This window comes from Mytilus galloprovincialis, chromosome 1 (genome assembly GCF_965363235.1).
Source record: "Mytilus galloprovincialis chromosome 1, xbMytGall1.hap1.1, whole genome shotgun sequence".
NCBI lineage: Eukaryota > Metazoa > Mollusca > Bivalvia > Mytilida > Mytilidae > Mytilus > Mytilus galloprovincialis.
Window position 1 is genome coordinate 119,215,578 of NC_134838.1, and position 72,089 is coordinate 119,287,666.

Sequence of the window (72,089 nt, forward strand, 5' to 3'; positions counted from 1 at the left end):
TTATCTCCCTCAAGCAAAATGTTGAATGGTACATGAACCTCGTGTCATCGCTAACTAGCAGAAGAATGACCTAGAAATTATTAATGTACTGCAATTTATTAAAAAATGCAGCATATACAGAAGTCCACACAAAGGGTGTTTTTTTTTTGGCATCTTTTTATGAATTTTTCATTCTACATGTCACAAGGATATAAACCAAGTTTTAAAAATATCTCTGGTTTTATGTATATTTTCAATGAAACCAAATGAACATAAACAATAACTATTTAAAAAAGGTTGGAATTATCTCACACCACCTTAAACAGGTAACCTATTGGTTTGGGTTAAAAACATAAAAAAAAATTTCAAATTATTTTATTAAAATTATATCTCCATTTTATATCAAACGGTATATAAAGGCAAATTTTAATTGTTTTTAGTATTATGGGGAATAAAAAAATATAGAAAAAACAGTGAAGCTACCATAATCTTTGTATTAACATTTTTAGTACATGTAATGACAATCTAATGGATGTGTTACTGCATTATATCATTAAAATTAGTGTTCATTTTTAAGAATATGCATTTTCAACAAGTAAATAATAAACATAAGTATATTAAATTAAATTAGCACTTAATTTGTAATATTAATTTCCATATAAATAATCTAATAAAAACAGAACACAAATTCTTAATTTTAGTATCAATTATTCTAAAGAAATAGCACACTACAATAATTTACTAACAATTAAGCATTCTTTGCAAATAGAAACAAAAGGCAATAGGCCTGGCACAACAAAAAGTATGTGCACAATTAAGTATGGTGATAACTAAACACTATAAATAATATGGGAGATTCAATCTGCTGGCTGTTTCCTCATGGAGCTAAATAGAAAGTTGTATTGATTCCATGACTTGTTTCTATGCATCTGTCCAACCTTTTTCAATGGAAGGATTTTAAGAGTAACTATTCCACCACCTTTCTATTTTGACCCCTCACCCTGCTAAATACCTATGGTCAGGAAAGGTTTTATTTCCTGTAGATAACTAGCTGTTAAAAATGTATATGTCTTTAAATTATCATTATAATAATGAAAGTCTGTAAAAAGTCATGGAGTTACCCCATTGATACCATAGGAACAGAAGCAATTGAAACAGATAAAAATCTTTAAAATTATTTATGAACTTCCAACTTGGCCTATTTTTAAGAACTAATTCAAATAAATTAACATCAAAATCATGTCAGACAAACAAAACACAAACACTTTTGGATTTATATATATTTTTGAATGTTGTTTCATAAATAAGTTGTGTGTGCCATTCAGCAATGTCCTAACACAATCATTCATCAAGACAGATATAATGTTGTTGAATGAAGTTCTAAGACATCTTTGACTGAATCAGAAGACAGAGTTTTCTTCTTGTCTGCTGATTGGCTGAGTTTTATTCCATCTTTATTGTACAATTTTTGCACCTACAAAAGATAAAAATAATTATAGTTATTAAAAACAAATTAATGTACTTTTTTCTCACTTTGTTTGAGTGAAGCTATTTCAAGGAATATATGATGATAGATTGAAAATAATATTCAAAGTTATTTACCATATCTAAAATCACAATCATCTCAATTTACTATAATTGCAATAAAGACTTTAAAACCAATTATTCTGTATAAAGTGATATGTCCATTAATGTAATTCTTATTTCTTCTGCAAGTGTTACATTGAAGAGAGGAATTACAACAGATTTTGTGAAGAAACAAAACCTCTACATCTTACAAACTTCTTTAAAATCAGACATTAAGATAATACTGCAATAGAATTTCAAGGGTTTTCATCTTTCAAAAGTTGTTCTATATAAGCACAATTAATCTGAAAAAATCTGAAAAGTGAGAAAAAAGCCTTGGATCATAAAAGAAGAGAGGAGCTTTCTTTAATGCATGATTGTCACTGACAAAAAATCTGTGAAGTTATCCTCCTATTTAACATACCTGTTTATAAACTTCTTCAACAGATAATTTTTGACCTCTTGGATTTTCCAACAGCACACATCCCATTTGTTTATCGTTAACATTTGCAAAATGGCAGTATGGAGTCGACACAGAGGGTGGAGCACAAAGCCCTGTGACTGCACCAGTATAAGGAGCAAGATAAATAGTCTGTCCATTTAAACTAGACACTTTTGTAGTATCAGAAAGTTCTTTTGTTAATGAATTGTCTGTGAAAATGTCTACACGTCTTCCTCTTAATCCAAATAATAATTTCATCTGAAAAAGAAAAGAAGAATATGCATCAATAGGACACCATGGCTCCCTTGCACTATTATATTTTACATAATCTGTGAATGCAAAATCTGGGTCAAAGTTCTAATTTGGCAAATAATGATAATACAAACTTTATGTTGATGTGACCAAAACTTTATGGTAAACTATAAATGTTATTTCATTACACATTGTAAGTCATTTAAGCCCCAATGAAGATGTAAAACTAGCAATTATGTTTTCCAATTCAATGATGACCTATTCTACAAAAATAACCTTGTATACAATACAGAGTTGTCTTAACATTTCATTTCAAACTTTATCTACAGCTCTGCATTTAGGTTTTTTAAATCTTTGACTGCAAATATAAACTATATATCAAAGAATCACAAAAGATATTACTCTGCATATACTAACTTCCAAAAGACTGCATTGATGAAACACATTCTAATTGCCTTGTCCCCTGTAAATACCTATGTATACAGTCAGGGTTATTTTATTTGATGATTGAGTTATTGGGATTTTATGACACTTTTCAGCACTATTGCACTATTTAAAGGCAGTCAGTTTTTATTGGTGTATGACGACAGAGTGCTGGAGAGAACCACTGACCTTCAGTAGGAAAGCAATTTATTATTATTAATGAGTGCATTTCATTGATGTAATGCAAGTATAATAAACGAATACCTAAAATTCAGAAATTATTGCATGCATTTATTATTGTTATTTTTCAAGAAAGGACAAAAATGCAAGTTTATTTTTTGTGATTTTCAAAAAAAAAACCTGCATACAGATCTATGTTTCAGGTACCAGAATGTGAGTTCTAATCATTGCAATACGCATCCAATTGCAATATTTGCAATAATAAAAACCTTGCAATAATTTCTGAATTTAAAGTAACAGTATGCAGGGAATTGCCATCATTATTTTACCTGTTCTTTAAGCTTCTCTACACTGGAGATCATACAGCCTTTAGGATTCTCCAGTAGTATGGTGCCTTGGTTACCAGACACACCTTCTTGAGGAACACACCCAATAAGTTCTACATTGATATAACTGCAAGCTGGTTTAACTCCATTCTTAACAGGAGCAGGTTCCAGTCTAGGTGTTACTGTACAGATAACCAGTCCACTGTCTTTTCCGTCATGTCCTTTAACTATAGTTAAATCTAACATGTCTGTCTTCACCTGAAAAAGGGAAAGTTCATTGTAATCAAATTGTTTAAGAGTGTACACTTATTGTCACTATGTCGACTACTGGTTGAAAAACAGTCATCCATCTGATCATCATTTCTTCACAGGAAATCTGATCCATTTATAAACAAAACCATATTTTTTAAATATTGTAGATTCATTATTATTCGTTGGATTTGTGGGTTTTGTTGGTAAAGGTGATCCATGAATATAAATTTTGAACAAAATACATCTTTCTATTTTATAGTTGTATGCATACTTTGGCAAAGCCCTGAAATAACGTATCAACACATCTAAGTTTAGTTCAATAATGATGAAGTGATTTCAGTAATGTTATTAAAGGAATGACTGTAATATTTTTTTGAATGAAGAAATAACATAAAAAATATTGTGCACACTGAATAACGTGCGTAGCGGGTTATTTAACAGTGTGCACCACATTTTTTATGTTATTTCGAATAGACAGAAAAAATATTAGTCATTTCTTATAATTTAATTCTAAATTCCATTTTAAACCGTAGAAAACCTTGAAAAAACGTTGATCACGTCACGGTCACATGACTAAATTATGTCTATGGTCTGATAACAAAATAATGTCAACCAATCAGAAGACGCGTTACATCCAAAATTAAATTATTAGGTGTTGCAGCACTTGACTAAACTAAGCACAATAAGATTTGATGTAACCCTTATAAGCCAATACAAACCTTTTGAGACTCGTCAATGATTTTCTCCATACTACCGACCACAGGGTAAGGTGAGAATGGCTGCTTCAGGGCTGTTTTGATGTAATCTAAGAATGTGGTTATAATGTTTTTCAGGTTTCCAGTTGCCTGGTAGAAAACAGTTATGTCATCTGAAGGAACCAGTCCAGCCTGTAACATAAAATGATATAACTGTTATGCAGTAATGTATTCTTCTATAAAGATACAAATGCATCTTGAAATTTAAAATTGGCAAAAATTTCCAACGATGGAAAGATGAAAAGTTTCTAGTGCTAAAATGACAAATGTCTGGTAATTCAAAAAGTTTTTTCTATATCCTTTGTGCATCTAGTACTCTCTGATAAGAATTATTTTTGTTCCTCAACTTTTATCTTTCACAAGGAGAGCCAGTGTTATCCTCATAAACGAATACTTTTATAATAATGTTAAACACCAGTTAATCTTTTTTTTACAATAGTTCATACCTTCTTTCTAAGTTTCTGGACACGGTTGATAACTTCCCGAGCGATTCCTTCGTCCAACATACTTTGGTCAGGTGATACATCCATTAATACTAACACCTAGGTAATAAAAGAAATCAATAAAGGTACAGGCTTATTACTTTTCTGCACACAAATATTAGAATTCTTTAAAATATTTTTTCCCTGTGAAAAAACTGCTCCAAATACCAAAATTGTGTTCATCCTTTGCCAAATTTTAGGGTCATACTACCACACAGTAAACTTTAAAACTTTACATTTTTTTTTTTTCATTTAGTAATATTATGGACCAATGCATATTTCAAAGTGTCACTGAATCTCTAATCATCATGTCTGAACATCTGTCAAAATTAATAAGGAATAAATCCCATAATCCATTAAAAGTTCAACATTTTTTATTATTTTATTATCATTTAGGAATGTAGGCTTCCAAAAGAAATGAAGGTTACAACGGTCTTAAATTGTTTAACAACAGTACAATAGCAGTGTGATATGATGGTAATAATAAATGAATTAAAATGTCAAGTCTGCCTAATTCCTATTCCTTACTTCATATCAATAAGTTTAAATGTGCATTTATACCTACCTTTTTATCAGAATGAGCTTCATACTGGTCAGGTGTGACATTTGCAGTAGAATCAAACTTGTAGGCTATTTTTAGATCTTCCTCCTCTAGGGTATACCCTTCTACCACTATGGTACCTGTCTGCTGGAATTCCTCCAATTGGCCACTAGATAGTTTTTTGACAGCAGCAACAACTTTTTTAACATCTCCTTTCAGTCTTGCTCCCAATACTTTGAAATCTACATCAGCTTCCATATGAGCACCATATTTAGATTTATCTGTTGTTGTTGTGACTTTCCTCACATTTAGTTCCTAGAACACAAGTAATTCTGTGTATCATACATAATTTCCATGTCATCACTTATACATAGAGATATGTTATTAAAAAACTGATGGTTAAGTTAAAATTGCTCCTAACATATAAATACAAATTGACATGAAAACAATCAAAAGTGAAGTGTGTGTAGACCATCACACTTTAGTGCTACCATCATTACAGTCCTGTCCTAAACATATTTTCTTCAAGGATAAGTCATATGGTACTATATTTACTCTCAAACATAATGATCCAATGATTTGAAGTAATTACATATTTTCAGTGTTGTGTTAACTATTTCATAATAATGCAGAACATAGAACACGAATGGAGTGTTGTTATGAATTAAAAGGGGAATTAAAGCCTTAAAGGAGGAGGGGGTTGTACAAACAGAATAGTATCTTACCTCAAGAATATATCTTTCTAATGATTTTACATCTTCCACTACAGATGGGTCTCTACTGATGGCAACAGCCTCTTTCAGGGGGTACTATAAATGAATAATAAAAAAGGAATACAAATGGAAGATAGAATTTCATCAATTTCCTTGCAGCCTTGCCAGTTACATGATCTTTAAACTAAAAACAAATTAATCATGTTTTTATATTTTTTAACAGACTAATGGTGGTTCTTTCAGGGCACTATGGCTTCCTCCATTCAATTGAAATAAGCTGCCATGATTTAGCTAAGAGTGATGTCAAATGTTTTATTGACTATTTATATCAAAGATATTTTCTGCTTGCAACCTTTGTATGTATCAAAATTAATTGTTTATCAGTATTTTATTTGACATGAAACTAAAATAGCAGAAATTGAAAGAATAATCACTGTTCAATTAACCATGCTTAATGTATTACTACATGCAATTAGACATACCTTGATAGGTAAAGTTTTCCTTTCCCTTACAATTCTACCAAGTTCTATAACTGACTGCATGGTGGAAACAGCTCTCTCAATATTTGCATCAATTAAAGTTTCCCTAAAAATAAATTAGCATGTCATGGCTTTACAATCCATAGTAACTGTCTAAATTGAACAAAATATATAATATTATTTCTCATGTAAAACAACTATCTTGGCAAATAATTTAGAAATGCATATGAAAATTTGTTCTGTCTGTTTTATAAGTTTTTATTTATAGAGATTTACTTATTCACCACCGGGTCAGTATTTTTTGTTTTTTTTTAATCCTAATACAAAAGAAAACATTACGTTCCCCAAAAGATACAAAATTTGACCTGAAACAACCATGCTATAGTTACCTAGGTGATGGGATCATCAAGAAGTGAACACTTCTAGAATCCTTGGCCGAGTCTGACTCTAGCAAATGTTTTAAGTTCTGATACATGTGCTCTGTGATGAAAGGGATCAAAGGACTCTGTAAAGATAAGTATACTCATATATTTCATTAAACAATAACTGAAGAACATTTTATAGCTTAATATCCAAAGGCAAAATATTTCATGCAAATTCATTTCTTACAAATTGTTACAATACAGTAAGAACTTCACGAGATAGGAAAATTAACCTCTCAATAAAAAAAACATAAACCTACCATAACTCTGACCATTGAAAACAAAACACTGAACAAAGTTTCCAAGGCAATGTAACAATCGTCAGCTCCACCATCTCCCTGAAATAACAAATTAGATTACACAATAATATATTATATTCTACATCAATGTAACAGTTGTTGGCTATGCTTTCTCTCACATAAAATTACCATTCAATTATAGACAGTTGCCGCCTAATGTTTCTAAGGGTATGTAACACTCAAGACCTATACTTTCTATCTATCAAACTGCAAAATAAGCTTAAATGAGTAATTTATATCTGAATTATAAAAGTTAATTGTAAAATGCCCTTTCCCTATGCTATAATTATTTACATCTTAAGTAGATTCAGCTAAGTGTAAGACTATGAAGATGGTCTAACAAAACATTTCAATAAAAAATCCTCTTTTTTGTAAATAATTTACTACTAATAAATGGTTGTTGTGTGATATATGGTTACTCTTTTTTATTTTAATTTCTGTACGTTTTCATCAAATACTAACCTTTAACCTTTTCCTGTTCATTCTAACATACCAATTTGTCAAGTTATCTACAAACTTCACCAATTTTGGCATCACTGTGTATAGTCTGTAGGCTTAAATCATATAAACACAGTTAGACAACTTGGCTTTCATTACAAAAAGATCAATATTCGAAAATATATTTTTGGAGATAACTTTTTACACTATTTTATTTTTAATCAATGTTATGTCCTTTTATAGGGGTTGACAGAGTTGAAAGGCTTGAAATTTAATCTACCACTGGAAAATAAGGGTAAATTTTATATAGACAGAAATTAAGCTACTCAAAAAGTTGATGTAAAGGTTCTAAATGTGCAAAGATTGATTGATTGATTGTTGGTTGCTTAACGTCCAGTGGCAAATATTTCATGCATATTCAGGACAAGAACAAGTTAACAATTAATACAATAGGTAGGTCTTGTCATAATAGAGGCCATTTGGGATGATGGTCAGGTAAATTTGGACTGCCATTGGAAAATGAGGGTTTATTGGACTAAATGTGCAAAGAGCATGGTACTCTCTTTATATAAGGCATTTTGCCATTGACTTGAGGTGGCTGCTAAATTATGTATACCATCAGCACAGCTAAACAGACACCCCACTTTTTTTAGTGGTAAGAACACCAAAGGCTTCGGGTGAAGTGAAATACTAGATAAAGGGAGATAATTGAGATTGTAAGATGGAATAATATATTTACCTCCCATTTCCTCCTTGACAAACTTCAGCAAACTCTGTGTGAATGATAGAATCCATCTGTCCATTACATTTGTGGGTTTGTCCGTTTTACTGTCACTGTACACAAATTTTATACCCTCTTCCTATAAAAAAAACACTACTTTTTCACAATGGCAAGTAAGGATAATTTTATCAATGTGGCAGTTGAAAAAATTTGTATTGATTCTAGTCTTGTTTTTCAAATTTCATATTTAGCAGTTTTATAATTCAATGTTCAAAGATAGATTATACTATAATTTTTTTCAAATTTGTCTGCTTTGTTTCGACTTAATGTGAAAAATAAAATTTGAAGGAACAAGAATTACTGTGGATTCATTTATTTTTGTTGGTACCAATTTTTGTGGATTGCAAGAAAACTTGCCTTTTCAAGGAAAAAGTAATTTTTGTGGTTTTCCTACAATCTGCATACAACCTGATAGAAAATTTGTAATTCATAGAACATTTCAATTCATCATTCACCTTTATCCACGAAACCACGAAAGTTGGTATCCAATGAATAATAATGAATCTACAGAAGGCATTAGTTTACAATCTTACCCTTTCCAACCTCTCAACATTCTGCATAAAAAATCTGTAGGCATTGTACCAGGGTAGGAATACATCTTTTAGCACTCTCTCCACACCTTCTTCCTTAAATCTGAGGGAATCAGCTCTTACTGCTGGAGAGTTACATAAATACATTCTGGAATAATAATAATTTATATTTTGTTCATGTCATTTGTTCAGAGCAAAGTTTTTCTTACATGCCTTGACCTTCTCTTAATTTTTTTCTGAATTGTATAAAAATAAAACATTTTCATCAATGAGTTGAACAAATTTTCTTCTTTTTATTAAAGGTCAATGAGATATGCTTTAATTTATAATTTCTTTCATCAGTAAATGGGTTTTTGATCTCTGAAATTGACCATAAAATGTTGTCCTTTTTAAATGATTTTCATGTATATTTTAAAATTATTCAATATATTATCATCAATATAAAAATATGTCATTGTTATCCTAGTGTACATCTAACCACCTACCTAAGTGCATCAGCTCCATATTTATTAACAACAGTCAATGGATCTGGATAATTCTTCTTTCTCTTACTCATTTTCTGTCCATCTCTACAATGAATGTTCATAAATTTTATAAAAACAAGTTTTATTTTCACAGTAAAATAAAGACATCACTCAGCTTGATTGACATGAAAAGTCTCTATTTCAAAATTTTCTGATATCAAAGTAGCATATTCTTTCATAAAAACCTTGTTAATGTGGCACGTTAGTTTTTTTTTTTTTTTTTTAGTGCAATACCATGCCTTTCATATATAAAAATCTGCTAGTGGTAAGTTTCTAACTGATTTTGACAAACTTCTTCCAATGATATTTACTACAATATATAGAATAGAAAGGACAAAGGATATATCCATACATGATTATGTTTATTTACGTTTTCACAAATGTCTAAATAAAAACTATTAATAAACAAGATGATCAATTGTTATACATACGATGCTAGGACAAGGCCATTCACAATGAGATTCTTGAAGGGTGGTTTTCCAAACAGCAATGTTGATAACACTAACAAAGTGTAAAACCTGAAAAAAATAAATACAGAAAACTTAACACAAGAAAAGAAGTCTTTTATGGTTTCATTGTGTTCTTTGATAGTTGTCTAATTAAGGTTTACAACTTATCTTCTTTAATTCACATTTATTTTGTTCAGTTCGTTTGAAAGCAAATATTTTCCCATAAACTTAAAGAGATGTGGGATATACATCAATTAGATAGCAAACAGCGGTTTTAATAAAACAAGATTTCAAGAGTTAAACATGTATAATGCATAATTCAGATATGGAGTTTCTCAATAAAACAAGTTGTATTTTTTCATGACTTTATAGCTCAGCCATTATTTACAAGTACAAAATTACATAGTCAATATAGTCCATCTACATACCATCCTCTAGTCTGGTCAATTCCCTCAGCAATAAAATCAGCTGGGAAAGTGTCATCAAAGTCTTTCTTATGTTCAAATGGATAATGTTGTTGTGCGTAGGGCATACTTCCACTCTCAAACCAACAATCAAACACTTCAGGTGTCCTCTTTAAGGTTCCTTTACCTAACTTTGAAGGTATTGTTAATTTGTCTACCCTAAAAATACAGATCAAGACATGTTGGAGTTTAAAGTAAACTTCTTAAATGAGAAATATTGTTCATTGCAATCATAAATTCTATCAACCTTAACATTTGCTAAAAGGCTGTTATCATAATTATTATTATATATGAAAGAGTTGTATCTTTATGTATTTTGTTGGTTTGTAAGATTCACTGCTAATGTGTTATGCATCCAAAAAGTGCATATATCATGATGTTCCTTTTGCTGCACATGTTTAGCCAAAAAGACTACTTATTTAATTTCAATATTAAGAATGAACAAACAAAAACTTCATTTGTATACATGTGCTTATTTTTTTAGAACTACTGATCAACAATGCAAATGTTTTAGCTTCAATACTTTCATGTCATGAAGTTTTATTAGGACTCATTATAAACTTTAGGATTTAACTATTCAGTCTGCCACACAGAGATAATTATTTAACTAAATAGACACACTTACGTTTCTCTGTGAAGATCTTTTACTTCTACACCTGTTAAATCTTTCAATTCTTGAATCGATCCAACACAAACAATCTAAAAAAAAATCATAAAGCTATTAAATAATAAACGAATCAAATAATCAGCTTAAATAAAGTACAGTTTAAAAAAAATAAAAAGTACAGCAGTAAAAATCATAAAGTACTGGCATTCCAAAAACAAAATAAAAGTTAAGTCTCTAAAGGTAACTGAACTACCTTACTTTCAAAAATGTCTTCAAGACTGATAAATTTTTTCCAAATATTTATAAATTAATCATAGAAACATGTCTTTATCTTCACTTATCAGCTCTTAGGTCTGAGTACACAGTTATTTCAACATATTTCTTTTAGACAATAAATGAAAATTTAAAAAATCCCACCTGCATTTTCTCAATAATATTTTTACAGTGTGTTGTACTACTTTTCGGACAAATTATATCAAAATCATAGAAAACTTCATCGGCTCTAACTCAAAACATGGACAATTTTATGTTCAGGGGGTCTTGAAATCTTTTGACAGCTTCCGAAAGTGCTAATTTTTTACCTTTTTCAGCTGGACCTAATCACTACTTTACATTAATATTTATTTATGACCCAATTTTTTTAAGTGTCATTTCAACCCCCAACCCCCCTATTTGCTATATGAGGCATAAAACATGGAGAAATAAATTTGGAAGGGGTATAAAAAAAATTGGCAAGTAACACACTGTCCACACTAAGGACTATATTCGTGGACAACGAAAATTAAAGGACGATAACTGTGTACTTGGACCATAGAGAGGATTATGTAGTCTTTGTTTACAAATATATCATACCAACCTCTTCTCCATCATCACTTATCCAGATAGGGATGGGAGTTCCCCAATATCTATTTCTGGAAATAGCCCAATCTCTTGCATCTTTCAACCAGTTAGCAAATCTTTTTTCTTTTACAAACTCAGGTACCCTATAATCATATTTTAAAATAGGGCTGTCTAATTTTCAACAATTTAGCTAATAGAACAAGCCCATAATTTCTTGTTAAGTGCTTATGATAAAATACATTGTATAATTAAATAAAATGTGAAGTTATTATCTTTTTGAGCATAAATAAAAACCTCTTTACAGTAAAAGGAAAGAACAATTCACTCTCATTGATAAAAATTATAAAGAAGAAGGCGTGTTTAGTAACAGCATTCACTTTAAATGAAACAATAACTTCAACATTTCATGAAAATAAAGTTGTTACTTTAATAAAATTAGAAAGCCTACCAGTAGGTCTTTGAATTATTTTCTAACAGCTGTTCTGTGCACTGTTCTACACGAACAAACCAGCTGGGAACTGCCTTGTAAATTAGTGGTGTCTCCGATCTACAAACACGAAGTAAAAGTTTGAATATACAACATATACATACAAACTGTAGGCTTCTGAAAGAAAAGGAGGAAATTCCCTTTTACAGCTACTTTCCTAATAGAGTGAAACTTTGGTTGGCTTGCCTGCTTTGTTTGTATAAATGTTGACTCAATCTTTGTAATTAAGATTGACGTCTTCAAACAATATATACAGGCATAATTAAACCTGTATACATAATTGAATTTGATTGAACATTATACAAATTAAAATTGAACAATATAGAAACAAAGCAAGCAAGTTAACCACAGTCTTACTCTACATGCATTAGGAAATTAGCTAAAAATACCTGTTTTTGAAAGTAAGTAGTTATACACCAAAATGGAGAACACTTTTGCTTGAATATTTTGCTTATACAAACTTTCATGCATAACAATATCCTTAGACCTAAATTTCTTTAAAGAATAAGGGATAAAGTGACAAATGGAGCCTTTAACTATTTCCTTATTACCATGATGCAGTGGATAAACAAGTCACAAACAGTTTAACAACATTCCTTTGATACTTACCTCCAACAGAAAGGATAATTATGTTTACATTGTCCTTGGTGTACCAATTTACCAATATCTTTTAGTTTCTTCATAATAAGTTTGTCTGCATCCTACAAAAGTAAAATTACAGAATTATTTCCCATAGATTGCAATACTGTACATATCTGATTGTAGCAAAGTATGCTTATGATTATTTGTCAAGCCAGAAGTTCAATTCATTCAACTACCAATCTTTAATATTATCATTACTTGTGTTGGTGAAAAACTATCCAATTAATATTGAACATCAACAAACCTTGACATGTAGACCTTTGAAATCAGTGATTTCCTCTGTAAATTTTCCACTAGCGTCCACAGGACAAATGATCTGCATGTCTCGTGTGATGATTCCATATTTCAAACATACTTTGTAATCGTCCTGTAAGTATCAAAACATTTATTTTCATTACTAGTTTACATTACTCTACTATTTACTTAGATTTTTTTTTCTGTATGAGAGCAGACGTTGTGTTTTTATTTTAAAATTCTACCAAATTATTTGGACTGCCAGTAAAACAGCCTCAGTTTATTGCATAGTAAGAATTAAGTGTTTTTATTTAAATGATACTGCACACCTTGTGTTACTTCAGAGAAAAACTTCTTAAAAAACTTACCTCAGTTAAAATTTATCATTCATAGCAGGAGAAATTCAGAATATTTATTTAGTTGAATGTGGACAGTATATGTAACAACACTGACATACTTATAATTCAAAATATCGGAAATACAGGAAGGTGTTTGACAGATCTGAAAATGCCAAAAATATTACAACTCATCACTGTCGACCTGCTGACCAAATATGAAGTCATTTTGTTCAGAAGAAAAGTGTAATAAATATATCTATTGAATGGACGAACAGTTGAACACACAGACAAGGTAATTGTATTAGAGCCTCTACTTTTAGATGAGGATATAATTATTGTATAGTAAGGTGTGTAATTATAGCTTTAGATCTTATCTTACCTCTCCAAAGTAAGGAGCCTGATGTACAATTCCTGTACCACTCTCAGATGTAACATAGCTGTCATTCAAAATCCTAAAGGCATTCATTTTCTCTCCCATCTGCAAATATACAACATTTCATATAAAGTCCATGTGGATATTGAATCATGCTAAATCTGATTTTTTTTTCTCCAACTCTTTCCCAGTAAATTGACCAATTCAAAATACAATAATTCACAATATTTGTGAATATGAGATCATAGAAAATCTCAAATGAGTTTTAATAATGCAAAAACAAAACATTGGATGTGAAAAATCTGAGACTGTAATAATGTAAATAGGTCATGTTTACATTCAGCTAGTGTTGAACTATTAAAGGATTATATAGGAATCATCAAGCAATATACCTTGTACTTACATATTTGAAATAAGGGAAAACAGGTTCATATTTCAGGCCTTCCAATGCTTTTCCTTTCATTCTGTAAAATAAATGTGTACATTATAACTGAAATGTGTAAACCACAACAGATTATTAATTTATTGAATGTTTGTTTTACATATTAATATGACGTCCTTATTACGCTTTATAAACAAAGCCTTGTTCTAATGAGCACAAAATATGTTTGACACATGCGCACGAGCTTACTGTGTATATTAACATTATTTCCATCCTTATCCTTTAAAATATATACATTTAAGCAGCTAGCATACACTTTTATTATATATTTTTATAAAACAATATGTATTTTTTACACTGCTCGTATTTTTTAAACTTATCAAATATGAAATGTAATGCAGACTACTCAGGAAGGAAACGGAAAAAGCTAATCATTTTTACGGTATTTTTGTACGCTTCGACCTATAAATTCTGTATTTGTCCTATTAGAATCGAAATAATTCCTTAAACTTCTTGTATCTATTGACAATCTATTTACTAAAAAAATGTTTATTGTTTCTGTATAAACTTTTTTTTAATAAAGACTTATCCTAAAATATTTTTAACCATTTTCAGTATTACTTTTAAATCAAGAAATTTTTGAATAAAACATACACAGGCTAATTTTCTTCAGATCAATTATTCTTTTTAATGTTTACTGTAGACATATTGCAAGTAATTTCTGTTTCACTTTCTACTTGCATTTGTATAGTTTTTAGCAGTACAAGAAAAATGCATGACAGATATTGTGTCTTTTACCTCTCCATGATGGTATATTCCTCTGATGCTTTAAATAAAGCCTCTAATCTGGCTTCCATCATTATGTATATCTTCCCTGTTGCTTTGTCTATAAATAAAAAAATCATATAAAGAGTATAAAATGAATCACACTGATAGACAGCAATACAATTCATCTCAACAAAATTAATTAATTTGAAGATGACATTTCTGTCTGATGCATCTTATTCCTTATAAATGTACAATCTTTACATATCAATACATGTAATTCCAAAAATCAAATTGACTACTAGGACAGGTTGAGGTATTTGTCTTCCTTCTTAATATATGAAAAATTGCTTTAATTCAATTTCCAAAATAATATATCTATTTGTACTATTTTGACAGGACCCTTATTATTGGTTAATTGCTAAAATTATTATATACTCGCTTGATACATATTTCTCCATGTGTGCATGCAAAATCAGGTGTAAACAGGTTTTTGGGTGTGTTTTTTAAAATATTCATATTTCTTGGACAGAAGACTCTTCATGATGCCAATATTTGAAATTTAGTTGTTTATTTTCTTTCCCTAATCTCATATTTTTTGTGTTCCCTAAAATGTCAAGACTAAAAAGTAAGACATGTTACCTTTCACTTGTACATAATCTGCATCTGGATTGACACATAATGAGAGATTGCTTGGCAGTGTCCATGGTGTGGTTGTCCAGGCAATGGCAGATACTCCTGGCTTGCTTATAAGTGGGAAACTCACTATCACTACAATATATAAGATATTCTATAAAAGACACTTCACAAAACATCAAGTCCAGACATACTTATTATTAAAATCTAACAGCATTAATTACATACATAAAAATATGATAGATTTTAATTAATACTAAATGGAAATTGAAATGACACACAGGACAAACATTTCTTTGTGGCACTATTTTTTTTTTACAATACATCAAAAAGCATTATTCTATTTAATACCCAAGTTTTTTTAAGGTATATTTTGATTTCCATAAAAGGTTAAGCAGATTTTACACAAAGTAAATAAAATAATAATTTGTCATGTTTAAAGACTTTAAAAATTGTAATATTTTGGCTATACCTAACCAAAATAATTCAGTCGTTATATTTGAATGATCTACAATTACTTCATTAGTGCCTGAATGTATAAACAATTAAAAATCTTCAATCAATTATTTGGAATAAACCTCTGGATTTACCTATCTTGATACAAATGAACTGACTGTTGATTGCTCACCTTGCCTACATGGCATTAATCAAAATTCAGGATTCATGTCAGGAATTAGGATGATTGCAAGTAGGAGAGATCTATGATTGGGAGGGACTGAATTATGTGGGTTAGGCTTTATCTTATACAACAGTAAAATCTTTATAAAAAGTCTTACTCTAAGACCTGGTTTTATTACCTGCTGGATCCACAACATCTTTATAATTCTGTCCAGACTCAAAATTAGACAGAGGTGTATTACAGGCTGTAGAAAATGGCATCACCTGAAATAAATAATCATGTTTCTTTCATAAACTCAGTTTTTATAGTAATAGACATATACCATTAGTTCATTTATAATTACATGACAGTGGTAACATGCCTTTGTCCTTCTTATACCTTGCAAGTATCTGTCGAATATGCACATCTGAACATACATGAAAGTCTATAACTTTTTACAATTGATCTTCCTACTAAAACCTTACAAGTGTTAACTATTTTTTTTATTAAATAAAACATCAATTCTATTTTAAAATGTTGAAACTAAAATTTCTTAATGGATGCTCGTATTAATCTGAATTACATGCAACAAAACTGTTCTGCTGGAAATTTTTATTGAAGAACATATTTTAAATAAATAAAAATATTATCTGTCCTAAGTCAGGTATCTGCTTTTCAGTAGTTGTAGTTTGCTGATGTGGGTCATAAGTGTTTCTCGTATTTTATAAAGATTGGACCAATAGTTTTCCTATTTGAATGGTTTTACATTTGTAATTTTCTGGACCCTTTATAGCTTACTGTTCAGTGTAAGCCAAGGCTCTGTGCTGAAAACCATACCTTGACCTATAATGATTTACTTTTATAAATATTGACTTGGATGGATAGTTGTCTCATTGGCACTCATACCACATCTTCTTATATCTATATCCCTGATTTCATGATCTTACCTTTGAACCTCTATAGACAAGACCATTGTTAAACAGTTCTTTGAACACCCACCAAATGGTTTCCATGAACCAAGGATACATGGTCTTGTAGTCATTCTCAAAGTCAATCCATCTACCTAATCTTGTCACTATATGCTGCAAAAATATATCATTAAACATAAATGAAATAGCAATAAACAGAATAGTTTTATAGAAAGGTAATGAGATAATCACTTGATTGTCCAATTTCTTTAAAATTATGCATGTAATATATGAATGTAAAGATGCCATTACTAACCACCTGGCCTATTTTCCTGCTGGATAATTATAAAAGTTTGTGTTAAATCTTAGCCCAACTTGTTAAGATATAATTTACATATTATTCTTTGGAAAATATCATGACAATTTTGCTATGTGTATTGTAGGATTTCTCTTTACCTATTTTACCCCATGTTAGACATAACAAACCTCCAAATCTTTAGATTATCTCATGTTAATTTTGTCATTTCATTGTTGTATTTTTCTATACCCATCTTAACCATGTTAACAAAACATGATGTCAGACAATACATACCTCCCAATCTTTAGAATATCTCATGACAATTTTACGACATTCGTTGTTGTAGTTCTCAATACCCATCTTAGCCACATCTTCTGGACCTTTAATGCCCAAAGTTTTATCTATTTCATACTCCTAAAATATAGACAGAGGTGTTTACAAAAATTATATACAGAAGCTTGACGGCTTCATAGTCATTCATTTAAACACATACCTAGAAAACTAATATAAACAAATGTTAGAAGTTATTTTTTCACTCTAAAAATCCGCCAAAATTATACCTTTTTTAGTATTTGGACTATTACATTTTTTATTTGACTGCAGTTATCACAAATTCAGAAGCTACCAACCAAACTTGCATTGTATTGATTTTGTAAGTGCTATCTCATAGAAAAAACACCCTGCTCTTCTTAATCAACATTATACTAACTATTGAGTCACTTGCCTACACATCTTCTTAAACAGAATTATATGTACAGTCGACTCTCGTTGTCTCGAAGTCAGCTGGACTAGAGAAATATTTCGAGATAAACGTAGTTCCACTCAAACCTTAACCGGAAGTTTGACAGAACAAGGGACACAACTCTTGCTTAGCTTGGTAAAGCTAAAATAAATCTGGATGAATATGGGAAGGGGATCGATATTCTGGTATCAGATCGAGGTATTTGTATGTCATGGTCTTTCATCATTATAATAACATTATTTTTACTTATTCAATTGTTTCAGTTACAATTTTTTCCTATGGCTTTTATCCGAGACAGTAATTTCCAGTCGATAGTTTCGTTATTCAGGTCGGTTTATTGTTGACAAAATTGTTTATTCTCGGATACAAGAGACTTTAGAAAATTTATATTCCTCTTCATTTTGTTTTTATCTCATTCTTTCTTTTCAAAAGAAAATACAACAAGATTAAAGACGCCGATTGAGTAGTTTTTAGGTGATCATCAACGGAAGTCATAATCCTTACTTTATACACACCCAAGCTCATTAGTGTAAATCACATTTAATTGTTTTCTAAACATTTTAAATACTTTTCATGAACATTAACAATGTATCTCTAATTATTAATAAAAATTCTATAAAAGATAATCTTAGGTAAACACTCGTGGAAATAGCATGTCATAAATCAATACAGTGGTCAGTGACTGGAAATTTAATTACACGTGTATTGTCAGATTAACTCTTCAATCCATTTAAATGCCGGAGGTTATGTTTTGACATATCTGTATTTGTTTGAGATAAATAATGAATTTTGAATGCTTTTGTTAACCTTGGGATCGTAAATTTAGTTCGACTCAACCGAAATTTCGACTCATCAGGAGTCAAATTACGTACATTTATATGAAACAAAACTCGGGACCACGTGAAAACTTCGACTCATCCGAAATTTCAAGTCAACCAAGTTCGAGACAACGAGAGTTAACTGTATTATGGTTTGATCCTTAGAGTGAAAAAAAATCTACCTTTCCTACTAGTTCTAAAGGAGTGGGTAAAACTATATCACAATTAATATTCTGCATAACTTACAACTGGTAGACCATGGCAATCCCATCCAAACCTTCTCTCTACATGAAATCCACTCTGATGGGCCCATCTGGTCATTACATCTTTAATGGTACCTGCTAGAATATGGCCATAATGGGGCAAACCTGTGGCAAATGGTGGTCCATCATAAAAAGTATACCTGTTAAAATATATGATCTTTTTTAAGATATCAAAGGTGATCTAAAATGCATTCCTGCTAAAGATTTATTTTATTTCACTATAAATATATCTGTATGGTTTTAAAAAGATGTAGGCTAGTACACAGATCAATATTTAAACCAGGTTTAACCCACAATTTTCTTTAGAAACTACCTGTCATGCCTGTACAAAGCTCAAAATCTGGCATTTGTTTTTCACTTGTACTGTAGATTGATAGTGTTTTATTTTGTTAGTTTTTAGGGACGTTCCTTTTTTAATTGCCTTGGTGTCTGTATTTAATTACCAGTATACTTTTTTTTATATATAACTCAAATGTATATCCCAGACATTTCACCAAATAGGTAAAGTATCTTGTTATGTTAATATTATAATGTCAAATAGTCTAGAAGATAAAACACTTACTTTGGTTTCCCCTTTGACTGCTTTAGTGATGTTTTGAATGCATCTATTTCTTTCCAGAAAGCCTGAACTTTCTCCTCTTCCTGAGGAAATGAAATCTTCTCAGGAACTTGTTGAGCCATTTACTCTAGTGCTAAAAAAATTAAAGCATTTTCTGTTTTACATAATTCATTAGTGGCCTAACACCTTTAGCAATAAAGAATTATGGAAAAAAACATGGGGAGAAGAAAAATAGCTTTCTTGATCTTCTTACTAATACCTTCCTATCAGGACTTCTTCGTTAGAGGGTTGCTGCTCACAAGGAAGCTATTTAACCAAGAGTTCCAAATGGGGATTTTGAAATCATCCCTTTGTAAATTTTACGGACGACATCAGTTAGTTGACTGCTATGGAAAATTTGTTTCACAGATGTTAACCCTTTCAACGTTACACAAAAAAATAGAAAAATGGCTGCTGCTGCATTTTTTTTGTGTTCATTCATTAGAACAGTATACTCTTTTTCAGACTGCTGTATCTTTTTAATATAAGAGATACAGACACAGTTATTGCATGAAAAATGCCCAGGAGAGCATGACCTGTAATGTTAGGCAATTATTTCAGTAAAATTTTTAACAGGTTACCTGTATTTTCAGGTAATTAACAGGTACAAGGTGTAATTTATTACATTTGTGTTGAATTTTGAATAAAAACTACTTTTAGTCTTCCTTTATTTTGTTGTTTTATCTGCCATATAATATAGAAGACACCAGTTGCTCGATTCTGTAGCGTATTGCACTATACACAACGTATTATATAATCTTGGCACAAATAATTGACTCCATCCTGAAAATTTTCAGTCAACTTCCGTTTTCCCCCCTTTTTCTACGTCTCATAATGATCAAATCATATTTCCCACACGAATTAAATGTAATAAACACATTGAGATAACAAGAAACCTTTTAACTAATCCTCGTTGTCAGTTTCGCCATAGAAATGCTGAAATATTTTCATATTAACAGTTCCGTTTCCGATTTCCGCCATTTGCATTTGTCAAAATATTTGTTTTTATTTTCCTTTTATTTTCCTTCTACTGCATGATTTTACTATGAAAATTGCCGGGATTTCAAGCGCAAATGAGACCTTGTATATCCTCGATTCATACGAGGAAAAATTAGAGAGGACCCGAATGAAAACTGAATGGTTTAAGAGTCCTGATGAAAAATCCATCGTCATCGCAGCATATGCCACGAATAGCAGTGGCGGACGACGGAGGTCGTCGCGGCATATGCCGTGTATAGCGTTGAAAGGGTTAACAGATATGGAACATATGTCAAAACTACAATCTTGTTCCCTTTTCACAAATGAGACATACTAAAGTAGACTATTTACTGGGTCTTCAATAACATGAGCAACATGACCGGTGCCACATGTGGAGCAGGATCTGCTTACCCATTCTGAGCACCCGCGATCACCCCCAGATTATGGTTTTGTTTTTCTTTTGTTGCTTAGTCTTTAGTTTTTAATGTGTGTCTTGTGTACTATTATCTGTCTTTTAGCCATAGTTTTGTCAGTTTATTTTCAATCTGTGAGTTTGAATGATCCTTGCCGGGCCTTGGGTATCATTCACCCTTCTTTTACAGCATAAACAAGGTGAAAGTAAGACTGATTTGTAAGAAAATAAGAATTGCTCTTTCAGCCATATAGATAGTATTAAATGTACATGATTTATTTTGCTAACATAAAGGAAAATTGACTAAAATGAAACTGAAAGTGAATAAATCACCAAATCTGCTAGAATTTTTTTTTAATTTTCACTTTTTAGCTTTTTTCCTTTAAACTTTGTCGTTTAATAAAGTTAACTTACTTTCATTCACAATTCAAGTAAATGACAACCTTTTACTTGCACTTTGGTGTTGAATACCAGATCAAAATAACTTTTCAGCCGGTTGCATCAGCACATGTCGACTTGACCGGAAATAATGAAGTGAAAGAAACAGCTAAAAAAAAACTCCTGTAATCCGAGCTAGAGCCCAACACTGTGGTAATCGGATATTCAAAATTCATATATATTTTCATAAAAAAAAGTAAATATTGATACAAAAAACAATAATACAATAACAAAACTTTCACAATTTTCAGAGAAAAGAAGCCTGTATTACAAATTCTTCAGGGCTAGATATGCAAGAATATGGTAAATAGAGTGGGGTGCTCATTTTCGCCATATCTTTCCATGTTTTCTACAGTTTATGTTCAGGTCAATACGTTTTTGAAGTATACTGAAATTTCTGTATGAAGATAACTTCAAATGCAAAATATTCTTCAGCTTGAAAACGTGTTTGTTTGGAAATATTCATCTGAAAAGTTAGATTAAAGGGTGTTTGAAATTGCCTGATGTTTTGTCGATGGGGGACACATATTCGCCGTTTTTATACATCTAATGAAACCCAAATAACTGCAGCTTTAAACAATATTTTTCAAATCAATTTCATTATAGATGGCAATAACAGACATTTTAAAGGTGTACAGAACTGAAGTTTAGGGCAATCAGTCAAAGATTTACTAAGAAATATTTCTTTGAAATCGTGTTTTTCATTCAGGAAATTGGCCGAAATCGTTGTCCGTTTTTCAGTCCTTTGCGGTAAGTACCGCAATTTTGTCGTATTTTAAAAAAATAATCATATTTGTTATAAAAATCTAAGTTACCGGCATATTTCTTCCATTTCAGCCATCTTAGGCAGCAACCATTTGATTTTCTGGGGGGGGCTATGGTTTTTTATTCTGTGCAAACTTTTTTTTTTTGCCTTCAGCGAAGAACAATCTATTTTTTTAGCGACAAACCGAAGACAATTTTTTTCTTTCAATTTTAGCATTACATATAGTGGCAGCTCAGGGTGAAACAAACAATTTTTTTTACTCAGGGTCCAAAACAAATTATTTTTTTCACCAAAACCTGGAAACAAACTTTTTTTTCCAAAAAAAACCATAGCCCCCCCCAGAAAATCAAATGGTTGCTGCCTTATGAAGTATTTACACCTCAAAATTATAAAACGGCGAAATTGTGTCCCCGGCGAATATGTGCACCCCCACTCTACATGTATAAGTTTCAGAAAATTCCATTGATTTTTATAACTTCTTAGTAAATTGATAAAACAAACTTATAATGTCAAGTTCATAAAAATCTGTTAAGAATTGTAAACATTAGAGCATTAAAATGGCAATTGTTAATATAATTAATATTAAGAAGGGGCATAACTCTTTAAACAAAAATTATTGATCAATTTCATCCAAGACATTGTAAATATACCTATGATCTAAGTTTCATAAAATTCTGGCAAGAACTGCACATATAAGAGCAATTTTACAATGCAATGCTCCATATAATTTATTTTTCCAAGAGTCATAACATTTTGAACAATAATTGACCCTCGCTGATTTTCAAAACATATCCAAGACATGGCTGATATCAACCTATGATATAAGTTTCATATATATCTGGTAAGGATTAAACACATGAGAGGGCTAGAGATGCATTTTTTTTTATAAAATTAATGTTTCCAATGGGCACAACTCTTTTAAGAAAAAATTATTGACACTGATTTTGAACTTGTTCAAGATGTTGCTAATACAAACCTATAATGACATAAGTTTCATAAACATTTGGCAAGAATTGTATGAATGAAAGAGCTAACAATGCAATTTTCTAAATAATTAATGTTTTCAAGGGCATAACTCTTCTTATGTAACATGTCAAAAATTACATACCTTAGAAATTTTTGAGTTATCCCTCTTTGTATAAAGTTCAGCATTTGAAATTTTGTAACATGTCAAATTTTACATTAGAAATTCTTGAGTTATCTCTCTTTGTATAGAGTTAAGCAAATGAAGTGAAATTTGGAAATTAAATAAAATTGGAAAAAAAGAGGAAAAGATAATTTTTATATTAGCATTTATATATTTTATCAAATTATATTTATGATACAGTTTGATTATTTTGTCCAGATATTATTTAAAGGTATTTCAAAATATTATTTACTTCATTCTAGTAATTCGTGTACAGGTAAAAATTATTCACGATATTGTATGTTTTTACTATTGATAAATAACTGATCGACAGGTGTAGAACTGTTGTGTCTCAGTTTTGTGAACAAGAATTTTTCCTTATTCAGCGTTGCCAATAATTAATGTTATTTTCAATATATGTATAATGTGAATTCGAATACATGAAAACAGTATAATAAATTCATGAACCTTACATTTGTGCTTTTGTAAGCCAGTTTTATCGTTTTTCGGAGGTTACATTAAAAAAATTGATTGCTGATATAAACCAATGATATAAGTTTCATAAAAAATCTGGCAAGAACTATACATGTGAGAGCACTAACTAGGCTGGACAGAGGGACACCTGGTATTCAAATGTCCCCCACATCACATGGGGACAAAAACATAAATAAAAGCAGAAACATATTGTATAATGAATAGAACAGCAACCCAACACCATGTAAGAACCATAGAAGACATCTTAAGTCAACATTAATTCTTCAACAATAGTCATTAGAGAATTGACTATAACATCTGTCAAGTCCTTAAAATCTCATCCATTATTAGTCTAAGAAAATCATGCATATTAGGTTCGAAGTTAATTTTTATTGAAGATACAAGTTCCTGTGGTATGGAGGACAAGTTCCTGTGGTATGGAGGACAAGTTCCTGTGGTATGGAGGACAAGTTCCTGTGGTATAGAGGACAAGTTCCTGTGGTATGGAGGACAAGTTCCTGTGGTATGGAGGACAAGTTCCTGTGGTATAGAGGACAAGTTCCTGTGGTATGGAGGACAAGTTCCTGTGGTATAGAGGACAAGTTCCTGTGGTATGGAGGACAAGTTCCTGTGGTATAGAGGACAAGTTCCTGTGGTATAGAGGACAAGTTCCTGTGGTATGGAGGACAAGTTCCTGTGGTATAGAGGACAAGTTCCTGTGGTATGGAGGACAAGTTCCTGTGGTATAGAGGACAAGTTCCTGTGGTATGGAGGACAAGTTCCTGTGGTATAGAGGACAAGTTCCTGTGGTATAGAGGACAAGTTCCTGTGGTATGGAGGACAAGTTCCTGTGGTATAGAGGACAAGTTCCTGTGGTATAGAGGACAAGTTCCTGTGGTATGGAGGACAAGTTCCTGTGGTATAGAGGACAAGTTCCTGTGGTATAGAGGACAAGTTCCTGTGGTATGGAGGACAAGTTCCTGTGGTATAGAGGACAAGTTCCTGTGGTATGGAGGACAAGTTCCTGTGGTATAGAGGACAAGTTCCTGTGGTATGGAGGACAAGTTCCTGTGGTATAGAGGACAAGTTCCTGTGGTATGGAGGACAAGTTCCTGTGGTATAGAGGACAAGTTCCTGTGGTATAGAGGACAAGTTCCTGTGGTATGGAGGACAAGTTCCTGTGGTATAGAGGACAAGTTCCTGTGGTATAGAGGACAAGTTCCTGTGGTATGGAGGACAAGTTCCTGTGGTATAGAGGACAAGTTCCTGTGGTATAGAGGACAAGTTCCTGTGGTATGGAGGACAAGTTCCTGTGGTATGGAGGACAAGTTCCTGTGGTATGGAGGACAAGTTCCTGTGGTATGGAGGACAAGTTCCTGTGGTATGGAGGACAAGTTCCTGTGGTATAGAGGACAAGTTCCTGTGGTATAGAGGACAAGTTCCTGTGGTATAGAGGAGAGAATTTGTGGTTTTGTTGGTTATATCATATGTTTCAGTTTGTTGGATTAGCTTGTATATCTCCAGTTCATTTTTTTTAATAGTTAACTCTATTTATTTGAAGTGGCACGGTACTTATATATCCTGTCAATGTGTTGTTTGTGTCTTTTTTGGTGGTGTGTTTTGTGTGACTTTTTGTGTTTCTTTAGTACATATGATGGGGCTCTGTACTTTTAAAGATTCCGCCATTATGTTTTTGTTCTATTATAATGCCATTATGTTATTGTTCTAGCTATTATAATTTTGGAAATACTTTGAAGACAAAATTATTTTATATTTCTTCCTGAGTGACGTTTACATTCTGATGTCAAACAAGCAACTCTACACTAGAGTTGATGTGAATGCAGTCACAGGACTTCAAATATTTCAATCCTTTATGAGTTTATTTTTAAAAAACACATAAATAAGTAAGCAATGAATGTGGTTGTTAAATTTGATAGATGCTTTTTTGTGCTTCTTTGTTTAATATTTGTTTGTTTTTGTTCTATATTGAGATTGTGACACAGTGTTGACTGCTGTACCCCTATTTTGACAATTTTCCTATTGTGTCTGTTTTGTTCACACATTGTTGTAAATATAATAGAATTTGATGCGACTGTCATTCAAATGAGAGGTTTGGCGCTATAAAACCAGGTTCAATCCACCATTTTCTACATTTGAAAATGCCTGTACCAAGTCCAAAATATGACAGTTGTTCTCCATTTATTTGATGTGTTTTATCATTTGATTTTGCCATTTGATAAGGGACTTTCTGTTTTAAATTTTCCTCAGAGTGGATTTGTGATTTCACTTTTTAGGACTTGTTGACTTTTGTTTATTAACAAAACCTCCTTTAAATATTAGATTTTTTTGTCTCAGTCCTGTAATGTCCCATTGATTTTCACCATGTCTATATTCCGTGTAAAAAGGGAATAAATAGATGATGTGAAGGTGTCAATCAAAATTTAAATATACAAAATGTCAATTAAAAAACAGTATAGCATTTATTGAGCAAAAAAATATCCCTGGCTCTGCACCAATCTGATTAAATCTCATTGTATCTGCTAATGAAACATCACTTATTTTCTTGATTTTCAATTCTTTTTGATTGAAACAGGAGTAACACGACAGGTATCTCTAGAGGAGCACCAGACTTTATCCCATTTTCGTCGGTTTTTTGTTGTCAAATCTTTTAAAATTGTCTGTGTAGTGTTTTATGGAAAGTTGTTTTTTCTTTTATTTTACTTCAGCTGTGGTGTTGTTGGTTCAAATTAATATTTTCGATTAACCCTTAGTATCTTTTAATCCTTTTTCACTCATGTCAAAATATATTTCTATATGGACTGTGACAGTTTCTATTGGCCAAGTGGTATTTTAAAAACTGTTTTCCATATATATTTGGATTTTCATATTTATATAAAATCTAATTTTCTTTTTTCATTACTGTTAATACTTGTGGTTTGGTTCTTTCAATAATTCTTCATTGTTTGTCAGTCATCAAACCTTTAAGTATATAAATAATACCTCCTTCTGATGCTTTGTATAATAGTATAATAATATATTTGATATATCTTCGGCTACTGGCATATCACTTAATCAATATAATAGCAGGTGCTATATAGTGATCAATTCACTAATTATTTTTGAGAAGAAACACAAGAAATGACTATGAAAATTTGATAATGTTTATTTAAAAAAATATGCAATGTAAGAAACAGAATATTTTGCTTTCCACCATTCAAACAAAACAATAATGCTGATATATGATAAATACACAATTATATGGGTAACTGCAAATGGACTTGTATTTATAAACTCAACATTACACAAGGCACAATGTCCAAATTAGAATCACAGTGATATATTTTACATCTTTGTGATGTTCTTACATGAATTTAAACATTTATAAATTAATTCCTGTTCATGGTAATATAAAAATCTACATAACAATTTTATTGCCAATAAGTGTCATTACATGTACATTGTACATGTATTTGAAATATTTTGTTTAAGGATCTCTCTGGATACCATTTCATTGTCATCAGAATCTAAATCAGAATCTCAGGTGGGTCATATTTCCACAAGCTTGTATGGAAACATTAAAACTGATATATGTCCCCTTCATCCCTCCGAGTTCTACATATATATACTGTACAATGGAAATTCAATCAAAGACTTAATGATACATTGATTTTTTTTTTTGTGCATATAACAATAAAATAACCCATGGGCAGTCAGATCCTGACATTGAAATGGTTCAAGAACTTATAAAGTCTAATGCATACCTGTATATAATTCACAGCAACAATCTAATGAGATACTTCTATTTTTTTCTTTTTTTGGCTCTGAAGTTTGTTTAAAATTGTTTTGCTGACTAAAGTTCCTTCTCATGTTAGCAAAACTGGCTTTATTTTCATAAACATCCCTGATATAAAACACCATTGGTAATAACATGGTTTTAGCCGTTTTATAAATTAAATGTTCAGCTTCATAATAGAAAAATATTACTATCAATTGATTTTGTAGTTGTATGTTAAAATCTTTCTTATTCTCTGAACAAACAAATTGGTTTTTTTTGTAAATAAATGAGTATGTTTTTTATGTATGATTTACATGGGGTCGTAAAGCTTATCCTTACAATTTTTTACTAAAAATGACGGCAAATCTCAAATGGAACCTCATAACTATGATTTCTAAAACATTTAACCTCTTTAAACTTTCATTTGACATGATGAAAACAATACAGAATTTTATTTACACAGTTTGTATATTTTTATTTTCTGAAATAAGTATATTAATGATTGAATTACTCCCCTTTTGATGCTGCTAAATGCTTGATTATTGGATTTGAGTTCACTAGTGAAAGTGACATCCAATTTGAAATTGAATTTTATTCATGAGCTGGAGGAATTTTTCCACAATTTTTTCGTGAGTAGAACTGAAATGTTTTTAAATGTTGTGAATTAAGACTCTGGTAAACCAATATATATACAATATTAGGTCAATGAAAGAAAAATATAAACTTTTTTGTATGAGGCTGAGAAACTGGGAAGAGTGAGGTTCTACTGAGCCCTTCCCAAGTTTTGTGTTGAGTACAAAAAAGTTTATATTTTTATGACATTGACCTAATATTGTTTTTATTCTGCAACTTAAATTAATAAAAAGATAGCTTTTTCAATCATAATACACATGTCAAACTTATTTTCATCCCTTTATAGAGAAAGTGTTCCATGATGAAATTGACATTATACAAAGTATAGCTATGTTACTATATTTAGGAAATAAACACAACTAGTTGCAGTATAAATATTTGTTACTCAAAACTTTCTTTTACTATCACAACTAGCTTCATTACATTAAATGCTAAACTAAACAAAATATTAAAAAAAAAAAAATGACATATTTCGTGAATACAGTTGAATTCTAAAATGTTGTTACTGACTTTGGCACAAAAACATTTGAGAAACAAACTGATATGAACACAATTATTTGTTAAATGAGATATGTTGGATTTCAGAAATTCTATATGATTGCTTCTTCAAAGTACATACAGCATGGACAAAGAAAATATATGCAGAATGATTGATTATCTAAGTAGACCCATCCAACATAGACATAAAAGATATATGCAAAAGTTGACTATCAAATAAAATGACATTAACAAATGCTCTTAAACATTTTATATTTGTTCCCATATTTATAAAACTATTTTCAGAAAAAAATACTTATATTAAATCAATTTACAAATAATTAAATGTATATAGGTAATAAACAGAGCACTATAAACAATGATCATCAATAATATGGTTCATATGAAAGACTTGTTAGTTGTATTATTTGATTTTATAATTGGTCTTCTCTTGTCTTTTCTGTCACAACAAACTGCAATGATATAATAAAATAAATGTAACATTTCTTTAAACATTAGGAACACATGATCATTACAAATTAATTTCAACACAAGTACACAGAACATATAATTCAATCAGATAAAAAAAAAATAAACAGCTGCGCCATGAGCGCATGATACGCCCGACATCTTGTGTGGAAGTTTTATGCAATAATCATAAATAGTTTCTGAGAAAGTTTTAAGCAATAACCATATATTGTTTTTGAGACACGGCGGAACATGTGAAAACCCCCACCCTGTTTTTTTTTTTTTTACAAAAGCCTAAATATCACTAAAATAAAATTTTGAATCAAAACCAAAAAGTATACAGATCTTAAGATTAGTATAACAAAGACTTGTTGTTTTGAGCAATAATCATAAATTATTTTTGAGATACGACGCAACATCTAAAAAAACCCTCCTTCTTTTTTACAAAATACTCAATAACTCAAAAATGAAATTTTGAATCATCACTAAAAAGTATACAGATCTTTAGATTAATACAAAAAAGACTATTAAAATGAATATAACTAAGAAGTGTTTAAACTTTTAAGCTATAATCAAGAATCGTTTTTGAGATACGGTGCGACATGTGAAACCCCCCCCCGTTCTAGTTACAAAGTGCCGTAACTCAAAAAGTATTAATCTTATTTTCACCAAAAAGTATACAGATCATTTTACAATCATAAGAAAACAACTATATGAAGTTTCATGAAATTTAGATAAGTCATTTTCAAGTTACAGGGCGACATGTTTACGTCGGACAGACAGACGGACAGACACCGGACATTTGTATACCATAATACGTCCCGTCAAAATTTTGACGGGCGTATAAAAACTGTACGTACATGAATATGAATATATACTGAGACTGTCACAAGAACTATTCAAAACATATTTCTGTTTAGGGGCCAGTTGAAGCCTGTCTCCCGGTGCAGGTACAGTATTTTCTCACGGAGTTGAAGACCTGTTGATGGCCTTAGTATGTTTTCTGCTTTGGTCAGGTTGTTGTCTCTTTGATACATTCCCTGTTTCCATTCTCTGTTTTATTTTTAGCTTTTTAGTATCAAAATTTCTTTGGATTATATATTTTTTTCATATTTGAAAGCGGTACATAGACCTATTGTTGCTAACCTCTAAGTCATTTGGTTTTATGTAGATTAAAAGTTTTCTCATTGGTTATAATACCACATCTCAATCCTTATATATCCTTTTATAAATATCATCACACTATTCAGAATAACATTAACAAATCAAATGACAAGAATTTGTCTACATGTATCTGCCTCACTAGAACCATTTGTTTCTGTATCTACATCAGAATTGTATGATTATAACCTGGGAGATTAATTAAAGATGAAGAGACAACTGATTGAAGAAGTATGGTAATATCTTTTTACATCTACTTTTCATCAATTGATTTTTTGTTGTTGTCTCTTAAGATTTCAATCTTTTTGATCAGAGTTAATTATAGATAGCTTATCATGAAAGGATAGATGAACATGCAAAAGCCTGATTTTATTTGCAATCAGATGTATGTTTCATCCGTAATTGATTGCTTCCATCATCATTGAAAAATGGAAATAACTCCTAAGGAAGTTAAAATAGAGACTCACTCAACAATTGATCCCAAATTGATTGACATAAAGGCAAACAGGGTTTAAAAGATCATTCATCATGTAAAATTTCATAAAGACTTGTTAAATTTGAATAATTTCCCCTTTCAGAATTAGGAATTTCGTAATTTTTCAACTGTATACACTATAATGAGAATTGATATCAAAGAAATGCACTACAACTAGTACATGTACATAACAGTTCAGTTCAGTTTCTCTTAAAAGTCAGAATAATATAAAACTTGATTCTTGGTCCATAGGGATCAATAAATGTATGCATTTGTCATTTACAGAGGCGATGAATACTGGATATGTCACTGGTCAGTACATATACTTGGGAATCTTTATACAGGGTCTAAAATCACTGCTTTTCTTTTAAGATTGAAAAGATTCAGCATATTCTTTCAGAGGAAAAGAAATTTTAAAAGACAAATCAGTATTTTAGAAAACACTTGTGGCTAGTAAAGACCATGAATAATAATGAACATATATATAATTCACACAATAAGACAAAACATCCTAACAAAGTAAGAAAGATACTGATCAAATAAATTTGTGACAACTAGACTTCCCTAGATACAAGTATAAGATATAGGAGCCTTTGGTGGCCTAAAAAAGAACAACATTCAAACTTCTTAGATACTTCAATTTGAGCCAAATATCTATGTTTCTGTTTAATTTATCAGTAGGACATTAGATATAAAGTTAATTATCTTATGTGTAAATATCTTATTTAACATGGTAACCATTAGTTTTCTCACACAGGTATACAAACTACCGTACCTATTATTTCTTTGTTTGTGGTGATTGTGTCTCACTTCTTGGAGTTGTTCGTGCTTTCTTCACATTACATAACCACTTGATAATTCTTGCATTTTTCTCTACTATAGAAGTCTGAACAGAATTTCTTTCCTTCAATTCTTTGTCTTTTTCCTTATCTCCTATTGAGGCTTCACTACATGTACTCCGCTCTGCAGAGTCTATAGAACTAATACTTTCAAACAATTCATCATCATTCACATGCATGATCTGAAACTTATGACGCATTCTCTCCAATATACTACTTTCAAGTCCCATTTCATTGAAAAATCGTTCCACCTCAGTGCTAGTTCTTGAAACTCGTGAACTCAAGTCAGAGAAATCTGAACTGTTTCTTGACCATCGTCCACTAAGATCCGACTGAGAGCGATGCAATGGTTTCTTTTTCCTTCTAACCACCATCTCTTTATTTTCATTGGTTGATTTTTCGGTTGCAGCATTACAACGTTTTTCCACTAAAACAGTTACTGAAGTACTTAGTGATTGAAATGCATTTGGTGACAGGAAATCTTTTGATTTTGTTAAAGGTTTTCGTTTGTCTAGTTCTGTAACTTTTGATTCTGTTGATTGTTGCGATGCCGAGGCCATGCTTCCTGACAATTTTCCCAGTGACACTTTTCTACATAATTCCTGTGTAACGGGTGACTCTCTATTTTCTGACAAACTTTTCGCCGATTTTATATCATTTTCAATTGATTGGTCCCCTAAGGATGATTTAGGACTGTTATCTGATGGTGACAAGCCTAGATCTGATTTGGACCTTGGTTCAGCACCCAACACGATACTTTTGGGTCTATAAAAGAGATAATAAATTGATTAAATGTAAAAGTATCATTAATTACAACAAATCTAACATTTGATATTTGTAAGAAATCAATACACATAATGGTAACCTGACTCAGCAAATATAAGTAACTTCATAGACGGAGAATCAGATTACATCATTTCTGTTCTAACATGTTTTTTTCATTTGACACTTTTAGTTGAAAATTTCCCAATGTTGGGAATAGACTAAACAGCTAAGGACCTGGCCAATAGGATGTTCACTGATCTAACAGATAAAAATGTCTACATTATCTTTTAGAAACACTTTAATTGTTAATCCTGCAAAAATATAAAACCCAATATCATCACATTTATCAATCAAACAAATCATAATACTTCAGAACACTTTATTATGACTTCTGTCTGTAAAGCTGTTAATGTTTTTGTAAACTGTTAAGATATTGATGTTTTAGTTTAGGTGAATTAAACATCATCTTAAAATCTACTGATAATAATGCAGTGGAACAAAAAACACAAATATTAGGTTATATGGTGTATAATAACAATTACAGCACAGTAGCAGAACCAGAAATTTCATTGGGGACCCATTGACTACTTATGAGGGAGAAGCTCTAGTCACGCCTCACAGATTACTTATATACTCAACACAATTTTTCTGACAAAAGGGGGACCCTGGCACCCAAGGCACCCCTTATCTGCCTCTGCATCATCCCTTATAAGAAATCAATGATATATACTGTTATTTATTTATCTGCATAAAAAAAAATCTCAAGAAATTGATTAAATAATATTAAATGTTGTAATTTTACATCAGCAAAAAATTCACCAAAAATAGACTTTCTATCATTTATCCATGCACAAGTCCATCAGACTCAGGAATTTGTCATGGTAATTACCTTAGTAAGAAATTTGCCATGATTTATCAGTTTTGAAATTGTCAGGAACTTGTCATGATAATGGTATCTGTACAAGTCCCTAAGAGAGAAATTTGTTAAGATTAATTATCAATTTTGAAATTGTCACATTATTGTTTCTACAAATCTTAATGGGTGGCCACTTAAGAATCAATCTATGTCTGTGCAATTAGCAATTTACATTTCTATCCATTATTTCAATGATGTGTCTACAAGACGCAGATGCCAACTGCTGATAAACATGTGAAAAAAGTTACTACAATGAAATGGGGGATTCTAGGCCGTAATATCATACTTTTTAAAAACCAGGTTGAACTAATGTGTAAAGCATTTACATTTCTTTGTTACTTTTATGATGTGTCTACAAGACACAGATCTCATCTGCTAAAAAAAACACACAAAAAGTTACCCTACCACTTGTGGTTCCCCATAAATTGACCTAATCACAAACTAATACATGAAAACATAGCAAATATTTCAGTCAATAGACCATCAATGAGGGAGCAGGGCTAAATAATCTCCATGGAAATGAGATATGCCAATGCATATACAACTGCATCAAATTAAAGTATAGTAAACAAATTTATTTTGCCATGTCATAATGGACTTTCCGAATTGATTTTCCTCTAAGTTCAGTATTTTTGTGATTTTACTTTTTACCACTAGTGGTTCCCCATAAACTGACCTAACATGAAAACTAAGCAAAAGTTTCAAAGTCAATAGACCCTAACCATCTTCCTGCCACTGACTGAATGTACCCAAAGAACAAACATGATCATACTCCCAAATTTAAAGAACCATGGCTGAGCCCAAATTTCATGAACACTCTAAAGCATTTTCTAAGATAAGAAGTATCTGAAATATTTTGGTGGCAGTAAAAGGATTCAAACAGCTTTCTTGTTTACTTTACTTTAATTTAGGCCAAGTAAAAAAAATGTGTGTTTCCTATTACCATACACTCCATTTCTTTTTAGCTCAAATATAGCTTTCCCTAAAGTTTTTTTTGTCATTTTTCAATAAGCACCGTTAAAGTCAGAATGTCCCTCCCATAGACTCAATGAGGAGTCTTTGATATTTTAAACCATTAGTGCTTAAATAAACATTGATTCAACTACTTATTTGAGACAAACTTCAATATAAACTATAGAAATAAAACTTACTGAATTTGCAATTGAGAACAAATATGGGAACATAAAATTTCTCTTTAAACTCATTCTTAATCATTTTATAACACAATTGCAAAAAAAAATTCCATCCATCTTAATCAGGACAGTACAAATCAATTTCATTAATATATGTCTAATGAAGCCTCAAATATACTTACAGTTTTTAATCGGTAATTTAAATAATCCCATATTTTATGGCAATAAATATCAAACTACACTCAGATATCAAACAGTATATTGATTGAATATGCATTGAGTTGGGTACATTTCCAAGCAAACCTAGAAAGCCCTTGTAACACTATTGTGTGTAACATTATTTTGTGAAAATTTCAAATCAATATCCAGCAATTCTGTCTAATCGGTTCCATACTAAAGCCTAGTCTGCAGCTTAAAGACCTGACGTAATCCCTCGTCTATGTTTTAGTAAATGACAATAGTGATTAGCGGTGAAAATGTAACGAGATTTCTTTCAGATTGATGTATTCTTTAGACTAACATGCCTTTAATTTTCTACTTAACTCTATAGTGATCTGGTAGATACAGAAGCATTTATGTAATGATTATTTCATGCTGCTACAATGTATATATACAATTGAATAAAGACTTCTGTGATTATGACTGGTAATGAACCATCTATTTTAAATAGTTTTGTCAAAAGAATTATCCTCATCTCACAGGTTTTCGTACTTTTAAGAATGCATTGTGAGGTCACAATTTTCATTGAAAAAGCATGCATAGTATGAATTCATATCGTCGCTGGGCTTCTAAAATGTTGTAATTTACAAATTTTTCAAGAAAAAAATTTCTCACAAACAGGCTTTGAAAATTTTGGCAAAATGCATGCTTCCAAAATGTCGTATGTGAACTTGAACATTTTTGTAAATAGCAGTGAAATAAAAACTTTGACATTTCTGGATTATCCAAGAACTTAAATTATTTTCACAGAAATAAAAAAATGTACAATTATTTTTTTCACAAAGCCATTCTACAACGATTTTCAAGTTTTCATACAACATTTAGGAAGCAAACTTTACAAACAACTGATATTGGCAATTTTGTAATATGTCTTATTTCACACATTTTGATTGGTTTAACTATATGCTATTTTGTAATACCAAAGATTTCCTCCCACCCAGACCATTGGTGTCAAAAAGTATTTTAGGCCAAAAAAGTCATATACGACATTTTAGAAGCCCAGCGACGTTATGACATACAAAACATATGATCTGACTGTGATATTTGTCGCAATATTCAGTCATATAATTCTGGTAAAAAAACAAACCAATTTATAATTAGTTAAAACCAAGACTTTTCAATACTGTAAGTTTATATACAAGAGACAAACTTATAAATTGTTTCAGGCGTTGTCAGTTTATTATCGATTAATGAGTTTGACTGTCCCTCTGGTATCTTTCTTCCATCTTTTATATATGTAATCAACCCTGAATCTGTTGCATTGTCAATCATCATCTTTCACTACTAGTATATATAAATAAATAAGGAGATGTGGTATGATTGCTAAAAAGACAACTATTCACAAGACACCAAAGGATTTGAATGTAGTATGTTCCAATTTAAGTAATAGTTAATTTACCCGTTGAATTTTAAGTATCTTCTTTGATGTAGCCCCTGTTCCTCAAGAGCCCCATTCTTTGCAGTAACTTAATGACATTATAAAGACAGGGATTAATCTACAGAATCATCTTTGTAATGGGTAATAAATGATGGATAGTGCTGTGAGATGAAATTCAATTTATAGAATCTTCTCTAAAGAGGATGGTACATAAATTAATTATAAAGACTGTCATTTTTTATTTTTGAAAAAGCAACAAACCAAATTTTGTACTTTTTTTTCCTAAAGTCCTAAATATTCTTCCATCTTATAAATTGCATAAAAGCCTTTTATGGCCATACCAAATTGATTCATAGTTCTTCAGATTCACTAGCGAAAAAATGTATCAAACCTTGAAAAAAATTTCCAGCCATTTCCTGAAGAGTTTCTTAATTGTCACTCAATTAGAAGTTATCAATTTCATTTTCAATATTTCTTCCCTTGCAACCTACAATTTATTTTGTGTTAAAAGAAATTTCTTTTAAAAGCTTTTAGTTTTAAAGATTTAAACAGAATGCATCTTTTAATTCCACTAACTATAATTATTAACTTGATTGCAATAACCAAAGTCTATGTATTATTTCTGATCAAAATCACATTGGACACACATTAATGCTATGGTATATGGTATTGGAGTTATCTCTTGAGAATTAAGCATCACAATGACTATAGGTTTGCATAGTCTATTAATGATTAAACTATAGAGGTTGAACACAAACGAGTACATCTTACAAATACTATTTGATTGAATCAAGCCTACAGATTCATCAGACTACCATGATTCATTTAATAATCCAGACTTAACCAATTAAAAATATCAGTTAAACTGTACAATTATGCAGTCTGATTCTTATGAAATTCATACCATAAAGTCAGCTAAAATAGGCCCTACATAACACAAGAGTGCTCACACTTAAATGTTTCGCCTTCTTTACTAACCATTGATTTTATGTTGCTAGTCCTAAATATAAAGCTTTACTGCAAGTAACACATAAACTTAATATGATCGAAAAAAATGACCTCAAGGTCAGATAAACCAAACCATAAATATATGAACACCTTACAACCATTCAATAACCCAAACAAACTTTACCTATTGATTATAGTTTCTAAGAATCAGTCTTAACCAAGAAAACTAAACATTGACAAATGAACAATAAACATTAGGTCAAGGTCAGTTGAACCATGTCAGACAGACATGTACATCTTACAATCAATATATGCATTAAATATAGTTGATCTATTGCTAATAGTATCTAAGAAACAAACTTAACCATGAAAACTTAACATTGACTTATGAACCATGACAATAAGGTCAAGGTACTGACATGACGATATTATTGATGTTTGAGGGACTGGTCTTTATAGACAGGAACCTCTGTATACTAATCTGGTACTGACATGTAAGTTTATTATTGTTTGAGGGACTGGTCTCCATAGACAGGTACCTCTGTATACTGACCTAGTACTGACATGTAAGTTTATTATTGATTGAGGGACTGGTCTCTATAGACAGGTACCTCTGTATACTGACCTAGTACTGACATGAAGAGTTTATTGGTGTTTGAGGGACTGGTCTCTATAAACAGGTACCTCTGTATACTAACCTAGTACTGACATGTAAGTTTATTATTGTTTGAGGGACTGGTCTCTATAGACAGGTACCTCTGTATACTAACCTAGTACTGAAATGACATTATTAATGATGTATGAGGAACTGGTCTCTATAGACAGGAACCTCTGTATACTGACCTAGTACTGACATATAAGTTTATTGGTGTTTGAGGGACTGGTCTCCATAGACAGGTACCTCTGTATACTAACCTAGTACTGACATGAAGAGTTTATTGGTGTTTGAGGGAGTGGTCTCTATAGACAGGTACCTCTGTATACTAACCTAGTACTGACATGAAGAGTTTATTGGTGTTTGAGGGACTGGTCTCCACAGACAGGAACATCTGTATACTAACCTAGTACTGACATGAAGAATTTATTGGTGTTTGAGGGAGTGGTCTCTACAGACAGGTACCTCTGTATACTAATCTGGTACTGACATGAAGAGTTTATTGGTGTTTGAGGGAGTGGTCTCCATAGACAGGTACCTGTGTATACTAACCTAGTACTGACATGAAGATTTTCTGGGTGTTTAAGTTCCTGTTTCTGTTTCAGAACACTGACACTCTTCACATATTCGCCTTTGGAGGCATTTAACAATTCAACAGCACTCTTTCTTCTGCGATCTTAAAAACAAAAAACAATATTATACATTGTTGCACAATAAAATATGCACTTTTTATATGTGATAAACAGATAATGGTATAAAATTAGACATAATCTTAATTTTATTCCATGCATTATGAAATTATTAGTAACAATGAAGTTTGAAGTTTTTACAAAGACCATTAGACTTCAAACATGAACATAACTATTATCAAAAAGCAATTAAAATTGTGAGGTGTATTAAATCAATCAAGATGCAAACCTTGAGATTCATCATAAAATCTGCAGTTAACACCTATAAAAAGTAATTTGCAATTCATTTTCCTCTTGAATTTCAAACTGCATTTAGATTTTTGAGTAATAAAAGAAGAAGAAAAACCTATAAATCAGTCAAATTTTGGGGTCTTTTGACAGAATACAAATTGTATGTAACCCAAAAAACTTATCTAATTTTGCAATTTACACAATAAATTGCATTGGATGTTGAACAACTGATTGTTTGATACTAACAATGACAATAAATCAATAGGTTTAATCTTGTTAAATCTGTATTAAAAGGAAACTTTACATTAACCAGAACAGCTGCACTCTACAATATCAATCAAATTAAAAGTAAATCATCACAGATTTGGTGTTTAGATTTATAAAATTTCTTAACTTGAAATTGTTGATTGGGAATCTTTGCCAACAATTTGATATAGAAAATTTCTTCACGTTTGTTCCCTTCATTGGGAATTATTGTCTTTAAATCTCTGCAGAATATCATAACATTCACTCAGGTTCAACACAACTTTTTTTGTGATTGGTTGATACTTGATATAAATATAGTAAGGAATATTATGCAAGGACAGGACATGCCTTTAATATTCATTCCCTTTTATTTGGCAATAATAATTGAATTCACCAAACTTATATACGATACAATTTGCAGCAAGATAAGTTACATTTCCAGGATTTTTTATGTATTTTATCATCATTTCACTAAGAAATGGGAAAAATATGACTCAGTCTTCTTACAGTATGATCATGATTATCATAAACAAAAGCCATTTACACATTTACACTAAAAGTAAAATTCAAAAACATTTGCCTACCTTGCTATAAGAAAATCCATCCCCATACCATATTAATTAACTATAGCTATTTTTTTTTATATTTTACATAGAAAACATGTGCGTCTAGACTAGCTATATGAAAACTCATCACAATTTTCTTCAAGACAGCATTAATTTACTTATCAGCTTGATAGACATAATTTATATTCACAGAATATCCAATAAGCCTCATGATATTTTCTCTCTCTATTCATTGGGGTTATGAAGATCATTTGAATTCTATTCATTAAATTATAGATGATTTACAAACAAGAGGCCCAAGAGACTAATATATTATTCATCAGAAATTCAAACTTCATTTCTTATGTGAAATACAAAAGTATGTAGAGTGATTAATCGGTAAATACTTTGGTTGTACTGTAAACTTTAAAGATATTCTATGTACTAAAACCAATATGTAATTGGAGATCCTGCATTTATCATGCTTTTTCCGTAACATTAATGATCAAATTGCTGAAAGACCCCCTTTAATATCATTTAATATCTTGGTGTATATAATTAGAAACACTCAATCCCGTAATTTTATATAGAAGAGTTCTACCCTACACCAGGTTTAATTACTTCGATGGGCAATAATGATTAAAGGGGTTTCCTATTTAATTTTCCAAGCAATTTTTCATACAAAATTAAAAAACATTTAAAATGTGTCATATTTTTTAGCATTGCTCTTCCTCATATTTATTGCTGTCAACTAGTTTTTTTTTAATCAAAGGATAGGCAATGTATATCAGATTATAATGTAAGAGTCAATTTCAAGATTTCAGATAGTAAATTCATTATTTTTGGAGTACATTTAGTAATTAGGCCGTGACTACCAATATTTTAATATAAAATAGCTACCAAAAAAAAAAAAAAAAAAAATGGAGAATGTGTCCATGGGATGAAGATGATGCCCTGCTTGCATACAATGTTACAGTATACATATAAAACAGTTAAAATGATGCTACAAAAATTCAAATTTAATCTAAATTTTGTGGTAATAAGGCCACACCAATTTAATTCCTTGTTCGACGGACCCGCACATATTTTTTTCAAAACAGAATTTTTTTATTTTTTATATTATTGTAGAAATGAAAATAGAAATATCAAGAATTTGTAGAGTGCTACTAAAAAACCTTTGAAAACTTATAATTTTTTGAAATACATCATATTTTAAACCACTTTTCTAAAAGAGGGTTCCACTTATTTTAAATAACATTGAACTGTTAAAGTAAATATGCTTACATGGTAAAAGTCCAGGAATATTACAAAATTCTTGGACATGTTTTGACCATTTAATACCAGATAGATATATATTTCTTTGGGAAAATATGAGCCCTTTTGTACTAAAAAGTGGGTTATTTATAACTTATATCAGGGACTTTCTATACTTACTTACTTAGTATAGAAAGTCCCTGCTTATATTGACCCCTCATAAAAGGGATATTTATAAAATTAAGGGGTTGTTCCAAAACTGATTATGACTTGGATAGAGAATTGTCTCATTGTCAGTCAAACCTATATAGACCAGATTTAATTATTCAGTTATTTCTTGGTGAACAGGGAAAAATTTCTTCATAAATTAAAGAAAAGTCAAAGTACAAGTGATAAATCAAGTTTTAATAAATGTCCAAACCTACTATTTTATGTTTACAAAAAAAAAAAAATTAATCACTCGCCTTAACTTTTCAAGCTTCGCCTTAAAAATTTGCAAATTAAATATTTTTTTATTAAAATTTTCAAATCGCTCGCCTGCCACAAATTTTGGAGTCCAAAAATCTGTAGAACAAGAAATTAAATTGGTGTGGCCTAAGCATTGAATATAAGTTTCATAACATTTGGTTGAGGCAAAAGATATGTGAATTTTACAGTAAATACTGAAACCTTTTATATTCTAGTCACTCATTATATATTGTACAATTGACATACATTTGATTTCTGAATGAGTGTTCACATAAAATAAAGTATAATTTTTTAGCTCTAAGGGAGATAACTCACTATTTTTAAAATACTCTCATAATTTCATAAACAATGTATTAATTACTGGTAATTTTTCATGCAGTAATCTAATGTTAAACTATCATCATTAACTAATGATTGATTGGTATTATCAAATCATCTCATCTTAAAAACCACTGACATGTAAAAAAAAATGTACAGTAAAAGTTGTATCAGTTTGATTTCTGTCAGACACCTGGCAATAAAACAGATGCCAAATCTATTCACTTCTCATATTAACAAAACATTTTATTTCCTGTTGAACAAATAACAGGTGCTCCCTCTCTTAACAATCCACTGTTAAATAAACAATGATTCCAACACTTTTTTGATGAGCAGTATGATTTTTGTAAAGTCTTAAATTTGAGATTATAGCCTTTAAATTATATTCATGTCTGCCAAACTATCAGCTTTTTAATTTATATAGTAAGATATCAACTTGAAAGAAAATGTTAGAGGTTATATCATCAGTCTGTTCAATCAGATATCTATGTTTTGCTTCTATTCTAAATTTTTAAAAGTACACAATTCATACTTTTAAAACAGTGAAGTTTTTTAACTTCATTATTGATTCAGATGCTGTGACATCCTTAATCACAGTTTAAATCAAAAGTTTCTTTACTAAACACTCTTTAAAGCTGGATTTTCTCAGGACAAAATAAGCCCCTTTAATGTCTATTATTTAGCTCGAGCTGGATTCCTGAACCATATATAAAGATTAAAATATATTATGTCCCTTACCAAATAGTCCCCTGTTACTGGAACTCCTGAAGAAATCTGCTCCTTTGTTGATGATTTTGTCTGGGGTGTTGCTGATAGAGGTGATAGCTAGAGACATGATAAGCTTTGTAATCTGTTCTACCACCTTGACACACAATAATTCTGACATCACATCCACTGTTTTGAAGGTTTGAAAATACAGGTCATTCTGGAAGAAAAAAAATAATTTCTTAATGCATGCATTCTACTCCAGTGACAAACTGTCTTATTTCTAAACCATAGAGATTACCTTTATAATAGCCTCTAGCACTCATTTAAAAAAAACTAAAACAATAAATCTGTCACCATAATCAGATAACATCAGATGCTGCTACTGTAGGTATTTCTTAATTTGTTCTTCTATGTTAAAATGTATTGAGGACAACGAAGTCACAAAAGACCAAACCATATTCTTAAAGACTCAAATTGGTGAAAAATGTGTATTCATCAACCCCATTAAAAAAACAAAGTATTATGATTTCAGTAAGAGATATTTGTTTACCTCTAAGCTATCAATAAGACAGATCTACAGAGATAAACCTAAAGGCAACAATACACATCTAAAATAATCATTATACAGATGATTGATATGATATTAATAACCTGGGGATATGACTTTGTGTTTTTATTATTTCATTCATGAGACATTGTAGTAATTAGAGGGAAATATTTGTACAAAGGTTAAATGAAGACTGATGTTGATATATTGGCTGATGAAAATACAGATACAAACTACCCGTAGTCATTTTTGTCGAGCCTTCGACTTTAGTCGAAAAAGCGAGACTAAGCGATCCTACATTCCGTTGTCGTCGGCGTCGTCGTCGTCAGCGGCGTCCACAAATATTAACTCTGTGGTTAAAGTTTTTGAAATTTTAATAACTTTCTTAAACTATACTGAATTTCTACCAAACTTGGACAGAAGCTTGTTTATGATCATAAGAAAGTATCCAGAAGTAAATTTTAAAAAATAAAATTCTATTTTTTCCGTATTTTACTTATAAATGGTCTTAGTTTTTCTGCAAGGAAACATTACATTCACTCTGTGGTTAAAGTTTTTAAAATTTTAATAACTTTCATAAACTATCCTTGATTTGTACCAAACTTGGACAGAAGCTTGTTTATGATCATAAGATAGTATCAAGAAGAAAATTTTGTAAAAATAAATTTCCACTTTTCCGTATTTTACTTAATAATGGACTTAGTTTTTTTGCCAGAAACAAAACATTCACTCTGTGGTTTAAGTTTTTAAAATTTTTATAATGTTCTTAAACTATCCTGGATTTCTACCAAACTTAAACAAAAGCTTGTTTCTGATCATAAGATATTATTCAAAAGTAAATTTTGTGAAAAAAAAAATCACTTTTTCCGTATTTTACTTATAAATGGACTTAGTTTTTCTTCCAGTTAACATTACATACAGTCTGCAGTTAAAGTTTATAAAACATTTATTACATTCATAAACTATCCTGGATTTTTTTACCAAACTTGGAAGCTTCTTTCAATCAAAAGACAGTATCGAGAGGGAAATCTTTATTGATGTTTTTCCTCATTTTTGTTGAGTCTGCGATTAACAGCAAAAGTAGGCGAGACACTGGGTTCCGTGGAACCCTTATGAATTTTTTATATAATTTGACTAGGTCTTTTTTCATATAAGCATGCTTGACTGACAAACGAAAACTATATGGTATGTAAAACTAAAAAGCTTTTCTAATTTGTCAAGAACCTTCACTCAAGAAAACAATCACATTGAAAGTAGAAATAAAACTATATGAAACTTATCTCTTGTAAAAAAAATTGTGCAAGTCATCAGATTAATATGAACCACAAGTTTCATAGCCAAAAGTTATAAAGTTATTCTTATCAGAGAAAAACAGTGTATCTAAAACGTTTTTTTCAAATTATGTTGACTTTTCTTAATATATTATTCTATAATTACGTTTTAAAGCTAATGTGATATGTTTCCTGGAGAATAAAGGCTTTTTCCCCTGGAAAAATCCCAATTTGAAAAAAAAATGGCTTAAAATTATTCCCAAAAAGACATTTTTTTTCCCAATCAGTGCAGTCTCTGTAGTAATTGTGCATGAATATAAACTAAAAAAACACTCATTTAAACAGTTTTCATGCCTAAAATGACAATATGTGCAGATTTGAGGGTCTATTTATGTATCATCACTGACAACAAGGGGTTTAAGTTCAAATGACGGTTTACCTCTTGAATGGGGGGTCTGCAAATTGAAGTTCCAGTCAAATTCATGGTTTATTATAAATTTCCCAATTTGATAAAAATGACGCATATTTTCCCAGTAAAAAAGGGTAGAGGTAGTTTTGAAAAAAGCCAACAATATCACTGGTAATATCTGATGCAATGAATTAATCAATCTGTTTTTTTGATTAAAATAAAATCTACAAAACTCATTGACTTGGTTTAAACTCAAGAACTGGTCCAGACATAGCTCACTCAATGTACAGGGTATCAAACAACAGTTCACTGAGAATAGACTAAATATCAAATTACCCAAAAAACAACATCCATTTACTACTTTTGTAAAGATTACAAGTCAATATAAATAAAAGTTATCAGCATAAAAATATGCAAAATATTATAGATCTTTTCTTTTCATCACCAAATCAATATCTATTAACATATGGTGCCATTAATTTCTATTGTCACAGAAAATTCTATGCACATGAATCAAATTACTTCATTTAAATACATATCATTTTTGATAAATTTATATAGGAGTTTAGTAATTTCATTTGCATAGGTTTTAATTACATGACATAAATATAACTTATAATTTCAATTTCTTGTTAAAAATGAAAGTAAATTACATTTTAAGATAGTTTTCGTTAATTATTTTGCTGTGTTAGAACACTCCTTAAAACATATACAAGTGAAATATTATTTATAATTTCAATTTCTTGTTAAAAATAAAAGTGAATTACATTTTAAGAAAGTTTTCGGTTATTATTTTGCGGTGTTAGTACACTCCTTAAAACATGTACCATTAAAAAAAATTTACACAAACTTTTACTTACATTTAGGTAATTAAGAGTTGTCTAATTATGGCATTTCTTATAGCGCTGCACTCAAATGGTAAACTAAATTTTCGAAAAGTCCCTATTCTGTTTGCTTAAGCAAATAATTTCACATGATATGGTTTAATTGTCAACAAAGGTTTTCCGTGAGTTTATCAAAACAATAAATCACATCAGCCCAAAGGAAGGAAAACAAAAGATTAGACTTTATCAAACTTAATCAATAGACAATACATGTAAAAAGACTGATTATTTTACCTGCTCAGTGTAGGGTACCTGCTATCAATAATCCTAATTTACAATATGAATCAGTTAAATCTACAGCCCATTTCCTGGTTTCTAATCTGACTTAAGGAATTCTCCCATACATGTAGTTCACCACCTGAGACATCAAAGATTACCTGTTACAGGTATACTGAGTCACAAAATCAATTATTGGTCATCTCCCATCAATTAACCATCACTTTACAATAAACCATGAGACATTGTTATTCTTGGTCAATAAATATGTCCTCTTCATACACATCAGGACATAATTATACCATTATCTCATTAATACATAATGCAACATAGTATTTAAAGTCCATTATTCCGTAATGGTCTGTAATGGTCTAGGTTGTAAATGGTTTATTAACACAGCAAATAATTACCCAAAACTATCTTAAGATTACAAATCCTAAATAAAGCCCATAATCTTATTCAAATTTATTTTATCTTCCTCAGAGAATATTTAATTTACACACCAGGCCAGAATAAACTGAAGATTTCATTTACCAAGAACAAATAAAATCTGGCTCTATTTTGAACTTTTAAATATAATGTGGCCTAAAAGTTCCTATATTTATCAATATTGATGTAAAGTTTTACAGGTTTATAACACTGATTATCCTTCCCCTAAGATATACTTAATCTTAGGGAATTAAGCAGATTATAAAGTCATTAAATAAAGTTATTAAGTCACTGATAAACCAGTTACTTATAGAGCAACAATCAATTATCACAAACTTTTAGCTATTCTCTTATGTGGGCAGCAATTCTACCAAAATTTGTTTCAAATTGTTGGCAATACATAAGAGGTTAAATAAAGGAACAGCGAAAGAATCTAAAGGGGAACTGAAACTCATTAGTAAAAAAAACCTGACAACACCAAAGCTTTAAAAGAAAAAAGACAAAACAGTACGCAAAGAAGTAAACACTCCATATAAGCCATTGTCAAAAGTATATAAACTATCCCAATGCAAGCCCTCCTGAAATAAGCCATTATATCCAAAAATAAATAAACTGTCCTGAAGCAAGTGGCCTCCTGATACAAAACCATTGACAAAAATATATAAAATATCCCAATTGAAAGGGATGAAATACCTGGAGTTTGATGAGATGTAATATAATTTGTAAGTTCACCTCGCTATGACAGTACCAAGGTCTTCACATAAATCATTTTTTATTTCAATATAACTATATAGATTTAAAATTTTAATAGCCTTGTCATAATGACTTTGAACAAGTAATTTCCTTCTTCTGTCATTATGTTCTCACAAGTTAGAATCATGTTACAATCAAACCCTTTTAAGATATAATTATTGTCATTTAAAATCTGTGTCAAACTATCTTCCATTTCATAACAGGAACGAAATCCTAGACGAACTATTATTATACATAATTTTACATTTAGCTCTAGTTTTTTTAAACATAATCTAAACATATCAGTGAAACATATCATAAGAATTGTTCAGTCTAAAACAAAGGCACAGGCACTCGTCTCAGAAAAACAAATTTCTGAGACAAGTGCCAGTGTTCTAGGGGGTCAACTTTTTGTTAGTTCTTAACTAAAACTACATGCATCTAACCTAAGAAGAGAAAAAAATCACAAATATGTTTTTCCAATTTAAAGTAAAGTATATATACATTGGAGATATGTCACTCAGACAGCAACTCAATGAAGAAAAATAAATCAAAACTCATTAGAGGTCAGCAAATGACAAGTGTCTAGACAAGTTATAAAGGTCTTCATTACTCCAAGTCTTCCAAAGATCTGTCTCAACTGTCACATCCTCTAGATTACAAAAAAAACTAAACACAAGTACTAATTTCCTAACTTGGAACATGCATATAAACTTGAAAAAAGTGTCAACTAGTTTTTGTTAGTACTCAATCCTTACTAAATGAATATTGTTTGAATTTATCAATTTGTGAAATATGTTTGTTAATTTAAAATATAACCCCCTCCCCCACAATGAAGGGGGCAATATAATATTTACAGTAAAACTTTTACCGTTGTCTCTTTTTCTGTATGTCTGTTTGTCAGTCCAATGTAAAACTTATACATAGTGCTAATTAAATATCACATTAATAAATTACATGTGTACAGATTAAGTCTGAACTGAGATGAAGACACTTTCACCATTCATGAATAATGTCTGTTAAGAGACTTGTTATTTCTAATGGTTTAAAAGATATCATCCAGTATTAACCAAAACTTTTCACAAATTCAGTCTATCAATAACTGCCATTGGCTTTTGACCTAGCAACCACAAAAGCTAAAGCGGTCTTCTTAACCACAGCACAGGATAGAAACAAGTGCCTGTGTTCTTTACCCATTCAGATATTATCTAATCAAGTATGATCAAGTTATTTGTATTTATGGCTCAAAGATAATTGTCTTGATACCCCTACAGATTGATCCCAGGATGTCCTTCCTGATGGCATTCCCCATATTATAAGCAGACTTTATCTACAATGCAACTCAGATATATCAAATTAATGAATAGTACCATGATATGCTGTTAATAGTCTAAATTTAAAAACTATTTGGGGCCCTTAACTCTGGAAAACAGCTCCTCCAAATCTTTAAAATTAAAGTATTTTAAGAACAAAACAGCATATATATCTTTATTCTCATAAACCAAAGTACAATGGTCATGATGGTACAGTGACAGCAAGAACAAATGTCATAATACTGTTTTTACAGTCACTCCGAAAGTTATACTTTTGTTACCTGTACACAGGTGATAAAATAGGTGTCCCAGGTAGCAAAACAAAGCTGATTAAATAGAATGATATTTCAATTTTCCTTCTTTGTTCAATGAATACACATAATAGTATTAAAGGTGTGAACTGCTGTATTTAAAGTTTTGCCAAATTAACAATACAAGACTAATATAGAAACACAAACAGTTATTCATCCAATTCTTCACTGAATATTAACTTCCATTTAAAAAGTCATGATTAAATAGAAGTGTTAAAAAGAAATAAATCTTTCCTGTAAGCATACTTTGCAGTAACACAAATTTCCCAGACTGTCAGTTAGTAAAAAAATTAGTGTCAACACTGTATAGTATCGTCTGTAGAGAATCAACTTTTAAGACACTGCTCTTGTAAGAACTTGTGTATTTTTATGGTTTGTTCTTATGTTGTACTGTTATACCACTGTCCCAGGTTAGGGGGAGGGTTGGGATCCCGCTGACATATTTAACCCCGCCACATTATTTATGTATGTGCCTGTCCCAAGTCAGGAACCTGTAATTCAGTGGTTGTCGTTTGTTTATGTGTTACATATTTGTTTTTCGTTCATTTTTTTGTACATACATACATAAGGCCGTTAGTTTTCTTGTTTGAATTGTTTTACATTGTCTTATCGGGGCCTTTTATAGCTGACTATACGGTATGGGCTTTGCTCATTGTTGAAGGCCGTACAGTGACATATAGTTGTTAATTTCTGTGTCATTTTGGTCTATTGTGGACAGTTGTCTCATTGGCAATCATACCACATCTTCTTTTTTATATTGTGGTTTTGAAAACCACCATTCAGAGCAAAATCTAGGATTCTTGGTTATGAGTCCTGACCTTATTAATTTTGATACGCAGAGCAAAACATTTTACTCTTTTAACTTTGAATTTGGAGTCAAGAGTTATTGACATATGATGAAAAACCTGATTGCTTAAAAATTGACATTTACCATTTACTTATAATATTACAAATCTTAAACATAATAGAGTTTCTGAAAATGAATTTGGATTGGCTGTCAAGGAATTCTGTGATCTTTTTGCTATCTGGCACTTGACCTAATGACGTCACATAACAATAACTTTTGCACTGTGAATACATTTTACCTTTGTAATATCCAGTATTTATACATGAATATCTGTGATATTCAGGAATGGCAGGCAAATCGTGATAAGGCATATCTGCAATGACTTGCTTATATCTTGCAGGCAGTCAAACATATTATAAGCATGAGGTGAATGCAAAAGTAACCTGTCACTTTCTTTCTCTTTCAATTATGTCAAGAGTTCTATAACAAAACTCTCTTCAAAGGGAGAATACATGAAAAACTAGATATAAACCAAGATAATCTAAATGCAGATACTAAGCATAAAAGCTGAGCATACTGACTTTTTTAATGTTTTGGCTAGATTTGTTAGAACTAAAATCCAATGCTTTGTTATGTATAGACTAGAAGCTGTTCATACACAAATTTAAAACTTTAAAAAGGAAAGCATAAACAGGATGAGGCTGGTACACATACAACCCCTAAAACAGGAACAAATATGACAACAGATAAGGCTGATACGAAAAAGTTGAGGTATACTCCTTTCTGAAAAGACCGGTACATTTATCAATAATCATTGCTTGCTCTGCCTGCACCTCCTGTCAGAGTACTTACATGTAAATATCTACAACATACTATACTCCAACCAAATCTACCCTATACAAACAAGTAATCCAATGTTCAGCCTTAGGGTGGACACAAAAAAGTGTTTCATACATTAACACATGTAGTTACAATGTCATTAACACCTGAATTGATCAGGTGTAAGATAGGTAAAAAGCTTCACCTGGACATCAAAGGATTACATGAAACTTTCACTTTGTGATACAAGTAATCTTATCATGGCTATCTATTCTTACACCCATGAACAACAGCAAACTTTACACAACAACTGATATAACATACATCTAAACATGTATATCTTACCTATGTTAATTGACTTTGATCAGGTTTTCTTACAGATAAATACAAACTGTCACACAATGTTAAGATGGGATGTGACAAATTTCAGGATGCAATGCCTTATTTTGACTCTCTCCTTTTAATATTACCAAATATTTTGTTAGATATATAACAGTTATTTGTCAATAAGACAACAACCTAACAATACAAAAAGCCTCTAAATGGCCTATCATAATTTCACCCTCAACTTTCCCACTACAATTCCAATATTATGTCAAGAAACTTAATTTCCATTATGCAGCAATGTCATGACACCGCAGTACTTCGATACTTTACAACACACTTTGATTAGCCTAAGACTTGTAAGTTGAAAACATTTTGACAAGTTTTACAAATGGTGGTAGCTGAAAATACCAAATGAATCCATTCATAATTTTGCCAACACAAATATTGACAGATGTGGCATTAATGTTAAGGTTCAATTTAAAGTAATAAAACCTCAGAGTAATCTTAATAAATTTCACTACATCTGGATTTATTTGTGAAAGCTTTTAGCACAATAGTTTATAAAGTTTTCTTTTTCAAAGAAAAATTGAAAAAGAATCAGTTTCATACAGACAATTATGTGGTCCCAGGACATTTACATGACAAAATGTTTTAAACCCACAAAATGTTTCAAAACATGTGAAAGTTCACACCTAACACAGATCTGACCATTGTGTAATAGCCTTGTTAAATTTCATACTTCCTGTCTATTTACTCTAGGGACAAGTTTTTAATTTGGCAATATAATGTGTGTAACAACCACTTCAAGTATCAAACTGTAAATATAGATAAAGAATAAAAATATTATTACCTTAATTTAGCCTTCAGTCAAAATATCACCTTGTATAAACTACAAACATCCTATATCCTGTAGGTCTGAAAAGTAAATAATGGTATGTGTAGTGATTTACCTGCTTAATTACCTGTAATAGATGACTAAACACCTGTCGTCACATGTATATCTACCTGAGGGTCTTCCCCAGTCTATATTTAGAAACAGTACACCTACATGTGTCAGTGTAGTTCTTGTATGAATGAAAGTTTGTTTCCAACCGAAATTTAAACTTTAAAGAGAAGCAATATATCATTTTGATAAAAATAAATTACAAACCATATACTTTTTCAAATTTAATTAATATCAATTTACATGTAACCTTGAAATTCCTTAATTTACTTGTTTACAGGACAATGCTCTGAATTTAAAAACAATAAATATTAGTCCAACACAACAATGTAAAACTGATGACAATTTAAATATTTTAGGACAATAGACTTACATATTTATGTAGGATGTCGTGTATTCTATCAAGATTTAAATTAATCCAATTAACAAAGAGATTTAATTATAACATGACTAACAATTTAAAGTATTTATGATAATCTGACATATCCAATATGTAATCAAGTATGTATACAAATGATCATTGTTTACAGATAATAATGCCAGATGTGTAGGATGTTAAGGCCAACCAACTATACAGATTGTAGCATGTCCTTAAAAAATGTGCCAAACCAGAGCCAACCCGTGTCACATATTATCGGATGTTCTAGAAATATGAAACATGACCATTTCTGAGAGCTACCAAACCATCCTTCAGATTGTTACCTGTATATTATGTATACAAAATTGGAATTTCTAAGGCCATTCTTTATAATACATATGGTCAAACTCAACCCCACTGAGGTTTTTTAATGCTCTATAAACATTGGCATGACTAAGGTTCAACAGGAATCAATAGATGAAAGCAGTCTCCTATAAATACTCCATTAGGTCATCAATAGCAATTACAATATCCTTTATATATTGTGACAAACTAGCTAACGGGATTGGCTTTTATAACCTTTTTTATTCCAGTGTCACTGATGAGTCTTGTGTAGACTAAACTAGTGTCGCCATATACAATTTTAATCCTGGTACCTTTGATATCAAAATAAAGATATGGTGTGATTGCCAATGAGTTAACTCTTTACAGTTAATTTACAACCACTTGGTTGATGCCACACCCCAACAACTTATAAATTATAAGACCTTGTTTTATCCCTCATAGTCAAATTTTGTTAATTGAAAATAATATTGCCAAAAAAAACTTTTATTAACTTACCGGTACAATACTCCAGTTTATATTGTCCATTTTAATACAACATCTGCCAGGCAATTTCTGAAAAATATAAAAAAAATAATATTTATACTTTGAAAACATGTTGTTTTTATGACAGACATAACCTTTAATGTATGGTATTAATCAATACCTCATGAACTAAACCCTGTTAATACATTAAGCTGTCTTCTGAGGTCCACTGCATTTTTAATAGTCCCAAATAAAATTGGAAGTTTTAAGAAATAATTACATTAGATGTATGTTTCATTACAATACGTTATTCTGATTGGCTAACTGCACATCATGTGTTATTCCTTAAGCAGTTGTATCACTCAATAAAACTTCTCATTCATGATGACACGAGGTCCCACAATAAAGTGCACAGGAAAATAAAATAAAAACTTGATAAAAGGCGTGTTTTCATGATCCTATAGGTAAAAATGTAATTATAAGTATTGAATGCTTTTTTTTGTAACTAAATAGGGTTGTAAAAGCGTTGACCGTGCGCACATTTTAAGTATTCGAAGCGCTTCCGCGCTTCATACAAAATGTACTTCGGTCAACGCTTTTACACCCCAATAAATTTACTAAAAAGAGCATTCAATTCTTAAATACAATTTACAAGTGAAAACTGGAAGTGTCAAAATTATGAACATGGGTTATATATCTAAAATTTAAAGGAACTCTACCAGCACAAAACATAGGAGACGTTGGTTCAGCAACTCTTTATTTATCTACGATTTAAGTATACACTATTGGGAAAACAAAAAAAACAACATATGCATCTTGTAAATTAACAATGTTGAAAGTTTCAATAACTTCCAAAACAGCATGTAGTTGGAAAGCAGAATTCCCATGTCAAAAGTTTATATAAATACATATATATATATATATATATATATATGTCTAAACATCAACCCAACAATGTTAGATCTGTAAATTTGCTTTTGCAAATTTTTTGTTCTTCCCTCGACGGGATATATATATATATATATATATATATAGATTCCTACACTGCAACAAGTGTATTACGATATTTCTCCACTCAAGACAGTTAAATTTTATTATTTAAAGCGTGAGGCTTGCCCGAGCTTTTTAAATCATCAAAATTTAACTGTTGAGAGTGGAGAAATATCGTAATACACGAGTTACAGTGGTAGAATCTGTTTCTCTAATGATTTTTATACTTCCTTTTCAAAGATTTGAGGAAAGTTGTGTACTTTTGATGTGACGTCATCAGGCATGGTCGCCTTTTTTCATGACGTCACAATATGAAATTTCAGAAGAAAGCAAGAAAATTCGACGTCACAATTAAATTTCAAACAATCATTTGCCGAGAACAGATTTTTCACTAGTGAGGAGAAATATTTTTCTCGCACCGGTCAGGAAATGTGAAAATAGCACAAAAATTAGAGAAATATGTTTCTATTCATAATTTTGGGTATTTGTGTATATGTTATTGGTTTTCTAAATTTTGACCTAATGTGGCTTCAAAAATATGAACCTTGAAATGAACTTCGTAAACAGTAAAAATATATTGCTATGCCTTTTACTTAAGCACACCATTTGAGACCCTAAGTTTAAATTTCAAAATGACAAAGAGACATGAAACAAAAGATTATTTTTCACTGTCCTATGCAAATTTCCCGGTCACTGCATCAGATTAAAATAGTTGAGCTGAAACTGATATTTTAACTTTATAACTTTTGGTATAAAAAACATTGTTTGGTTTCAAGTTTTACTTAAGTACTGATAATACTTTGCTTAGTGTCAAAGTTTAAAAAGCCAACCAATGTCATCAAGATTATTGTGTTCACAGAAACAGAACCAAGCAAAACCATAAAATCAGTTTGTTGTACTTTATACAATTTTACATTATAGCTTTTTACTTCAGACATTTATAAATAAGATAAAACTGAGAATGGAAATGGGGAATGTGCCAAAGAGACAACAACCCGACCATAGAAAAAAAAAAAAAAAAAACCAACAGCAGAAGGTCACCAACAGGTCTTCAATGTAGCGAGAAATTCCCTCACCCAGAGGCGTCCTTCAACTGGCCCCTAAATACATGAATTTTACATATTGGATTCCCATTCACATATTTCATCTTGTAATGTAAATTTCATGAATGATTTTTACAGAGTTATCTCCCAGTTGTGTTATGAACCACCTTAATGTTGTGAGGAATTTTGAAATGTGAACAAACAAAAGCGTCTGATACAAGTAAACAAAGATAAACCACTTCTTCCAGTAAGCAGCCACCGTCAACTGGTTGGCTATTAGTCCAGTCAAACTAAGTTTGAACCTCAAACAAATTAGAACAGAAAATGTTTTAGTTATAATCTATAGTATTATGCCCCAAATATACACAGAAAAAGTCCCTTAAAATCTAACTTGAGGAAAACTCAAAATCAGCATTTTTAATTTCTTATTGAAATTAACTTTGGAAAGAGAGATAACTCCACAAAATGAGTCTTTTTTTTTTTGCCATTTTTTGGTTGATTTTCTTAAAATTCATGTGAAGTATGATACTTTGATGGGGTTATAACTTGGTATTTGACTATATTATATATAATCTTCTCATGAAATGTACAAAACCCAAGTATTAAGGGTGCTTTTTTTTTACACATTTTTCATTAAAGAAATTGCAAATTTATGGCTTTGTGGCCATTTTGAAAAAGTAATGTGAATATTTGGTATTGTTTATATCTGTAAATTACATTTGTTTAGCCTCTACTTTGTTAAAAGAAATTTTAAACCACAAAAAGAAGAATATATGCTTAGTTGGTTTTGTTAAATTTGAGATTCTTTACCTTCACATGCTGAAAAATATAATAAATGATCAACTAATGAATTATGAAATCTAGGTTGTAGCTTGATGAAAGATATGAAAACACCTTTAGAGTTGTTTGTTTTATTCTAAAGACGGCTAAAAAATCAAGAATCAATACATTCTGTTGAAAAGAAGCAGTAAAGTTATAATTTTGGATCAATTTTTATTGATATTTCTGCCTTTTTTTGCAGAGTTATCTCCCATTTCAATGCAAATCTCCATAGGAATTTTAAAATCAAATTTATTAGTTTTCGTAAAGTTAAGATTTGATTGGACTTTTTTCTGTGTATATTATGGGTATAATGCTAAAGATTAAATTTTAAAAACCTTCTATTGCAATTACTTCAAGGTTAGGGTCAAATTTATGCTAGATTGACTGTGGACTATATCCTGCCACATTTATGGAGTGCGCGCATGAATAAAAATTTTAATTTAACAAAAACAAAAACAAGGTGAAATTTATGTACTGGTGCAAATAAAAACATGTCAATTTAATTTACTGACAGTTCTGAGCCTTGAAAGATTCAGGACTCGGGGCAGAGACATTACAGTTGGGCAAGGTGTTCCACTCTCTCATTGTTCTAGGATAGAAAAACTTCTTTCAAACCATTGTTTTGCATGATGGTATTCTGAATGCTTTTTTGTTGGTATTCCTGGAAGGACGATCATTTGGTATCAGTTTATTTGATGTATCAATCTTTACATAGTTATTATTAAGTTTATACATCATTATCAGTCTGCTCTGTTTTCTTCGTTCTCGTAGGGTAGTCCATTCTAGATGTCCAATCATGTCACTAACATTTTCTTTTATAGACTTGTTGGAGATGTAAAGTTACTTTTATGCCATGATGAAGCATTATCATGTTTAAGATTTTGATAATGACTTTTTTATGTGGTTCATGATCTATATGTATCAAAATATTAGGTAGGTAGAGGATCTATTCACAATTTGTTTAATCAGTGAAATGGATAATTTAGAAACAAATATATTTCCATCAGTGATTACTAACCTTTTGTGTATAATGTTTTAGATTTTTAGAATATTTTGAAGCTAAGTTTATTCAACATATTGCCATAAACAAATGAACAATTTCTGTGTCATTTGGTCACTTGTGGAGAATTGTCTATTGGCAATCATACAACATCTTCTTTTTTATATAAGTGTTTTATGTTTTTTATATAAACATGCATCAATCCCACATAGAGAGATATAAAAGTAAAGGAATACAAAATAATAAATAAAGAGCTTCATATAAATAAAAGAAGATCAAAGAAGACATGTTGTATCTGTGAGCGTCTGAGTGAGGTCTTTCATTTCTCCATTCTTTATATTTAAGCACTCGCTTTTTTCTATTCCTTATTTTTGCCCTATTTTCTTTATTTTTACATCTATTTTCTGCAGATTTGACCAATTATTCTCTACTCTGTAAGCTTCATCTATAGGGGATAATTAAAACAGCTCTCTGAATTTTTTACTTTTTTTCATTTCAGTAGCTTTACCAATTAGTTTTTGTAGTCAAACATTTCTCAAAGTCCTAGAAAAGAATTGTCAATAAAACATTAAATGGAAATATTGGTTGTATTTTGTTTTAACAATAAGATTTTGAGCATTTGTTGTTTTTGGATAAAGGAATTCGAACACAAGTACTCACTACTCAGAATTGTTTTCCCGACATACCAGTATATATATAAAATTTACAGATCTAACATTGTTGGGTTGATGTTTAGACGAGTTATATATATATGATAAAACATATTTACTGATTTTTTTTAGACAGGTGCCAAAGAGGACTAAGTTTAGAAAATAATTTGAGATGACCATCTTTCATGCCTTATGTTAAATATTGATTGAAATGGACAAAAGACAACTGTGTAAATGAGTGGACCCTTCCAAATGGAATGCAGGTGATTGTTTAATTTCCATAGGATAGGTTAATTAGTATCTTAGGAATCTTAAAACCAGTAAAGTTTATAATTTTTATGGCACTTTTGTTTATCATCCAGTTGCTATCATGCCTTCAACTTTCCCTGGTGATCATCATAAATACTTGTCTGTTGTGTAGCATTGATGAACCTTTTTCTTGAACAAAAATCACAATAGTGAATTAACTCTGTAAACATTATTTTTTTTAAGTGATTCTATCACATACAATTACCCCAAGACTACAGAGCCAAGCTTTGTTCTTCTTCAAGTTATCAAATATTTCTCTGTTTATCTTTCCAAAAAGCGCGAAAGTTTTTTCATGACATGGTTTATAATCAACAGAAGAACAACAAGAGTTATCCTTCTTCTACTACCGCAAACCCAATAGCATGATGTGTCCTCCACAACTTACAATGTGTACCATCTGGGGGTTAAACCCTGGACCTCTGGCACAACGATCCTTCACAAGAACAACCTTACCTGGACATACTACAAAATAAGGAATCTGTTCTAAAAGAAACAAAGAATATACAAACAAGCTTAACAAAATAAAAAGTTATCGAATAGAAGGCTGAAACAATTAAGATCCGTATTCACAATTCATACAAATCAACGTCATCAATACAAAAAATATCAAAGAATCCATACTTGAACTATTGGTAAACTACAAAAGGTATAGAAAAACTATTCAAAGACAAAAATCCATAGAAAGCATCTGGACCAGATAGTTTAACCAAACAAAATACTAAAACTTAAAGAATGTGCAACAGTACCATCTCAATTGAATTTGTAGACAAACGACTTAAGAATTAACATTAAAAAGGTTACAGGAATACTTGTAGATGGCGTCTCAGTTAAAGTCTCAAAACTAGCACAACCAGTTATCACAAAACCAATAACTGAATAAATAATGTTCAATAACTATACAAGAATATGAAATCAGCTACTTTTCAAGACCAACTACTGAAAACAAACACAAGTTGAACCATTTCATTAAAAGAACAAATTCAATGTACTAGATATGGGCAAGTATAGACCAGTAAGCATGCAACCATAGACACAGTTCTATAGACCTCCAGTTATTTCACAAAATTTTGACCGAGCAATTTAAATTACAAGCAGCAAGTCGAATACTTTAATCATGAAACACTTTCATCCATACATATCAGCTTTTCGACCAAAATACAGATGTCAAGCTACTCTACTCAGAATCATTGAGGATTGGGAAATAGCACTTAATCAAAATAAGTTTATTGGGGTAATACTACTAATAATTGATCTTTCTAAGGCTTTTAACTGCCTTCCTCGCGATCTTCTGCTGCTTAAGCTTGAAGCTTATGGTCATTCAACGTCCTCTTTAGAACTGTTTAAAAAAATACAGGAAATATGTGTTCGAGATGGCCTCAATTGGCAAAATATATATAAAGGAAAACAACAAGGTTATATTCTTGATCCTATACTTTTCAACATTTTCTTAAATGATATCCTTCACTACACCACACACAGTTCATTTCTTAAATGATATCCTTCACTACACCACACACAGTTCACTTTACAATAATGCTGACGACAACACACTTTCTTCTGCAAATAGAGATATTAACAGAGTTATTTCCACACTTAAAAGGGACAGTTTGGCTCTGATAGACTGGTATGGTTCTCTTCAAATTAAATGCAGGCAAATCCGGAAATTTTCAAGCTTTGGCAATTGACAAAAATAAAACATTACATTTGATCTGGCAGGTAACAAAATAAAACGTGAAAAGAGGTAAAAAAAACCTTGTTTTAAAATTCCTTGAACTTGCTGGGAAAATTAACAATAGATTGCTCCTTCATTATGTCAAACTTTAATTTCTGCGCATTGTCCTGCCAATATCTGGAGCGAGACAAACACTGCAAAAATTGAGCAAGTACAAGAAAGGGTACTCAGCTTCATTAACCTGGATTACAATAACACATATGATGACTTACTTTTAAAATCAAATATGCCAAAGACGCTGAAGAACCATGGCAATAAAGGTATTAAGAACAGTTAAAATATTGAAAATCCAATATACCTGTATGATCTCATAAACATTAAAGAAACAAAACATTCTTTCAGATATCAGAACTAAGCTGGAATACCTGCTGTAAGAACTACAAGGTATGGCTTAAAATCCTTCAGAAATTCCGCAGCCTGCAACTATGGAATTATTCGCCAAACCACTTTAGAACTGAAACATCTTTTACCGAATTTAAGCGTCTAATAAGCTCATGGAATGGCAATGCATGCCATTGCAATGCATGTGCTTAGTATCTATTTTCTGTTTTATGTAACAGCTTTGAAACATAAAAGCGCTGCTTATTATACTTCCATTTTTATTTATTTTTTTATTTCCTAAGCTTTTTATAATTTGTGATTGCTGTGCTTTAGTGTTGCTTTTAGCTTAGTGCTCATGCTTGTACATACTATGTAATAGTTAAATTAGTTCAGCCTCCACTAAATGTGCATGACATATATTAGTTTAATATTAATATTATATATGGTTATGGTGTAATTGTATGTATTTGTCGGTTATACAAGATCAACGAGCGTCAAAAGCTAAGGATTTTCTTATCCCAGAAATAGATTACCGTAGCCGTATTTGGTACAACTATTTTGGAATATTGGGTCATCAATGCTCTTCAACTCAGTACTTATTTGGCTACTTACTATTTAAATCTGCGCGTCACTGATGAGTCTTATGTAGACGAAATGCGCGTCTGGCGTATTGAATTATTATCCTGGTACCTTTGATAACACATTATGCTATTGTTGTGTGACTTGCCGACTTTAGATAAAGCTTTCGATTTGATTTCGAAATATAAATAGCACCAGGACTAACTGCAATCCTCCCATGGCATACACTGTCAAATCAGTACGGTTGTTCGCCTAATGTACAGACCAATCAAAACGAAAAAAGACCGCAATGTATTGCATGAAGATAAAGCAAGCCTAGAAGTGAGGGTAAACTAGTCGGGGATGGGATTTAACACGAAAAAATGTCACATCTTGTGCTTCAAAAACAAAAGCCAGAGATTATACACGCTTAATGACCAACAAACCCAGTACAACCCATACATAGAGTTAATCCAATAGATCTGAGATGTACCAGGCATATTACAATTGTTGCAAAATGGGTTCCAATCTAGGTTTCCTCAGAAGGAACTTAATGTACTGTCCATACGGACATAAAAAAATGCCTACATCTATCTAGTACGTTCAACTATTGAATATGCAGCAACAGTATGGGACCTCCAAACTTGAGGAAGATATAAACAAGCTAGAAATAAAATACAGCGCAAGCAGCACGATTCATAACTGACGAGTATAAAACAAGAGAAGATGGATAAACACATACATGCTTGCCAAATTAGAACTTCTTATTATAATACTTAAAATCATCCAGGCAAAGCTTACAATCTCCTCCGGGTTCGCGTTATCATTATGTGCGAAATGTTTACATTATCCAGGAATTATACAGTATATTTTGGTAACAGACCACATGATTATGATATATTTTGCACAAAGCAAAGAGTCAACTTGAATCTCGTGGTACTCAGCTATGTATATCTCTAGGTATATCTATTTGTATGCAGATGTATATAAATCAGTAAGATGACTGCCTCATAGACTTGATAGTATTATATGTTACATGCATGTAAATGTACAGATCATAATAACAATGTAAAAACGAAAAAAATATGACGATGAAAGTCTCTACTGTTTACTCGTGTCTAGTCCTCTGAAGAGTCAACCAATATAAAGGGAGAAACCTTATAACGTGTACACAGTAAAACACAAAATATAGCATTATAACAACTATTCACCTTTTAATAGTTGGATTTTAAACAAGAGTATGCTTCGAGATTAGTGGTAGAGAACGAATACCAATGCTTTGTGGGAAAAGCTGCATGGTAATTATTGTTTAAATGGAATCGAGAAACACCTTAACAGACTTTGAGTAATCATCTCTTACTTCAGTTATTGCGCTTCGTGGGGTACGAAATACCAGAAAATAAAAAAAATAAATTATTATGAATATAAAAAATCGTATATATATTTAAACCACTAGTGCATATTTCATTCCTTTATTCACTGAGAATTAGTCTGAGAATGTGCACAATTTCATTTAAGACCTTTTAAGTGAATAATAAAAAAATGTTCTCTGTTTATTCGAGAACTTGTGTTCAAAAAAGCAATTCATTTGAGTTCAGTTATGGACACCACAGGAGACCATAGACCAAGAACTATATAACTAACGGTGACAGATCTTAGAGATTTGAGTATGAAGTATGGAATTCCCTCCCCAAAGGAGGACCGATCTTTGACCTCTTTCTATTTATTTAGAAATTATAATAACATAAATAAGAAACAAACAAAAATAATGCCAATGATGTATAACTACTGAAGAAGCTTTGTGAACAAAGTTGGCTCCATTTTCAAATTATGGTAATGCACAGTGATTAATGGTCTAATGCTATCATTGTGGAAAAGCTAGTACAGTGCTAGAAATTGAAAACAACCCTTAATAATATATAAATTAGTTGCGATAGAAGCGTTTTTCTGATTTATCAATTCTCATCAATCTATTGCTTTTATTGGGTTGAGTTGTCAAGCAATCGATTGTAATCTGTTGTCACGTTCAGTTGTTACCAGTATTCGTTCTTTGTACGTCGTTATTCCCACAGAACACTTTATTGTTTACACTACAAGACGGTTAACGGTATACTACTGTTGTCTTTATTCATCTTTATTTTGTTCGAAAAAAGTCTATGTTTTCCTCTAAAATGTGTATGTCCCTCTGCAAGTCGGATTACATTCAGTGATATTTGCTGTCTCTTTGTGTTCATTGCAAAAATGGTGTGTTCATTCAAGATCTTTGGTCGTCACGATCAGTGGTTGGCGATATTTTGAGCAATTCAGAAGAGAATATTACATGGTTTTTGGGGCTTGTGCATCGTTGTAGGTTATTTATTGTTTTCGCAAACTAACTCTTAGTTTGGGTAAAATAGCTTCCTGGATAGCTGTCTCAAAAGCGTTTACCGATTTGTTGTTAAAAGGTCTTAATCAAAGCATGTCCTTGAACGTTCTAAATGAGGTAAACGAGTAAAACTTGCAAAGTAATTTTCGACCAACATGCTCGCTGGCTCTCTGATATTAGATTGTTTAACCAAGACCATCACTGAAAACTATAAGGTCTTGAAAGGATAACATATTACAATAACATGTATTGCTGTTGTCTGTTCTGTGGTCGGGTTGTTGTCTCTTTGACGCATTCCCCATTTCCATTCTCAATTTTATGCTGGTATTATACGATGTTTACATGTAATATATCATATATTATAATAGTCTAATAATAGAAAATGTAGTTTCATATGGACAACTGACAAGGGGATCGTGGGCTGCATTTATTACCACAAAACTTTCGAAGTCTGTTAGTTCTTACACCATCTTTACAACATCTTCTAAAATTGAACTTGCCAAAATGGAACCAAACCATGTGCAGTTAGCTTTATCTCCCTTTAACCGATTAAGTAATTATATGTGATCGGATGTACAATTCCTTTCTTCTCTTACCAAGTTACTTTAATTGTGAATTTAAATCTTTTGCCAGTTATGTTTTAGTGTTTTTATGTTGTGGATTTTGCTGTGAATGAACGGTATGGGCAGTCTTTGCTTAAAAAAGAGGGGCAAAATTTCATTCACTATTTGAGGCTTGGGTCGATTTGATGAGAGCTCTTCATAATGAACACGTACGTAAAATCTATTGTGGAAGACCACTGTATGCTGTTCTCTTGGGATGTTGTGTCAATTATATCTATCTCATATCTGCTTTTATTCATACAAAGGGAAGAAGTCCTTAATAGACAGGTGCTCTGTGAATAAAGGGGTACACTGATATGGCAAAATCTAGAACACTGTTGTATTTAATAATTTTAACCTGATCAAAGATGTGTAATTTTGATAATATATGATAAAAGTTTGTTTTACAAAAGTCGAACATAATTTTCAGGTTACAATAAAATGTATTGTGGTATTGTAAGAGGGTTACATGTAATATATTCTATATATAATTGTCTAATGATATAGAATGCAGTATTATATGGATATGTGTCAGGGGGATCGTAAAAGCATCTTTTACCACCTAACTTTCGAAGTCTTTAAAGTTCTTACATCTTTTTTACAATATCTCCTGAAATTATACTTGCCAGAATCGAACCAAGCTAGACAGAATAATTAGTTATCAAAGGTACCAAGCTTTGATAATTTAATATGCCAGACGCGCGTTTCGTCTACATAAGACTCATTAGGTACGCTCAGATCAAAATAGTTAGAAAACTAAACAAGTACAAAGTTGAAGAGCAATGATGACCCAAAATTCCAAAGAGTTATGCCAAATACGGCTAAGGTTATATATGCCTGGGATAAAAAAATCCTTAGTATTTCAAATAATTCATACTTTTGCAAACAGGAAATTTATAAAAATGACCATATAATTGATATTCATGTCAACATTGAAGTGCTGACTACTGGGCTGGTGAAATCTTCGGGGACGAAACGTCCAACAGCAGTGGCAGAAACTGCATGTTTAAAAGTCCTTTAAAATCAATAGCAATGTCTATCACTGAGTCATCTATTGTCACACTTTTCCTTGAAACTACTTGGTATTTGCAAGAATGATACATGGACTTTCTTTTATATAGTATGTATTAGTGTGTTCCAGCGTGCTGAAAAACATAGGTTACAGAACCCATTATGATATGCTCTTTTTTTCTAAGGAAATTTTTTCAAAATTTATCTTTATGAGGATAAGGATATCCTTTTCATTTTTTCATATTCATTTGTCCTTATGGTATTCGGACGTATTCGTGAATGTGTCATAAAGATTCCCTCTAAACCACGGGATTTTAAATTGTTTTCAAACATGTCAGGAATTTTCATAATTAATTCGTAATTGGGTGTTTAGCAAATTTAGGTTGAGGGCGACATTAAACGATTCGTATTCTATATTAATCTATGTTGTGTATTGTGTACTATTATATATGTTTGTCTGTTTGTCTTTTTCTTTGTTAGTCATGGCGCGTTGTCAATTTATTTTCGATTGATGAGTTTGACTGTCCCTCTGGTATCTTTCGTCCCTTTTCTTTCAGTATGATAATCAGACATCATGTAAACAACGATTACACATTTTTGTATCCGCATGTTGTTTACAAGAAAAACCGACTCTGTATTAAGTACACAGTAGGTTTCGAACAATAATCGTAATTTTCATGCATAGATGAAACACTGTCTATATATGTTTGATTCCGATGTCGCTAGTACATTTGATTGTGCATAAACTAAATGACGACAAGGTTTCAATGAAATGAAACCTTTAAATCCTTTTTTCTGTTGTTTACGAAAATGTTAAGTTTCAAGCATCTGGCAAGGCTTAATTGAAACTACAAATACATGTAGTTCTGTTTTGCATATATCATTCACTAACAAACGTATTTCTAAATCACCTTAGTCCTAATTGGTGTTGTTTTATCTATTCATCAGTTCTCATCAATCTATTGGTTTTTTGGATTGAGTTGTTTAACAATTGATGGTAATCTGTTTTCACGTTTTGATATTATTCGCTTTTTCGAAGTCGTTATTGAAAGAGAATTCTTTATAGTTTACACTATACACAACAAACGACGGTTTCAATACTGTGTAATAATCATTTCAAGTTTGTTCGAAGAAAGTCAATGTTTTTTCTTCTAAAATGTGTATACCCTTCTGCTAGTCGAATCCTTTTCAGTGATAGTTGCTGTTTCTTCATGTTAATTATATAAATGGTGTATTCATTAAAAATCTTTTGTCGTCACAATCAGTGGTTGGCGATATTTTGAGCAATTCAGAAGAGTTTACAACATGCTTTTGTGGACTTGTCCATCGTATAAGGTTCTTTATTGTCTTCGAAAGATGTCTCTTAATAGTGGTAAAATAAGTTTCTTAGATTGCTGTCTCAAAGACATTTACCCATTTGTTTTTAAAGGTCTATGAAAAAAAGATGAACAACTGACAGTAGTTTTAGTCAAATACAAACCCTTAAATACACTTTATGAGGTAGATAAGTAAAGTTCGCATCATGCTCACTGACTCTTCGAACGTAGATTGTTTGAACCTAAATCATGAACATAATGAGTAAATGTCTTGTCTAGCCTCTGCTAAATGCATCAATACTTTTGAGGCTTGAGAAGATTTTAAGAGAGCTCTACATAATGAACATCTACATAATATTTATTGTTGAAGACCACCGTAAGCTGACCTCTTGGAAGGTTTTGTCATTGATGTCTATCAAATATCTGCATTTATTCATACAAATGGAAGATCTCAATATCCTTAATAGACCGGTGCTCTATGAATAATGGCAGTTTCTAAAACACTGTTGTATGTTGTATCACTTTAACCTGATCAAAGACGTGTAATTTTCATAATATATGTTAATAGTTTGTTTTACATAAGTCAAACATTTTTTCAGTTTACAATAAAACGTATGCTTGTATTATAAGAGGTTTACATGTCATACATAATACATATAATAGTCAAATGATAAAAAATGTAGTTTTGTATAGATAATTGTTAGGGTGATCATGTGCTGCATTAATTACCACATAATTTTCGTAGTCTATTTAGTTCTTACACCATGTTTATAATATCTCCTGAAATTATACTTGCCAGGATCGAACCAAGCTAAACAGAAACTGCATGTTTAAAAGTTCTTTAAAATCAAACACAAAGATAAAAGAAATTGTGCAATTAGCTTTATCTCCCTTTAACCGATTTAGTAATTATATGTGATCGAAGGATTAATTCTTTTCTCAGTAGTTCAAGGGGCCTTCCGTTATCATTACCTATCCATATTATCATCGACTTTGAATGTTTAAGTAAGCCAATATTTCTCCAAGTTAAAAAGAGATTGGGAATATTTTGCTAATATTTTTATTTTTCAATCTGATAGATGCATGTCTACCGTTGAGCAGCTATTGTCATGCCGTCCTGCATGGTTTATCTGAATCACTTTTTACAAGAATGACACATAAACCTTCTTTTTATATAGTATGCCTTATTGTGTTCCAGCCCAATGAAAAGCATAGATAACAGCACCAATAATGATATGCCAATTTTAAAATTTCTTTTTTTCTAAAGAAGTCTTTAAGAAAACCTTAATGAGGATAATGACATTCTTTTCATTCTTTTCATTTTTTCATATTTATTTGTCCTTATGGTATCGGGACGCACACACGGATGTAGTGTTTTCAAAACGGTTCCCTTTAGTCTACGTGAAATTACTTTTTTGTTTCGTTTGTGTCGGGAAGATTATGTGTTTTCGAGTAGGGGTTAAGGACGACACTTGAACGATTCGTATTCTATATATTAACTATAATAATCAGTCATATTGAAAACAATGATTGCACATTTTTGCAAAAATGTATCCTCATGTTGTTTACAAAAATGCAAACGACGCTATGTTAAATACACAGTAGGTTCGAACAAAAACTATAATGTCAATGCAAAGATGACACGCTGTCTATATATGTTTGATTCTGATGAAACTAACACATTTGATTGTCCATATACCAGATAACAAGGTTTCAGCAAAATGAAACCTTGAAATTCTTGCCTTTTTTTGTTGTTCTCGACAATATTAATGCCATGCATCTAGCTTAATTGAAATTACATTTACATGTAGTTCTGTTTTACATATATCATTCACTCACGAACGTATTTCTATAAGCACCTAATTTGTGTTGTTTTAACTTGGACGGTTTTTTATCTCTTGGAGTAGTAAGTTCCGGAAAGTGGTGATCAGGTTCCGACCCATGTAATAACCATGTCATAACAAACTCTTTAGACGGCATGTGACCAGGCAAGGCTGAAGGAAACTTGGGATATTTTTCAATGTCTCTTTCCAATTGTCTTATATCCATTCCTGATGGTATTTTTGGAATTCGTTTTCGAGGATTTATTGATATATTAGACACAGCTTTAGGTCTCAAACGTTTTTGTGGTAGATGTCCCGCATGATGATTTGACATGTATAACAATTCATTCTTTAATCTGTCTGATTTTGTATGAAAAGCACAAGTAGATGCTGACACTTCCGGTAAAATCTGTGTAGTTTCTATTCGAACTGAGTTAGCCTTAGCTACTTTTTCTATTGCATCATCACAGAAATCATAACCATCACTTTCACTTCCCATCGTCCTGTAAAATAAACAAAAACATATATCAATGATCAATTGAAAAATCATTTGAAAAAAATCATTAGAATCAATGATTGTCCCCGGTAGCCATGATTTGATAACTTTTCTTAGAAGTCTTTTAATACAATATTCTAGACCACTTTGTGTTTAATGACTAAAATTGGTCAAGAAATTTCAGATTCAAATTTTTTTTTGGGGCTTTAATTTTCCTCAATTTTGCAATGTTTTCCACCAGAACAACATTAAATACTGCAGTAGATCAAGCAGAATGTATTCTTTATCACAAAGATATAGTCAGCAACACATATACTGGTAGACAGGGCTTATGAATGACATGTTTCCAACAGTAGTCAAAGACAACACCAAAAGAAAATAGCAGCATGGTGCAGTCAGAAGTAAGACAGTTAGAAGACGAAAAAGAAGGGCAAAAGCAGAAGAGTCACGAGCATGGATGACTAGGAAGTTGACAGAAAGAAAGATCCCATGGGCAGAGTTATGGGGGATGGAACCATTCACAATTTCATTCATGCTTAGGTCAGTCTATGATACATTTCCCGTCCCTTCAAAACTTTCACCAGTGGGGACTGACAGTAGATCCAATCTGCAAGTTATGTGGTGGAAGAGGTACAATGGAACAGATACTTTCATGCTGTAAGGTTGTTCTGTGAAAATATAGATGGCGGCATGATAGAGACCCTTGATATTGAAAGAAGGAAGAAGAAACCACCAAAAAACAGAGGCAAAGCAGATCAGATTTGTCAGAGAGGGAGATACTGGTTAGGCAACAAAGTCGCAACAGCACTACATCTTGGACAAGGGCAATGAATGAACCATTAGGACTGACATTGGCAAGAAGCTTGTGTTTCCTGAATGTGTACAGACAATCCTACACTCAGACATTGTAGTTTGGTCACAGTCGTCAAAGATGATAGTAGCAATAGAACTGGCAGTTCTATGGAAAGAGAGATGTAAAGAGGCATACCAGCAGGGGAAGGAAAAGTAAACAGAGCGGATGACAACATGTAAAGAGAAAAGTTGGAAAACGTGGCTGTTCTAAGTAGAAGTACAGGACGTCCTGTACAGTCAGTATGGAGGATGCTACAGGCAATAGGAATAGTCGGAAATGTAAGGAATACAACATTAAGACGGCTAGGGAAAAGCAGCAGAACGTTCATCTTGCTGGTTATGGCATCTCCGAGATGATCTGAGCTGGAAGCCGAATGCTTATCAGTAAAGGTTTGAACACCTCTACAGTCCTGCCAACCGGAGTATGCAATAGTATAGGGTCGAAACATCTGGTGAAGATAAGACATCAAATCACTGGCAGAGAGTGACAGAGATTTAGAGATGAGAATCAAGAAAATATGACAGCAGAAAAGCAGAATACCATCATCGTGGCAATACGTTTCGTTCTATACGAAACAATGAGGATTAATTGTAAAGGAGATCCATATACATTCCTTTAAATGTGATTGCTCAGAGGTTTTCAATAAGGCGTATGATACACTTATTTCGTCATGTTTGCCAGCTGATGAACAGTAAATAGAAATCATTTGTATAGATGATTTCACAATCATCAGTATGGTTACAAAGCAGAGCAGATTCTTTTTTAGATTTGCCAATCATAATCAAAGATTGTCTCTGGCCGCAATGTTCGCGTTCGATCAAAACTAAATAAGAATCATTTGTGAAGGAACTTCTACACACTAATTCCGCTCTGATTTGCCTCTCGAGTAACATTAAATTGGACCGTGTATATCCCAAGGATCAGTTCTGTAGAGTTACAAAACTTTCAAAAACTTTCAAACTCGTTTTTTTGTTCGATTCAATGTAACCAAATAAGGATTGTTCATAAAGGACATGAATAATTCCTCCTGTCAAGACTCTTTTAAACGTGTCATATGACTTCAAGGAAGAAGATGAAAAGTGAAAATTTATGGACGACGGAAGCCAAGTGATGGCAATAGTTTACACGGCATGTGAGGTCCGGTTTAGAAATTATCTGAACAGTCTTACAAGAGTACCTGAACAGTCTTACAAGAGTACCTGAACAGTCTTACAAGAGTACCTGAACAGTCTTACAAGAGTTAATTAATGCCTAAGCAGTTGAACAAATATGGTGGAGTTTACATTTCAAAAAAATCAAATCAACGATTTGGTCGCAGTAGCGATATCGATACAGTGATTTTCTATGTTTTCCGTTTTGAATTTTCCTCGGAGTTGAGTAATTCTGTGATTTTACTTTTTTCGTAAAGGTTTTGCAAGACAACTCGATAAAAATGCCATTTTTACTGTACCGTGTTCTTGTGATTCTGGCAGAAAGTAAACATGTTCCACTTCTCCTTAGTCTTATTGATTTGACATCCACACAAACCTCCATAAAGTTGGACATTTTATAGTTTTATCGCATGGACCTAGTATTTATTCAGAGATATTCGTCCTAAATATATATTTGTATATGTCTTTCATTCATAAAGATATGAAGGGAAAATGTTTATTCAAACAGAAATTAAGTGACAATGATTTAGTAATCTAGCGTATGATTTCATTTATAAATCCGTGATCGGTTCTTATTCCTGTAAGCTTTGAGGAAAGTAATGAATATAAGTATTTGTGAAACACAACTTTACAATCTTTTTAAGTTAAAGGATTAAAATTAATTCCGAGATTTCAATTTCAACGCCGACCTTCAGAATTATTCTTTGGGGTACTAACAAAAATACTAATGAAACAAACATTTTCAATCATAGATTTCAATAAAGAACGTATTTATTGTCACGAAAGGTGATCTAGTTATTTTCAATATTCGTTCAAGTGTGAATAGAAACTCAAGGCATACATTGAATGTCTGTCCAGCAAAATCAAAAACAAAACGATAATAAGAATGATAGATACGAGGATAGATATAATTATCTTTGAACGCTGGTGAATAAATGTGAAGATTCACTTGTTCTGTAAAATTTTCTGGTAATTTCCAGTGTCTATCTTATTATGCATGACAGCAGATACTATATTTAACTTGTAAATGAAAAAACACTTTTTCTTAGGTAATCGTATGTCTCTATCACTGCGACCTTTTAATGACACATTTTGTTTTATTTTACAAGCCACTTTGTACAAGATAAACAAGTGCTACGCATTGTTTAAAAACTTTATATGATCTTTGGGGAAGACACTGACTACAAGGCAAACAACAGTCAACAAAACACTACACAGAAAACTAAATACTGCACAATTCTTCATGAGAGACACAAACCTAACAACAACAACATTCAACAAAACATTAACACTACACAGAAAACTAAATACTGCACCATTCTTCATGAGAGATGCAAACCTAACAACAACAACATTTAACAAAACATTAACATTACACAGAACACTAAATACTGCACCATTCTTCATGAGAGACGCAAACCTAACAACAACAACATTCAACAAAACATTAACATTACACAGAAAACTAAATACTACACCATTCTTCATGAGAGACGCAAACCTAACAACAACAACATTCAACAAAACATTAACATTACACAGAAAACTAAATACTACACCATTCTTCATGAGAGACGCAAACCTAACAACAACAACATTCAACAAAACATTAACATTACACAGAAAACTAAATACTGCACCATTCTTCATGAGAGACGCAAACCTAACAACAACAACATTCAACAAAACATTAACATTACACAGAAAACTAAATACTGCACCATTCTTCATGAGAGACGCAAACCTAACAACAACAACATTCAACAAAACATTAACATTACACAGAAAACTAAATACTACACCATTCTTCATGAGAGACGCAAACCTAACAACAACAACATTCAACAAAACATTAACATTACACAGAAAACTAAATACTGCACCATTCTTCATGAGGGACGCAAACCTAACAACAACATTCAACAAAACATTAACATTACACAGAAAACTAAATAATGCACCGTCCGTCATCAGAGACTCCAACATAACAACATTCAACAAAATATAACTAAGAACACTAAATACTGCACCGTCCGTAATGAGAAACACAGATAGTACCATCAAGAACATTAAACAAAACACTTGACAGAAAACTAAATACTGCACCGTTTTACGATAGATACAAAGTTAACCAGAATTTCATGTATGAACCAATGTGCTATGGAAAGGAAACAGTTCTTGTTTTACAAGTGAAACTAGAAATTGTCCACAATGTACGCGTGCCATCAAATCCCCAAACCTAAAATAATACTTTTGTAAATTTTAAAAAGAATTGATCTAACTTGTGTTAGACATTTTAAAAGATTTTTTCACTGAACGAAGTCTCTGTTACTCTCCAACACCAAAGCGAAATCGTTAAAATCATAAAAAAGTATATAAGAAAATGTATAGATGGATTGACAATCGTGTATGTATAAATGTCCCGTCAAAACTAAAGAGCGCATGACTGGATGCAAGTTCTTAGATGTTTGTTATGATCGATAATACTGTACAGTTTGTTCAATGTTTTGTATGGTTGTATACGAGATATTATAATGGTCGAAAAGACGTCTACAAGTTAATAAGGGTAATCA

General features: G+C 31.3%; 3 protein-coding genes across 6 annotated transcripts in view; all 3 read right to left on the reverse strand.

The window, feature by feature from the left end:
* Positions 1-453: 453 nt before the first annotated feature.
* On the reverse strand, positions 454-21,752 carry LOC143054706 (isoleucine--tRNA ligase, cytoplasmic-like). The gene is made up of 31 exons (XM_076227726.1): positions 21,631-21,752; positions 19,791-19,920; positions 19,212-19,368; positions 17,700-17,819; positions 17,147-17,281; positions 16,399-16,483; positions 15,608-15,736; positions 14,999-15,086; positions 14,222-14,282; positions 13,825-13,923; positions 13,118-13,240; positions 12,841-12,932; positions 12,193-12,291; positions 11,761-11,887; positions 10,923-10,996; positions 10,262-10,456; positions 9,816-9,902; positions 9,346-9,429; positions 8,864-9,008; positions 8,289-8,409; positions 7,574-7,665; positions 7,073-7,150; positions 6,780-6,895; positions 6,394-6,496; positions 5,924-6,007; positions 5,223-5,513; positions 4,622-4,717; positions 4,140-4,307; positions 3,172-3,426; positions 1,970-2,245; positions 454-1,453 (listed from the first exon to the last, which is right to left on the reverse strand). The coding sequence occupies exons 2-31, from the start codon at positions 19,907-19,909 to the stop codon at positions 1,328-1,330; spliced, it is 3,825 nt and encodes a 1,274-aa protein (XP_076083841.1). The 5' UTR covers positions 19,910-19,920; positions 21,631-21,752; the 3' UTR covers positions 454-1,327.
* Positions 21,753-27,167: 5,415 nt separating this feature from the next.
* LOC143054715 (protein FAM110B-like) lies at positions 27,168-52,564 on the reverse strand. 3 transcript variants are annotated; one of them, XM_076227739.1, is made up of 6 exons: positions 52,508-52,564; positions 51,217-51,281; positions 42,352-42,538; positions 38,415-38,538; positions 31,785-32,613; positions 27,168-29,378 (listed from the first exon to the last, which is right to left on the reverse strand). In XM_076227739.1, the coding sequence occupies exons 3-5, from the start codon at positions 42,497-42,499 to the stop codon at positions 31,788-31,790; spliced, it is 1,098 nt and encodes a 365-aa protein (XP_076083854.1). In that variant the 5' UTR covers positions 42,500-42,538; positions 51,217-51,281; positions 52,508-52,564; the 3' UTR covers positions 27,168-29,378; positions 31,785-31,787. The 3 variants fall into 3 exon arrangements, with proteins under 3 accessions (XP_076083854.1, XP_076083865.1, XP_076083872.1); XM_076227750.1 differs by lacking the exons at positions 51,217-51,281; positions 52,508-52,564 and adding an exon at positions 45,667-45,803; XM_076227757.1 differs by lacking the exons at positions 51,217-51,281; positions 52,508-52,564 and adding an exon at positions 45,409-45,559.
* Positions 52,565-65,699: 13,135 nt separating this feature from the next.
* Positions 65,700-72,089, reverse strand: part of LOC143054729 (uncharacterized) — an 18,685-nt gene continuing 12,295 nt past the window's right edge. For both annotated transcript variants that reach the window (XM_076227764.1, XM_076227771.1), the window contains exon 2: positions 65,700-67,519. In XM_076227764.1, the coding sequence (XP_076083879.1) occupies positions 67,021-67,519 (499 nt within the window). In that variant the 3' untranslated portion in view covers positions 65,700-67,020. The remainder of the gene's footprint in view (positions 67,520-72,089) is intronic.

Coding starts and splice junctions, on each gene's coding strand:
- LOC143054706 (XM_076227726.1), bottom strand. CDS start 19,909: ATGGCTCAACAAGTTCCTGAGAAGATTTCATTTCCTCAGGAAGAGGAG. Junction 8,410..8,863: donor ATGTTGAGAGGTTGGAAAGG/GTAAGATTGTAA, acceptor TTTTTTTTATAG/GAAGAGGGTATAAAATTTGT. Junction 2,246..3,171: donor TAGAGAAGCTTAAAGAACAG/GTAAAATAATGA, acceptor TTTCTTTTTCAG/ATGAAATTATTATTTGGATT.
- LOC143054715 (XM_076227739.1), bottom strand. CDS start 42,499: ATGTCAGAATTATTGTGTGTCAAGGTGGTAGAACAGATTACAAAGCTT. Junction 38,539..42,351: donor CAGTAACAGGGGACTATTTG/GTAAGGGACATA, acceptor TTTGTTTTTAAG/ATCGCAGAAGAAAGAGTGCT. Junction 32,614..38,414: donor AATCTTCATGTCAGTACTAG/GTTAGTATACAC, acceptor TCTCTTTTATAG/ACCCAAAAGTATCGTGTTGG.